Raw genomic sequence first — 69,961 nt, 5'->3', positions numbered from 1 at the left:
GAAATATGTTAGAATATATTTAGTAGTTTAGATATATATAAGAATATGTACATGTGTAGATGTACGATTGACAAAATGGTCTGACAGCATAATTTAACTTGAATTTATTTTTCATCATAGCCCAAAAGGCGTGTATCAGTGGCATAATCAACTATATGTGCAACCATTTATAGGAACATGCACATGTACATTCAGTAGTTTAGATATATAGGAACATGCACATGTGTAGACGTACGATTGACAAAATGGTCCGATAGCATAATTTAATATGAATTTATTTTCATCAGAACTCAAAAATGTATATCAGTGCCATAATCAATCTATGACACAAATTAATTTTTTAGTTCATTTTTTCGAGATATTGCTTTGTGGAGAAGCTTAAAGTTGATCTTATTCATCCCAAGGGTCGTTGGCAACATATTGAGTACCGTAGTGTCAGTTTACTTTAGGAGAAATGGGAAAAGTGCCTCCATAAAACAGTAACGATAGCAGCTAAGGACAGTAAAAAAGTTAGAACTCTAGACTCTATGCAGCTCCCAGCCGCTGGTGGTGGCCACGCGTGGCCTCCACAGCAAAATCAAAATATCAGGTAAAGACAATAAAAGAAATTTGGAGCTGTCCAGCTGCTCGAAGCCTGATGGGGCAGCCAACATCTATAGAATAGAAGTAGATGATAATGATGACATAAGTGAAGCTGGATCAAATATAGATCTTGCAAATGACAACTTGTGTGCTATTGTTTAGGTATAAAGTGTGGATTATCTTAGTGCTAAAAAGCATATAGGTTCTTATATATCAATTTTAATGGCTCAGGATAAACCTAAGTAAACTCTCACTAAAATACAACTCTTTGGAAAAAGAAGTGCAAGAAAAAATGCAATAGAAGGTAAAATGTTAAAAAAGAACTGCAGTCGGCTTGTCAAAAGATACAATGTCTGCTCATTTAATATGCTATTCCAGAATCCAGATTGAATGTTTGTTTGTTTATTAATGAAATCACATGTATTCTTGCATAGCAAAGAATTAGAAAATTTTACACAAATGAACTAATACAGCAGAAGGCACTCACAGTTCTTGATCCAGAAGTCCACCCCCTCTTGGCCTCATCCTCCCCGTTTCTACTGGCAACATGGCTAGTTTTTGCCTCGTTGTGCATCCTCTATCATACCACCTCTCGAAGAGATCCAGCTACCTAGTTACCCGTCTGAACAAAAAAAGTAGCGCGAACAAATGAGAAGGGAAGGCGAGGAGATGGTGTGGCGGTCTTTCTCGACAGCATAGAATCGTTTGAGGGTAGGGAGAAAGGTAGGGCAGATCTCCTGGTCGCCGCCCGAGCCACCACTGCGGCGACGATTGGGGGTGGGGGTGGGGGAGGGGGATGGAGCTCCTAGCGGCGGACAACGCACGTCGTTTAAGAGAAGGGAGGGAGGGAGGATGGACCTCCAGGCGGCCGCCCGAGCCGGCACCTCGACAGCAGTTTGGGGATGGAGCGCCTAGCGGCGGATTGAACCTGCAGCACAGCGTCGTTTGAAGGGGGAGGGGGATGACGCTCGTGGTGGCGTGTGACTCGATAGAAGGAGCATAGGATAGGGTCTGCAAGTCGCTGTAGCGCCTCACCATGTGACGCACATGAACTGGAAGCAACCTCCATGGAGACGTCGCTGCGACGCGCGTCAGAGGCCACTCTCGGTGTGGACGTCCTAGCGCATACCTCGACCAAGTAGCTGCTAGCGCTGGTGTTGGGCTTGCGTAATGGCGAGGCACCCTCGAGCTCAGTGCTCTCATGCTCTGTTGGGCCTTCATCGTTTCGAGACCCTTCTGGAAGGGTCGAGTGGCGTTTGGTCAACATCAGAGGTCGTTTCGTGGACTATAATTGGTAGCCATTGATATAGGATCATACGGCTGAGAAATATGATGTTGACGTGGATAGGCTAGGAAGACTCGTTTTGCTGTGCTTTCATATATAGGAAATTGGTAGCCATTGATATAGGATCATACGGCTGACAAATATGATGTTGACGTGGATAGGCTTGGAGGACTCGTTTTGCACCAGCTTTCATATATAGGAAATGACAGGTCAAAGTATACGATGGAATTAACGGTGTTTCTCAACTTAAACTCTAAAGGTATAACAAAAAAATCAAGCAAAAAAAAGATATATCTTAAGTAATGGCTGTATTTTTTTTCAAGAGATGTAACGCTATATTATGAAAACCAAGTAGCAGCAGCAAACTGCCATAGAAAGGCCTTGGACCTCTCACTAGATGCTCATACAGTCATACTTTTAAGGTGCTTGTCCATCAGTGTTTTTGAATGATCTTCCATGCAGATATTCTTTGCCTGCTGATTCTGAGCCTTTATTATCTGCACTGATCTTCCCCTGATTTCACCAGTTTTACAATCATGTCTCATTCTCATGATGTGCATATGCAGTGAAAAACTTCAACCCAAGAATGGCGATGTCTTGGACAAGAGGGTTAAAGCATGGTGTTGTTCCGAGGCATGCCGCTCAATTGGTAGAGAGCAGAAGCCTTGCAATTGCAAGCAAGGCGAAGAAGGGTGGAAAGGCTGATGCTGGCAAAACTCCTGCTCTCAGCCAAGAGCTCAAGAGTACAACAGTGTTCGGGGCAAACATCTTCAAGGAGGGTTCTGATCCGAAAATCCAACCAGACTCTGAGTATCCTGACTGGCTGTGGCACTTGCTCGACAAGCGTCCTGTACTAAGTGAGCTGCGGAGGAAAGATCCCAAGACACTCTCTTATGAAGACCTGAAGCGTTTTGTCAAGTTGGACAACCGATCCAGGATCAAGATAAGGAATGACCTCAATGCTAAGAACTGACCTGGAGTCTTGGACGAAACAGGACCTGCTCTACTGTTCTTTTTATTATTAATATAATACTAGACGACATGAATAATTTTTCTGGAGTTTTTGGCAAAACATAGCGACTTGGGATGTTAAAATGTTAAGATGTGCTTGGTTTGTTACTCTTTTAGGCAGCTTACGACACTGGCATGCTTTTTGTTCTTCCATCTTGGGAAAGATGCAGCTTTGTGCCCAGTACTTAGCAAATTATCAAGTTCCATGGTTCTGCAGCATTATCTGACGTCCCAGCATACGATTCAGTCACGGTTTATGTATCTTCCAGTTCATCTGAATCTTTCTGGGGTATTGTAAGTTTGGATTTTCATTGCCTGTGTTAATTGGGTTTTACTGCACGATCAACTCTCTCATTCTTCATGACCTGCTAGATTCAATACGTGTGTGTGGATGTTCTGCATGATGCCTATATCTGTTGTTCCAGTTTTTTTTTTTAAAAAAAAGATACGAGTCTAAATCACGTTCATTTCATTTGTGCGTGTGTTCTATTTTTTCTGTTTTAAACAAATACTGAAATACCTCACTCAACAAAACAGTTTTAATAGTTCGAGACCAAAGTCCAAACTATTTTCATTGCTCAAGTTATGAGGGAAAATCGAACGAGGAAATTATCTAGCTCCTGTCTCCAATACTGATGAATCATCAAATCCTACATTACTGATGAATCACCAAAACATGCATTACTAATGAACCATAAAAAAAAATTTCTAGTTCTTATCAGAAGGCCTGACCGATTATGCGTAACGGTTCCATTTCTGTATTCTGGAGAGCACATCGGCATCAACTGTAGTGCTACAGTGCTACTCAAGGAAGAGTATCTGAATTTCATATCGGCATCAACTGTATTTTGTCCTCCTGTCATCTTCGGAGGACATTATCGGCATCAGCAGTATCTGAATTTCGTATCGAATATCCTGTACTAACATGTCCATTAGCTGTCCCAGGGATCTCCACTATACCAGTTTCCAATTTCCCGTACGCCCGGTATACCGGTTTCCAATTTCCCGTACGGCTCGTTTGGATCATTGGATTTAAATTTCATTCTAATAATAATAATTTAAGCATATATCAATTAAACTAATTCGATTTTATGTAAAATATATTTGTATACTATTATTAGTAAGATATTGAAGATATTTATGTTTTACATTTTCACTATAAAATAGTGAGACGAAGAGTGTCATGTAAGTTACAGAGTAGAAATAAATTCTACTAATGCATAAAATTATTTCTCATCATCTATATCATTAATTTGAGATAGTCTTATATATATTTGTATAATATTATTAGCAAGATATCGAAGATATTTATGTCTTATATTTTTACTATAAAATAGTGAGACGAAAAGTGTCATGTAAGTTACAGAGTAGAAATAAATTCTACTAATGCATAAAATCATTTTTCATCATCTATCTCATTAATTTGAGGTAGTCTTATATCTGAACTTTGGAAAGTAGTGGAATGTCAAATTCTAAACTAAATAAGTTATTTTATTAAATGAATTTCAAATCCTGTAAAATGAAGGGATCCAAACACTCTGATACAGAAATTGAGCGATTTTGTCAAACGCCGCCAAGCATGTTTGGTTGCAAAATGTTGGTGTGATTAAATTACTTTCAATTCAAAATTGAATAGAAAGATATTTAATCCCCTCAATCTCCTATCGCATAGAACCCCATAGAACCGAACAAGACCTTCAAAGATTTAGCCAACCTGCACTTCTCATCAGCTCAATAAGATGCAGATTTGCCAAATTGTTCGTCGAAAGAACAAAAAATCGTATCCAAATGCCATCAGGGAACAGGGATGCAAAACGTTCGTTTCATGATTCAGTCTTTTTACCAATTAGCTTTCACGATGCAAACAATTTTATTCAAACCGCAAAGCTGCCTGTAAATACACAAAGCAGTGGAACTGGCGTAGCTAGTGGTCAATAGTCCATCTACTGAGAGAATCGGTGACCCCCTTCTGTATCCTCAAGACTAGAAAGTACAGCAAACAGTCTCACGATACTTCTCTGGTACTGGGAATGATAATCTAGACAGAACATATATGGTTCAGAAAGACATAGCAAGTAGGCCACCATGCGCAGATTCACAGCAATAGCTCTAGACCGTAAAACTGCTTCATCCGCTGACAGAAAGAGACCTCTCTCTCCGTGATGATTTGCGATATCCATCCTCATAAGGGCTCCCACTTCTTGATCTGCTGTCCACAGGTGAGCCGGAGTAGGACCTCTCTCTAAGTCTGTGTCTTGGATTCTGAGGTGGAGACCTACCAATGCAACAGATTTAACAGCATCATTGAGAAATGGGCGCTCGCTACGTAGACAAAACTGCAAAGATCAAGATGCAAGCACAAGCATACCTCGAGTAGCTTTGGCTGCGTGAAGGAGAGCGGCCCCTATAATAACGAGGCGACCTAGAGCGAGAATACCTCCTGTCATCATAAGAATGACCCCTGCAATATACAGCCAAAAAAAAAAGAATGAATAGAGAAGTCAGCGTGCACAAGGAAGTCGCACTGGGAGGAGCCAACAAACCTGACTCTGTCCCTAGCTCTCATCTCTTGAGGCTTCTTTCTGTTCTCTTCTGCAAAAACAACTGTTATTTGCCTACCAAGAACTACCTGCCCATCCATATAGTACTTCGCATCAGCAGCATCAGCAGGATCATAATACTGGACAAACCCAAACCCTCGGGGATCCCTGTAGTGCATAGAAGAAAAATCTTTATGACTTCATGAAGATATGTATTCATCTTCCGAAGATAAAAAAGTTACTCCCTGCGTTTTTTTTTATTTGTCGCGTTTTAGTTCTAAAATGAACTAGCGGACAAAAAATATTCGAGAACGGAGGTAGTATGTTCTAAGAAAGATGGTACAAGTATTTCACAGCACACAAATATCAAACTGATAAAATTATGGATATGGATCTCCACATGGCTGCTGGCAGAGAAGAAGACAAGAATAAGTTACACAGGTGCCACTAGTTTAATTTGCTGCTGACCTTGCACTCATGAGAGTTTAAATTCAGACTTGAAACTCTTCATGATGTGAGTATCTCTTAAACTTGTAACTCTATTTCTTCCCATCTCTTGAACAGTACTGAGTACTCTTTTAAGTTGCAGATCACTTAATTGAATTTCTCTATTTCTTCCTTCTCTTCAACAATAATCTTTTAGGCTTGTGTTGCGTCTTCAAAAAATTATTTCATGTTACTTCAAGAGGTGGGGCAAGAGTAATAATCTATGAATCATGTTCTATGTCAATACCATTTAGGGTCGCAACAGTTTGCAATGCCAGTCTAGCTAGGTGTCTTACCCAGTGTAATAATCTCTTGGAAGATATATATCTTTAACTCGACCAAACTGTCCAAATGGGCGACGGAGGTCTTCTGGCCTGCATTCACAGAACGTGTGCTAGATGTGAGAAAAACAGGGTGAATAACTGAATAAGGAAATCTCAGTGGCGACTGGCGACACCACATTATGATGGCTTGAGCAGGTGCATGAGAACCATAACAAGAAATAAGGGGTATGAAAGGCACAAAGAGATTAAATAGATAGAAACCATTGAGATTTCAGGTAATGTACATTCTTTTTCATGGATGGATCTAAAGCGAACTCCGACTTGGCTACTGGCAAGACAGTATATGTATATGCATGGACCATGCAGTGGGAAACTGGACATACCAATCCAACAGATATATGTCTTCGAACCTAGTACCACTATAGGTCCCATTCAGCGAAGAGCCTAAAACTGCATTAATTTCATTTGATAGAAACAACTTCGGTGTTACATAATTTATCCTAGTATCAACAAACTAAGGTTATTGATTTCCTTTTGTAATCGGATGTTTGGCATGCTTATAATAAATAAATAAATATAAATGACAGGCACACAGATTTGCCCTCCAATTAGGTCCTGAAGATGCATGACACTGAATTGAGTTTAAGTGATAACAAATTACTTTGTCATGCAGCACTACTCGAGTGTTTGACAAATCTTTACCTGCAGTCCCGACGGAGATTCCTGACCAGAAGACTGGTTGGGAGATCCCTACCACGACCACCATAATGATCATGAGGACTTGGACTGCGCGCCCTTCTCCTGTAGCCCCTTGGTGGTGAAGGACTGTAACTGTAGCCCCTTCTCATATTGATCTAGGATTAACTAATAATATAAGCAGAGACATTATAGTTAAATATAAACATCAGTAACTCCCTGCTGAAACAGTAGATGCACAAAGAGAACATCTGAACCTGAAAAGGACATTACAAAAGACAAGGGGCAGTCTACACATACGGTTACCAGCCTTTAAGAAAGACACAACTTGTGAACTTCCAACATCTCATCATTCCCCCTCCCTAAAAGCTACCCTTTGGGACTTCACATCGAATCCATAGATTCCTAGATACAGTTAGCAGTGAAATAAGAAACGGAAGGGTTCACTGCCTATTCTCAACCAATCGAACGCAGAATCACATACAATTAATCGCGAAATAATGGGCGCATCACAACAGACTACCGCGACGAAGCCAAATCGTAACAGTAACACAATTAAGGGCACGCATATTCAGAGTAATCTGTGGGAGAAAAAAAAACTAGCGAAATTCACAGAACAGAACCAATCACGATACGATGCCCAACACGATCCACCAGTTCAAAGCTAATCCGCCTCCATCGAAAACTACAAAAATAATCTGCGAGAAAGGATCACTTACAGGCGCGCTCACCTCGAGAGAGGCCAGATCAGTGGGAGGCTGGAGGTGGAGGCGTGGAGGAGTGTAGTGCCGCTCCAATTTGTTCAATCGAGCCTAGAACCTTCGGGAGGCCACGCGAGAAGAGGCGCCGGCGCTTTATCACGCGGACGGGACGACGGAGACCGTTGGATCGGGACACGCATCGGAAGGGGTTAGATGCGTCGGATGCTGGCGGCCTGGCGCTGGGCCGTGAGGGTCGTTAAGATCTTGATCTGGGCCGCGCCAGGGAAAAAACGCAGTGAAATGTTTCTTCCCAGAACCAGGGCGCGCAGTTCGCCGCGCGAGATGGGGCGGGTGCGGGTGGAGGATGCTACAATTTATTACTATATTAACCGCGGGAGCAAGGAAGCGCAGTTAGCCTGTCCACGTCAACGTTTTTTCTCTCGTCCATACGTCTGGGAATCAACGGATCTAAAACGACTTGCCTTCCAGCAAAGCAATACGCGCGAACGTTCCAGAGTCCAGAGTCTAGACCAGACCACAGCCACCGAAATAGAGAGAGAGAGGAAAGAAAGACAGTCTTGTCTCCGTGAGCCACCGCCGGACCGCACACGCCCGAGATTGGAGAGGAGTTCCGAAGGTGAGTTTTGGTTTTTCATTTTTATTTTTAAAAGGTCCGTATGTTTAGCTATGTAAGAAATTCTGATTTTTTGCTCAATCGATCTCTACATTAACGTGTATTCTATCGTACCAAATGTCCTCGGTGTAAATGAATTATATAATATATTAACCGCGGGAGCAAGGGAGCGCAGTTAGCCTGTCCACGTCAACGTTTTTTCTCTCGTCCATACGTCTGGGAATCAACGGATCTAAAACGACTTGCCTTCCAGCGAAGCAATACGCGCGAACGTTTCAGAGTCTAGACCAGACCACAGCCACCGAAATGGAGAGAGAGAGGAAAGAAAGACAGTCTTGTCTCCGTGAGCCGCCGCCGGACCGCACACGCCCGAGATTGGAGAGGAGTTCCGAAGGTGAGTTTTGGTTTTTCATTTTTATTTTTAAAAGGTCTGCATGTTTAGCTATGTAAGAAATTCTGATTTTTGCTCAATCGATCTCTACATTAACGTGTATTCTGTCGTACCAAATGTCCTCGGTGTAAATGAATTATATAATATATTAACCGCGGGAGCAAGGGAGCGCAGTTAGCCTGTCCACGTCAACGTTTTCTCTCTCGTCCATACGTCTGGGAATCAACGGATCTAAAACGACTTGTCTTCCAGCGAAGCAATACGCGCGAACGTTCCACAGTCCAGAGTCTAGACCAGACCACAGCCACCGAAATGGAGAGAGAGAGGAAAGAAAGACAGTCTTGTCTCCGTGAGCCACCGTCGGACCGCACACGCCCGAGATTGGAGAGGAGTTCCGAAGGTGAGTTTTGGTTTTTCATTTTTATTTTTAAAAGGTCTGCATGTTTAGCTATGTAAGAAATTCTGATTTTTTGCTCAATCGATCTCTACATTAACGTGTATTCTGTCGTACCAAATGTCCTCGGTGTAAATGAATTATATAATATATTAACCGCGGGAGCAAGGGAGCGCAGTTAGCCTGTCCACGTCAACGTTTTTTCTCTCGTCCATACGTCTGGGAATCAACGGATCTAAAACGACTTGCCTTCCAGCGAAGCAATACGCGCGAACGTTCCACAGTCCAGAGTCTAGACCAGACCACAGCCACCGAAATGGATAGAGAGAGAGGAAAGAAAGACAGTCTTGTCTACGTGAGCCACCGCCGGACCGCACATGCCCGAGATTGGAGAGGAGTTCCGAAGGTGAGTTTTGGTTTTTCATTCTTATTTTTAAAAGGTCTGCATGTTTAGCTATGTAAGAAATTCTGATTTTTTGCTCAATCGATCTCTACATTAACGTGTATTCTGTCGTACCAAATGTCCTCGGTGTAAATGAATTATATAATAAGTATGGTAAGTATTAAACAACTTTATTTTTTAGACCTTTTTCTATATATATATAAAATATCAACTACTATTTATATATTATAATAAAGCGCGCCCGAGGGCGCGCGTCAAGCTACTAGTTAGACAATTGCGACGCTCAGTTTAGTATTTGAATCTTTGAAAATGGCCATTCTGATTCCTAAGATTTATTTTTAGGTTTAGTTTTTATCTTAAGTTATTAAAATGGTCGTTTTGATCAGCACATCCCCTTTGGACTTAATTTCATTCTGAATGATCAATGCCATTTTGATCCTCAAATTTTGTTTTCTTTGCTCAAGTACATTCATTAACTATTAGGGCATGTACAGTGGTGTTTAATGTGGAGGCTCTTAAGGTGTTTAAGGGGGTTATTTATAAAAAAATCTTAGAGCCGTCTCTCCGCGAAGAGACGCCTCTGGCTCGTAAACCAAGTAGCAACAGACGCCTCACTTCCCACTGTACGAATTTGTCGTCTGTTCTATCGATCTGATGCTATACAAATACATTTAATTCTGTATTTATTAATAGACTACGTTTGTAGACACTCCATTGTACAATACAGTCTCTTAGTTGTCTCATGTGCTTAGAGAACCGTTTTGGTGTCTCTCCACTGTACATGCCCTTAAAGTGGATGTTTTAGTTCTCGAAGTTCTCTTTTGGCTCAACTTTATCTCAGGTGGAAAGGCATACTGTTAGTCTGTTATGCTAGGTAGGGACGAAAATTGACGAAAACAGTTGGAAAAAACTCTCTCCTATTTTTGTTACCATTATTTTTATCGAAAACGGGAGCATGAACGATATAGTCAGAAACTGGAACAATTGAGGAATACACGGTTACACGAAAACGAATTAAAACAAACAAATATCCAACGAAAACGAACGGTAACCGAAAACTTTGGCTAGAATATGCTATATCGTACCATCACTCAACAAATTAAAATATTAGAAGTTTAGGACACCGTAAATCACAACTTCACAAGTTTAAAAGTCGACACAAGTACATATTTTTAAAGATCAACATCTTGCGCCAAGATAGTACTTTTTTCTGTCAACATTCATCAATAATTAACCCCAAACTTGCGGATACACAAGAAGAGAAAGATAGAGTACATTGTATATGTGTACGTAACAATCTAACATGGTAACATCAGAGATTATGGAAGTGTTGACGCTTTTCCGGAGCGCCAAATACTCAGGAAGAACCGGCGGCGGTGTTCTCTGGTCAGGCGCGGACGGTCCGCGGCACAGGGCCAGACGGTCCGCGACCTGGCGTGAGGCGGCGGTGCTCTCTGGTCAAGCGCGGACGGTCCGCGGCGCAGGGCCGGACGGTCCGCGACCTGGTGTAGGAGCTCGGGTTCCCTGCCTGACGGTCGGACGGTCCGCGCCCTAGGGCCGGACGGTCCGCGCGTGCGCAGGGGCGGCGGAAGATCGCCGGCGGCGCCTGGATCTCGCTCCCGGGAGGGACCCCGTCGGGGAGGAGAGATCCTAGGAGTTGTCTAGCCTTGGGCCGACCGACCTAGACTCCTCTAGTCGACGTAGAGTCGAGGAGAGGCGGAGAATTTGGGGATCGAGAAGCTAAACCTAAACTAGACTAGAACTACTCTTAGGATAAAATGCGAAATATAAGTTGTATTGATTCGATTGATAATTCCAAATCGGCCGTAGACCTCTCTATTTATAGAGGAGGGGGGCTGGACCCTTTACACAACTGATTCCGAGCTAATTCCACGAATATAGCTAACAACCGTAGCACAAAACTCGGAACCCTAATCTGTTCTGCGCACGTACGGACCGTTCGGCCCACAGGCGCGGACTGTCCGGACCGCGGACCGTCCGGCCTCAGGGCCGGACCGTCCGCCAGCTCTTTTTTGGTTCAAACATATGCCCCCTGCCTTTTGGTGGAGCTGGGCGAACCAAAAGCAACTAACTCGATGTGATCACATCGGTTCTCTTAGGCATCTTGCCACATACTAGGATGGTACTGTTTGAGGAAATGCTCATTCAAAGCCTTTGGTAAATCCTTGCCTTGTAATGTTTGTAGCAAATAAGCGTTTCCAGACATTACCTATTTTACTTTATAAGGACCCTCCCAGCTTGGCGACCATTTCCTAAACTTCTGGTCTTTATTCCTTAGAGGCAAGATGGTCTTCCACACCAGATCCCCTACTTGAAATGACTTTGCTTTGACCTTCTTATTGTAGGCCCTGGCTACCATAATCTTGTCCTTTTCTATTGCTCCCAAAGCTATCACCCTCTTGTCGGTCACCTCATCAATATTATCCATCATTGAATTATAATAATCAGTGATAGTTAGATCATTTTGTCTGGCGAACCTGACAGCATTCAAACTTATTTCCACAGGCAATACTGCTTCCTGCCCATAGACAAGCTCAAAAGGAGATACTTTAGTAGCACTATGTTTAGATATTCTATGAGCCCATAAAGCTTCGGACAAAATCTTATGCTAATGTTTAGGATTATCAGATATTTTCTTTTTTATCAAATTAATCAATGTCCTATTGCTAGACTCGGCCTGACCATTGGCCTGAGCATAATATGGAGATGAATTAAGCAGCTTAATTCTGTATAATTCAGCAAATTCACATACCTCCTTTGACATAAAAGAAGTACCTTGATCTGTAGTTAAGGTCTGGGGAATACCGAATCTATGAATGATATGCTCAGTTATAAACTCAATTACCTCCTTGTGTGTCATGTTCTTTAGAGCAACGGCTTCAGTCCATTTGGTGAAGTAGTCAGTGGCAACTAACACAAACCGATGCCCCTTTGATGATGAAGGATGAATTTCTCCAATAAAGTCTAATCCCCATCCTCTGAACGGTCAAGGCTTGATAATAGGATGTAATTCGGCTGCAGGGACCAACTGTAGGTCGCCGAATTTTTGACACACTTGGCAACCCTTGTAGTACTTGAAACAATCAGCTATCATACTAGGCCAATAAAAACCAGACCTTCGCAACAACCACTTCATCTTTGGAGCTGATTGATGAGTACCACAAATTCCCTCATGTACTTCGGCCATGGCTAATATAGCATCATCTGGGCCCAAGCACTTAAGCAGGATGTCATTGACTGTTCGGCGGTAAAGTTCATCACTCATCAAAATATACTTGAAAGTTGTTCGCTGAATGTTCTTATCTGTCCTGATATTGGGATTTCGAAAATAATTAAGTATAGGTGTCCTCCAATCACTTGCATTGGCTTCATTGTCAGCCGAATTGATGAAAAGAACATTTCTGGTAACCCCAGACGGTCCGGCGTCATCACGCGGACAGTCCGCGACCTGGGAATTTGGCTTTGCACTAGTTATCAGATTTTCAGTTTTGTGAAACTTCCCTCTCTTTATCTGATAACCTGATGCATCTTGTGCCAAATCATTAGCTCTATGATTCTCAACTCTAGAGATATGTTGAATACTGAATTCGTCAAATGAATGGATTATGCTCCAACATTTCTCAAGGTAACTATTTAGAGTACCATCAAAACATTGATATTCTTCTAACACTTGTTGGACAACTAGCTGAGAATCACCAAATACCTTCACATGTTTTACTCCCATACCATTTAAGAGTTCTAAGTCGAATAGGAGGGCCTCATATTCAGCTTGATTATTAGTGCAATAAGTTTTCAATCGGCTAGAGAAGTCAAAGGAGACATTACTTGGTGAAACAAGTACAATGCCAATTCCTTGCCCTTCATTGCAAACCGATCCATCAAAATATAAAGTCCAAGGAGTAATAGTGAGGTATGACATGTCTAGCTCATAAATATCATTAACCCGATGTTCTACAATGAAATCCGCTACGACTTGGCCTTTCATAGATTTCAGTGGTTCATAGGCCAAGTCATATTCTATTAGTGCATAAGCCCACTTACCAATTCTACCACTCATAATTGGGTTATGCAACATGTATTTGATCACATCGGCTTGACCAGAAACAGTGCAATGACTAGACAGTAAATAACATCTACATTTGGTGCAGGCATAAAACAAGCATAAGCATAACTTTTCAATAAAAGTGTACCTTGTTTCAGCATCCACCAACCTTCGGCTTAGATATGTCACCACATGCTCCTTCCCCTCAGTTTCTTGTGTCAGAACAGCCCCAATGACCTTATCCTCAGCTGCAATGTATAATCGAAATGGCACTCCTGCTCGTGGTGCTTTTAATACGGGAGCCGAAGATAAGTATTTTTTGATGAGATCAAATGCTTCTTGCTGTTCTGCCCCCAAGCGAATTCGGCATCATTCTTAAGCCGAAGAATAGGGGTAAACGCATCAATCTTCCTGGCTAGGTTAGAAATAAACCTTCGTAAATAATTCACCTTGCCGAGGAACCTCTGTACCTCGACCTTACAGGTCGGAGGCCCCACATTCCGAATAGACTTGATTCGGTCAGGGTCTATCTCTATACCATGTTCATGTATGACAAATCCTAAAAACTTACCAGCCGACACTCCAAAAGCACATTTACGTGGGTTCATTTTCAAACCATACTGACGCATTTTATCAAAGGCTTTGCGCAAATCAGCTATATGAGAACTAAACTCAGCCGATTTGACTACAATATCATCAATGTAAACTTCCACAGTGTTTCCTAACAATTCATGGAAGATCAAATTCATAGCCCTCTGATAAGTGGCACCAGCAATTTTCAGACCAAATGTCATGACAACCCACTGAAATAAACCAATGAAGTCTGGACATATAAATGCCGTTTTAGACGCATCTTCTTCGGCCATGAAAATCTGATTATATCCGGCATTACCATCAAGGAAGCTAATAATTCTATTTCCTGATGCATTATTGATTAATGTGTCGGCTATGGGCATGGGGTATTCGTCTTTAGGAGTTGCTCTATTTAAATTGCGAAAATCAATGCATACTCTAAGTTTACCTGACTCCTTCTTCTCCACCGGCACAATATTGGAGACCCACTCTGCGTATCTGCAAGGTGTGATAAAATCAGCTTCTAGTAGCCGGTGGATTTCGTCCTTGATGCGTGGGAGAAGATCTGGACGAAATGTTCTAGCTCTTTGCTTGAAAGGTCTGAAACCAGACTTGATAGGCAGCCGATGCTCTACGATCTCTCGGCTTAATCCAGGCATCTCAGTGTAATTCCAAGCAAAGCAATCTGAATATTCCTTCAATAGACCGATCATCTCATCTCTAGGATCGGTCTCCAGGGTCTTGTTTACAAAAGTCGGCCTTGGAGTTTTACCATCTCCTATGTCAATCTCCTCCAAAGGATCGGCCGATGTAAATCCCTGTCCTAGTTTATCAAGATCTCTGAATTCCTCTATCATGTTCCCCACAGAGGAATTAGAAGGTCTTTGTGTGACGGCGGACTTTCCGGTCTCGGGGACCGGATTATCCGTAATATTGTCCTTTTGCTGTGATACATGTTCGATCTTAAAGTCCGAACCCTTTTGTGAAAGACCAGACCATCCGGCCTTGGAAGCCGAACTGTCCGTGATCAGAGACTCATGAACTTTGTGTGTATTCATCATTTAAACTTTATTTAGGATTTAGCCGATTCTCCATCGGCTCTAGCATTACAGGAATGAAACCTTTCTTATCTATACTTATGAATTGATAATCAGAAAAATCTACTCCTGTGAGACATGTAGCAGTCTCATAAGTCCAGAGTACAGGGGCATCGGCCACAGCGATGCAGGCTGATACATCAGCATGTACTTGTTCTATGTCATCGCCTACCCATTGTATTAGAATTTGATGTAATGTAGAAGGTATACATTGATTGGCGTGAATCCAATCTCTGCCTAGGATTAAACTGTAATTTCCTTCTACATCAGCGACAAAGAATGCAGCAGCAAGGGTCTTAGTCCCGATGGTTAATTCAACGGACGTGACTCCCCTGGCTTTGATCGAACTATCAGTTCCAACACCGCTGAGGGTCATGTTGGTCTTGACAAGTTCGTCATCTTGTTTACCTAATTTTATGTACAATGAATAAGGCATTAGATTTACAGCCGCCCCTCCATCTACCAACATCTTAGCAATCGGTATCCCATCAATGTGGCCGCGCACGAAGAGCGGCTTTAAATGATTTACCGATTCTTTTGGTTTAGTAAAGGCGGCTTCTTTAGGACCAAAATCAAACTGGGCAACAACAGGTTCATCGTCGCCGATAATAGTACAATTGGCGGAAAATGTAATAATATTTACATCCATACCTGGGCGTTCTGGAGAAGCCTCGTAGTCGACCAGGTCTTCTCCCAGCAAGTCGTCCTCTTCCATTGATGTTGTCGTGTCGTTGGAGGCCTCCTGGTGAACGGCGGACGGTCCGCGCCTGGTGCAGGTTGTCCAGAGGCTTCCTGGTGAACGACGGACGGTCCGTGCGCGGGGGCCGGACGGTCCGCGCCTGGTGCAGGTTGACTTTCTATTTCTGTGGCCGTTTGTTTTTTCTCAACGGCCTTCGATCTCCATTTCTTTTGCGATGGCGGGTATAGTGGATGTGTGTCATTAAATATCTTTTCCGCCTCCTTCTCCTGGCTCTCCTTTGCTCTTAGGCGCTGTAATTTTCTCTTTTGGGATCGTGTCAATCCCGCTGGGCACCATCGAGGCATGGAGTATTTTGGATCGGCTGTTTTGATGGTAGCCGTATCCTTTTCGGTTGTGTTGGCCGATTCGCCAAAAATCATCGGCCCTTTATTGTCTCCCCGTATGACAACATCTGTGGTGCCTATTTTGATGATGTCCTTTTTCGTTGTTCTTTGAGTTGCTACAGGCATATGCCCCCTGCCGAATTGGTCGGCCTAGGAGGCCGAGTAGTCCGGCAATCTTGTTGGGCCTGTGCCTGGTGACCGGATTCAGCAGCGCTCAATCGGTCTTGCACTGGCGGCGCCAACCTATCAAAAACGGATGTTTGGGGTGCCCCCCCAGGCGGGGTACTGTGGCATTCCAAATGGATATGGTGGCATGCCCCACATTTGATTTGGGACATATGGTGGAGGTAAGTATGTGTATGGATATGTCATAGATGGATAAGGAGGTGGAGGGGTCCATGTCGGTATGTTAGGTCTCAATTGTACAATAGGACCTTTCATTTCTTCCGATTGGTGAGGTGGTCCAATCGGCCTGACCTGACGTTGACCATGAATGGGTGAGCGGGGTCGCTTTGGTGGCCGGTCACTGGGGCCGGCCTTCTTTTTCACATATTTAGACAACAATTGATCGAAAGTCAGGCCAGGCTTGATCAGCCGACCAGCTGCTTTAAATGTATTTGTTTTCCACGTACCTATCTCTGGTCGTCGTGGTTTGAAGGTACGTGGTCGCTGCGAGTCCTGAGCATGGCCGGACCGTCCGCCAGAGTCCTCCGGACCGTCCTAAGAAGTGTCGGACCGTCCGCGTCGGGACGACGGACTGTCCGTGATGCGCAGCACGGGTTCCCGCAACTGTCTCCCTGTCTGCGCTTGCCCCCCAGTGCTAGAGGCTGTGATGGTCACCTTCAGGGTCTCCCCTCCATCGGGAGTCTTCTCGGCCACCACTTTCCTGCAAGAAACTTTACAATCCCCATCGGCCTTTTTAGCATTGCCGATGATTGTTTCCTTGCCTTTGCCTTTATTGGCTGTATTTAGCCGAACCAGGACTTTCTTGCCCTCGAAGTCAATCATGTTCATCGGAAAGGGCTCTGTATCCACCTGCATTTCCTGAAATTTCAATCGTCCTTCGTTAATGGCCGATTGAATCTGTCGCCGAAATACATTACAATCATTAGTGGCATGAGAAAATGAGTTATGCCACTTGCAGTACGCACGACGTTTTAGCTCGTCGGCGGATGGAACAATGTGATTTATTTTAATATTGCCATTTTTAAGTAACTCGTCAAATATTTTATCACATTTACCAACATTAAATGTAAACTTTACCTCCTCTTGCCGTTTCTTTTGAACCGGCTGTAAGGAAGCACAAGCCGAAGATTTGGCCTGCTTTGGCCAAACCATTTCAGCAGCGTACACTTCTGCTGATTCGTCATCTGAGCTACTTTGGTCGCATTCTACTATGTGTACGTTGTGACGCATTGTTTTAGCAGTTTCTTTGCTCCGGCTTTCGCAAGCCAAAGCTCTCTGGTGTAACTGTGCTAGTGTAAAAAATTGGATGCCTTCTAATCTTTCTTTTAAATAATATCGCAGACCATTAAAGGCTAATCCTACTAGCTGTTTCTCTGCTAAATGAATTTGAAAGCATCAGTTTCTTGTATCTCGGAATCTCCGGATGTAATCATTAACCGATTCATCTTTTGTCTGTCGCAACGACACTAAATCTACCAAATCCAACTCATAGTCACCGGAGAAAAAATGATCATGAAATTTTTGTTCTAGATCCCCCCATGATGAAATGGAATTAGGAGGTAAAGTGGCATACCATGCAAACGCGGTTCCTGTTAGCGATAATGAAAATAAACGTACGCGAAATGCCTCTGTGTCGGCCAATTCTCCCAATTGTGCTAAGAACTGGCCTATATGTTCGCGTGTGTTTTTCCCTTGATCACCCGAAAATTTTGCGAATTCGGGTATCCTGGTTCCCTGTGGGTATGGGTGGTGATCAAATCGGCTGTCATAAGGTTTCCAATATGATTGCCCCCCAGGGACCATGCTTACTTCGAGCTTATCTCGGAACGCCCCGGCTATTTCTTCCCTTACTATATCAATGGCAGCCGGTGCGAGACCACCGGCTCTCTGGTCAAACATAGGTGGGGTTGGCTGGATATTAGCATGTTGTCTTTCCCCCCATTGGTTTGAGTTACGTGGTGCATTTTCATTTGCCCTATATGGGTCATAGGTTTGATCGTTTCTTTTCGGCCTCCTAGGTGGGGCCGGAAAGCTTTCCTGGGCTCTGGATCTTGAATTAATGGGTTGATGCATTGTATAGTGCGATGGGAAGTGCTGCTGGGACGGGTGAGGATTCCGGTAACAATCCTCCTCAAAAAGGTCATGTGCGGACTGTCCGGACATTGGCCCGGACCGTCCGTGATTATGTGCGGACCGTCCGTTGTTGTACGCGGACGGTCCGACTGGGTAGTTTAGATTCTGTGTCGTGTGTGGTGGTTCGGGCGCATATCTAGGTAACTCATTAAAAATCGGCCCGACTGTTGTTGGTCCGGACGGTCCGCGCTCACGTGCGGACGGTCCGGGCATGTGCAGATCGGCTGTTTTGCTGCCGATTTGTGGTTGCTCAGGGTATGTGTCCATCGGCATCCCATAAAGGGGTTGTGACTGGTCGTGACAACATGTAGCCGATGTGTTACGCGTGTTACCTCCTAACTCAACCTCGTGCGAAGGACAATTTGTGATACTAGATTTATCAAATGCACGTACTAGTCTCTTAAGATCGCTTTGCATACCCCCTATGATGTTCTGCATCTATTCACGCTGATCTTCTACATAATTTCTAAGAGATTGCAGATCGTTGGTATTACTTACATTGGGGATATCTGGCGTGGGTTGGAGCGAAGCCGGATCCGTCGCCCGATGTCGGACGACCTTGTTGTTCCTGTCCACTTTAAAGTTGGCCAAGAACTTTGCTTTCGCCTCCTGGATCATCCGCTCCTTGTGCTCCTCGAATTGGAGCTGCTCGTCAGCTGACAAGGTTTCCCAAGTCGGTTCTATGATGTTGCTTGGAGAAATATCAGAGCTATCCCTTGAACCGGCCATTGAGGGCCGATTTGATGAGCTTAGATATGTATCCTCCCCAGCGGAGTCGCCAAAAAGTATGTTGACGCTTTTTCGGAGCGCCAAATACTCAGGAAGAACCGGTGGCGGTGTTCTCTGGTCAGGCGCGGACGGTCCGCGGCACAGGGCCAGACAGTCTGCGACCTGGCGTGAGGCGGCGGTGCTCTCTGGTCAAGCGCGGACGGTCCGCAACCTGGTGCAGGAGCTCGGGTTCCCTGCCTGACGGTCGGACGGTCCGCGCCCTAGGGCCGGACGGTCCGCGCGTGCGCAGGGGCGGCGGAAGATCGCCGGCGGCGCCTGGATCTCGCTCCCGGGAGGGACCCCGTCGGGGAGGAGAGATCCTAGGAGTTGTCTAGGCTCGTCCGGCCGACCTAGACTCCTCTAATCGACGTAGAGTCGAGGAGAGGGGGAGAATTTGGGGATCGAGAAGCTAAACCTAAACTAGACTAGAACTACTCTTAGGATAAAATGCGAAATATAAGTTGTATTGATTCGATTGATAATTCCAAATCGGCCGTAGACCTCTCTATTTATAGAGGAGGGGGGCTGGACCCTTTACACAACTGATTCCGAGCTAATTCCGCGAATATAGCTAACAACCGTAGCACAAAACTCGGAACCCTAATCTGTTCTGCGCACGCGCGGACCGTCCGGCCCACAGGCGCGGACTGTCCGGACCGCGGACCGTCCGGCCTCAGGGCCGGACCGTCCGCCAGCTCTTTTTTGGTTCAAACAGGAAGCAAATCCTAATCCACCAGGTCATCACAAGCATCATAATTCACAAGCAAAAAACAATAGAATTATCCACCACAAATTGCACAAGATGGTCCAATAATTAGTTCAGACCACAACAAAATTATCCACCAAAGCTAGTTCATACCATTATAGTTCCTAATAAATAAGAATTTAGAATCACATATTAAGCACACAAGCCATAGAGGGTAGAGCTAAAGTTGTGCATTTTGTTTTCTATGTTGCATATCCCGTTTTGCCAACTAAAACAGGATTCTGAAAATACGAATAGAAAAACGCTAAATTGTTTTCATTTCCGTTCCCGCAATATACTATCATGTTTTCGTCCCTGGTCTTGTTTTTCCTGTAAATAAGAAATGATCCAGTTAAAAACATAATGTAGTACCAGGCAAAATAGGATTTTTGAAAGTACCTTTTGGTGGTACTAAGGACCTGGATGCCACCTAGAGGGGGTGACTATGTGAAATTAAAACTTAAACTTTATTTAACTTTCTTACTCTACTTGAAGGGTCGTATGCAGCGAAATCGAGTCAAGTAGAGTAGATCGCAACGGAATAGAATCCTTGTCTCGAAGAGAACATGCACTTCATAGAAAACATATACCAAAGATAGGAATAGAGGTGCAAACAGAAAATAGAACAAGAGACACACCGATTTTTCCCATGGTTCGGCCAAACCTGAAATGCTTGCCTACATCCACATTGGAGTTAACCAACCTGACTCGGAGTCTATTTTCAACTCCTTCCTCTGGTTGCTTACGTTTATCACCAAGGTGATAAACCTAGTCTTCCACTATATCGAGACAGGCTCACAATAGAACTGGGGTTGTACACAACTCTTGACAGCTATCCAGCAGAGTAACGACACCAACACATGCTTAAGATCTCGCTTACTAGCTCTTCCTCATAGCAACATTATGCCTATCTCTTGTGGCTAAAACACATGCCAGATACTTGATCTATAAGAGAAACATACTAGAGAGGGATAGAGATAAGTATGCACTTGTTCTCCACTTTCTTGCTACGTGGTTATTCTTCTTGGGGTTTAGGAGGGCCCTATCTATAGCCCCAAGCCTCACATAGCCATTGCAAAACATACTAGGTAGGTGCTTTGTCCGTTGGTGCACCGGACCAGTCCACCAACTGTAGTGTCGTCTCCGGGATCCTGACTAGAGGCTTCCTTTCGAGGTGACATCGAACTAGTCCGGTCAGCCACCGGACCGCCACATGTCACCTATCCGTTGGAGCTAAGGTCTATTGCACCACCAAACCGAGATTGTAGGATGTCTAATAAATTTAGCCAAAATTCTCGAGGCTGTGAAGTTCCATGTAAACAGACTATCGCGTCAGGCCATCGAACCAAGTCTGTTGACTTCTATGCGCTCACGGTCCGATGCACCACTCGACCGTCCGGTGCGCTAGAGACAACATCAACATTGTCCATTTTCTTCGCTTCTTCTTCCATTTGACCTTCTTGAACATCTTCCTATGGCTTACAAAAACATGATTAAGGTATAATCCAATGGACTATGTCATAGAAACTCACCTCCATCCTATGGCATTGTTGTTTCACCTCAAACAATGACCAAAATGACACTTTCACTAGAAACCAAGTTAGAGTGCAAACTAAAGTGCCAATAACATTGTAAAAGTTGTACACAACATATTCAAATGCTCAAAAATTTCATACTTAACCTTTTTCATCATGTTGCTCTTTTTGGCCTTGCTTGAGTTCATTATTGGACTCAAAAGCTCCAGGTCACATAACTTGATCACTCTAGTTATACCTTGAGTTCCAACGCCTTCCAATGGTCACTAAGAACCTATCCAAACATAGGACTACAAGAGTGACCTAAACTCTGAATGAAAGTACATTTCGCTCTTTGGTCCCTTCCATGTTCTGGCTTTGATACACTTGACTTCTCCTTGTGACCATGTGTCCCCTCGAGCTAGGATCTTGAGCCTTATGACTTGAACCATAAACCCATGGGAATTACCTCATTGGATTAAAGTCACGTCCTTATGTCGTGATCCTCAATGCACCATAACCTTTCTCAACTTTATTAATCTTGACTTCTTGCAAGAACATCTTCACTCCAGCTTTAGGTACCTTAGTCACCTTGACCATCTCCCTTGCTCTAGCCTCTTGAAGTACTTGCATTTATCCTCGACTCGATTAGTTATCTCCAAGTCTTGTACATTGATTCTCACTTAGCAATGTCCATCCTTCAACTTTCTTCACTCGTGATATCTGAAAGGGAAATAGGGTAAACCTTTTCCTAAATGATTTTGGTGGTTGAAATGCCCAACACAAATAATTGGACTAACTAGTTTGATCTAGATTATATGTTCTACAGGTACTAAAGGTTCAACACAAACCAATAAAAAGATCTAAGTTAGGGTTCAAAAGAAAGGAGCAAAAGAAACCGAAGTGAACCCTGGTCTGGCGCACCGGACTGTCCGGTGTGCCACCGGACAGTGTCTGATGCACCAGGGTGGATCGACTTCAAACTCTTCACCTTCGGGTTTCTGAGGCCGCGCTCCGCTATAATTCACCGGACTGTCCGGTGGGCCAGCGGAGCAACGATCACCAGCGCAACTGTCGACTCCAACGATCGACTAACAACTGAACAGTGCGCGGACAGTTCGCGCAGAGTCGGAGCAGGCGCTAGAAGGTGCACCGGTCAGTGGCCCAAGCTATCAGAGCTCCAACAGTCGAAACCGTAAGAACCCTAACAGTTGGGTGATGTGGCTGGCGCACCGGACAGTGTTCGGTGGTGCACTGGACTGTCCGGTGCGCCCATCGACAGCAGCCCTCCCCAACTGTTGTTTTGGTGGTTGGGGCTATAAATACCCCCCAACCACCACCATTCAAGGCATCCAAGTTTCCAACATATTGTATTCGATACAAGAGCTCTAGACTTCACTCCAAGACACATACAAGAGATCAAATCCTCTCCAAAGTCCAAAACCACTCCAAACACTTAGTGACTTGTGAGAGAGATATTTTCGTGTTCATTTGAGTTCTTGTCGCTTGGATCGCTTTTCTTCTTCCCCATTATTGTTCTCAATGCATTTGTAATCAAAGCAAGTGACACCAATTGTGTGGTGGTCCTTGTGGGGTCTAAGTGACCTATTTGATTGAGGAGAAAGCTCACTCGGTCTAGGTGACCGTTTGAGAGAGGGAAAGGGTTGAAAGAGACCCGGTCTTTGTGACCACCTCAACGGGGAGTAGGTTTGCAAGAACCGAACCTCGGTAAAACAAATCACCGTGTCATCCGCTCTATTTCTTTGGTTAATTTGTTTTCGCCATCTCTTTCGGACTCGGCTTTATTTCTAACGCTAACCCCGACTTGTAGTTGTGCTTAAAGTTTGTAAATTTCAGTTTCTGCCTATTCACCCCCCTCTAGGCGACTTTCATTATCCACAATCCATATTCATTTTAGCTTATATGAATTATCACACTTGACTCCATGTGTTGAACATTGTAAGCTTTACACTAAGTACACGCTCAACACTTAACACCCTAGTCAGTCCTTTAATTGTGTTGTCATCCAAACACCAAAACCCACAATGGACCTTTCAATTTTCCCCGTACATTTTCATGCCTAGTGCTAGGTAAGCCGTGGACAACCATCATTAGGTATCAAGGTGCATTGTTCATGGCCTTCGAATTGCATAACACACTTTCAGGTTTATTTCCACATTTTAAAACAAATACAAGTATAGATTTAAGTATCTCAAATATGAATATAAAGTGAATTGGATCATTCAAATCTAAAATCAAACTAAAAAATGTTGATACCCTAAGTCCAAATATAGATTAAATTTCCAAACTAAATTACTATTTAATCCTTTTCTCTACTAGTTGTTTAAGTTACAAAAATGTTGTTAGATTTTGGGATATCATATAGTCCAACTATAGATTAATTTTTCAAAGTAAAATATTGTTTAATCTTTATTCTCAATTAGATGCTTCAATGATATAGTATATCACCACTTAGAATGAAACCATGAAATTCTATAGGTTTCACACCATAATTGATAAACCTTCTCGCACATGTTGTATCCTTTCATGTCTTCCTTTTGTACGATGGTTATGATTCTAATATATATATTAGATGGGAAATTCAGATGGATGGTTTTTTATGAAACATTGTATGTGTGAAAAGAAGAAGAAAAATAAAAATATCGTTAGTTGTTTTATTTATTTTTCTTTAAACTAGAGGAACGAGTTATATGATTACAATGAAGGTCCACTTACCTAGGAAAATATGAAATGTTGTATGCGAAATGAATTTGTTTCTTATTCCTATTCTATGAAGTACATTTATGACTTACATCATCTAAAACAATATGACACTACAATTTAGGGGTATTTTGATGCACAAAATACTTTATTGTTCCATTGCAGTTTCGATGAATCTGAAAAAAGAAAGAAGAAATAATTTTAAATGGTATTAAATGATGAAATTTGGGATATTGTTGTTGATATAAAATATAACTCCCTTAATGATTTTATTTAGTCTTCCTTGTGACGTTGAGATTAAAACTAAATACGAGATACAATGACTTGCTATGTCTTGCTAAAATTGACATATTGGCACACATATTATGGACAAGGATATATAAAAAACAGCAATATGCTAGAAGAGAATGAACATAAGTTAGCTTCTTCCTCATACGTGACACCATGCAATGAAAAGGTAAATAAAGGCAATGACATGTGTTCTATTATATCCCAAGGTGAGAAAAAAAATTTGATGCACCAAATATGTCAACAGTTCATGCTATTGTAGAGCAATTTATAGTGAATTATATTTCCAATTTACCTTAGTCACGTGATGATTGTCTTATTGTTCCTTACGATAAAGAAAAGTTAGATGATAATAGTACTATTATTTTTATGCCACAACTTGAGAACAAATTTGATATAGTTGCTTTTGATCCTTGTTCATTGGTGAGATTGTGTATGACATGGACGATGTTTTTGTTTTTTCTTTTCAACTTTCGACCTGTATTGAAGCATTTTTGTTTGGATTAGTTCGTTTCCGTCACTGTGCACATCCCGTGTCTGATCCCATTTATGATAATTCTGGTCCCAAATCCGTTTTCAAATTAAAATATAAAAATAAAAACGAGAAACAGTTTATCCATATCAATTCCGTTCGTTTGCATCCCTAGATACAAGGTTAGAGTCCCTACGTTATCTATTCCATCTTATTTAAATTATAAGTTATTTTAATTTTATGACTAAATTTATATAATAAAATAATAGTATTTACGACATTGAGTAACAATCATCGGCTTTTTATTAGTTATATTTTTATTTATTTATTGTATATCTATTTGACATTATAAATTCATGTAATTCTTTCTAAATTTTCAGTTAAAAAAGTTAGAATCACTAATACTTTTAGAACTTCTAATTTAGAACATAAGCAATACTTCTTACCCCCTGTCCTAAATTAATTTCGTCTTAGGTAATTAATAAATTCATACAATAGTTGGTGTATGTATTTTATATATACGTCTAAATTCAACATCATCATCTATTTGAATATAGGAAAAACCAAGAGCTAAAACGAGGGTGAGTATTAAAAAATGCAGATATAGAAGATGTGGCACATTGTAAATACTGATGGTGACATAACCCCACTACAATGGCCGGTGTGTCCATTGTGTTTTTCCACGGTTGACCACATGCAGACGCACTCCTGATGGTGATGACTCCAATTTCTCATTGTGCCTGATGTGGTAGTACCAACCACCTATGCCATTATCTGCCTTCCCTCCACATGGATACCCTACAAGCGTGTACAACAAAAGATAAGGTACAAGAAGCTTGGCGAATATTTGGAAACAAAAAAAAACCTAACCTTTTGTTGGTTGCTTTTTGTGAAACTGGAAGCGAATGTCCATGACAAAAATGAATGGATAGATAGAAAGGTGTCTGAGCTCGATCATTACCCAAGCGTGTGCGTGGTTAGCTTTGGAGTGGGCAGAACAGTTGCAAAAACTGTAGAACATCTGCAGTGCTAATCTTTCTTTGTGGATTGATGTTTATGGTTGTCTACCAAATTATAGTCTTAAATCTCGTGTCTTCTTCTTTCAGAGCAAAGACTAGCGATTCCTCGTCGCGTGTAAAAAGTAACAAGAATTAGTGGGAAAAGCGCAAGTGAAAACAAAAGCCATGTTGATTGACAATCAGTATATCATGAAAATGTTTAAGCATGGATTTATCCATTCTCTATGCTCGTCGATCATGTAAACAGTTTCAGAATCCGTCTCGTGTCCCCAGCCTCCCCCCTCCATTCGTGCAATGCCATATCTACTCTAGCGCTATATGTGCCTCGCCATCTCTGTAAAAGCACGCTATAAATACGATCATTTGAACTAGTTACAACTTAACATATTTTTACTATATACTTATGTAGACTATATTTAGATATATAGTAAAATAATATACATAGAAAAGCTAAGATGTCTTATAATCTAGAACGAATGGAGAAATTTTTATCATATATTTAGTATTTTATATAAATTTGGTCAATTTGAAATTTTAAAGTGATAGTTAGATATATTTTATATAAATAAAGTATATTGTTATTTTAATAAAATCCAGAACGATACAAACGAATAGACCGCGACCGGTGCCGAGATGTTTTGTTAAAAAATAAATGAAAATGAATTCATGTATTTAAAAGAAGGACCCCTACGGGTCATAGACATTCATGCCCACAAATTCCTTCCAAACAGAAACAGCACCAGACTCCTTTCCTTTTCCTCTCGCTCCCTCGCTCTTTCTCCCGCAACTCGGCGTCGGCGACCGCTGCCGCTGCCCTACTACGCCAGGTGCACTGCTGCTGGTCTAGTAGCCTCGTCGGTCCCTTCGACAGGTTTTCTTCGGGTCTTCGCCGGCGACGAGCACCCGCCAGGTATGCGACCTTATCTTCCCTTCCTGCTGTGCGAAACCGAGCATCAGAACTCTATGGAGTAATAAGCTGGGGCCGCCGCCGCCGCCGGCCGCCGCCGCTATCAGGTTGCAGAATCACTCGTCAGAATCCGCTGGGTTGTCAGAATTTGATCAACATACTGCTCTTTCCAATACTATTTTCGCTCCACATATGACGGAGTAGTTCAGGATCCGCCGAGAATTTCCCTCGAATATAACAGGATGTGCACCTGTACAACGAAGAATTCACCTGCTAATCTACTATGTAGGTCGAAAAGGGGGGAAAAGGTAAGCGGTGTTTAACGTTCATGCCGACGCAATAGCTTTACTTGATTGCGAGGCAAGAGTAGGGTTAGAAGTTTGGAGTATGACTGTGACGCACGCGTTTCACTGTCTTCGATTTCCAAGAGACGTCTCTGGTTCCGCATCTGTCACGTCATGCCATTATGTTGCGAATAGTATTTCGATCCAGAAAGGATGTACTGTACGTAGGTTTAGGGGAACAAAAAGAGAAGATTAGTCATCGTGAAGTTAGAGTTTTGAGTGCTGCTATACGTAGTAGAACTTTATTTGTACAGCCATGTGAGATTGAATTGAAGATCAAATGTTGATCCTCTTTTTAGTTAGAGGATACGGATGCTCCTCTATACTGTCACATTGTCTACCGTTCAAAATTGTTAGGCATTCCAAATCCGAAAATACAAAACCACAATATCTGGGATCTTTTCGTTCACATGATTCGGTAATCGACACGTGTCTCTCTCACGTACGCATCCTCTGATGAAAAAGTACAATATTGTGCGCGAACAGCTCCTACTTGATTATGCTCGAAACCTAATATTTTAATTCCTTGAACAACTTGTTTGCTGAATTGCTTTCCCTAGTTTTCACTCGATGGCTGGCTCTCACCGACGTGTTGTGTTTGTTCGTTTTTCCTTTGCTCTCGGTTACTGTTTAATTTCTGCACATCGTTACGGTAGCAGGTGGCCAATGATAATGTTGGCGGTCAGAGGGCTGAACAGTAAAATGCTGGAGAAAAGACTGCACGGATGCCTGCTCCTGCTCGTCTTCCTTCTGGCAGACGTATCAGGTACGTGTAACGTAGCTTCCGCTGCAGTAGTCGCATCCGTTTCTTTCTCGCCTTCCTTTTCTCATTATTGAGATTCCCAGAGCCCCTGAAGATGCACCACAAAAGGCGGTGCTGCTTTTTGTGGCTGTGGGTGGGTTTACGCTGCAACTATGTGAAGCTCGGAGAATATCACTTTCATGTATACATCAGTGAAAATGCTCTTTGTTTGTGCGGATCCAGTAGTACTTTGTTTTGCCTTTTTGCTTGAGCAAGTGTAGTTCACCGCCACTTATTTGCCAGTAAAGATGTACGTGGAGCCTGCATGAGGGTGGGTGGTGTTGTAGACGAGAACGCTCTTGGCTCTTCATCCGTTGCAGCTTCACACCGTGCTCGGTTCCTACAACGTGCAGGCAGCCGTGCTGAAACTGCCGTCGATCTGGGTCCAGACTCGGAGGACGGCAGCAAGAGGAGGTCGCTGGCCACCACCATGTTCTGTGTGGCGAAACAGGGCGCGGACGCGACGGCGCTGCAGGCAGGGCTCAACTGGGCGTGCGGGCAGGGCCGAGCGAACTGTGCGCCCATCCAGCCCGGCGGGCCGTGCTACAAGCAGAACGACCTGGAGGCGCTAGCGTCCTACGCCTACAACGACTACTACCAGAAGAACTTTGCTACCGGCGGCTCCTGCGGCTTCAACGGCACAGCTACGACCACCACCAGTGATCCCAGTAAGTCTACTTTTTGTTGCCTTGTCAGTAAGAATGCTATTTGAAAGCGAAAGCTCGCTGCCGTCGTTGCAAATTTCAGTTTGAGCACCAGCAATTTGCCAAGAATCAGATCCAGATTCTCAATGTTTGAGATGGAGATGGGAATCACTAGACCATTTTGTTGAGCACCAGAAATGACGCGCGGATGGTCCGGCACTGAGGTCGAACGGTCCGCGCGTGCGCCGAGTCAGTTAGGGTTCCTAGTTTCTCACGGGATTTGTTATCTAAAACCACAGGATTAGCTCGGAAAACGGTTTGTACCGGATTCAGACCTCCTCCTTTATATAGATGAAGGGCTACAACCGATGAAACCCCCCAACAATCAATCAAATCAAGTCTATTTCTTGTTTTTACCTTATACATTAGGAGTAGCTCTGGTTTAGTTCTAGTTTAGTATTCCAATCCTTAAATTCTCCGCTTCTACTCGACTCTACGTCGATCAGAGGAGTCTAGGTCGGCCTGCCGAGCCTAGACAACACCTAGGATCTCTCCTCTCCGACGGGGTCCCTCCTGGGAGTGAGATCCAGGCGCCGCCGCCGACCTTCGCCGCCCCTGCGTACGCGTGGACCGTCCGGCCTGTAGGCGCGGACCGTCCGGCTCGTCAGGCAGGGAACTCGAGCCCGGCCCTCAGGTGCGGACCGTCCGGCCCTTGGCCGCGGACTGTCCGCGCCTGTGCAGAGGGCACCGCCGACGGTTCTGGTTATAGTGATTGGCGCCCGAAAAGGTGTCAACATACTTTTTGGCGACTCCGCTGGGGACAGGTGTCTAGATCTACTAAAAATCAGGCCCTCAAATGGCCGGTTCTAAAGATCACACCGATATCTCCCCGAACAATATCCTGAAGCCGGATGTTGAAAGTCTGACGACCGATGAACAACAGCAATACGAGGACTACATGCGTCAAGCGAGGGAGAAATTCTTATCACAATACACGGTGGATCGCCACCAGAAAGTTGTCAAACATGGAGAGACCGACGTCGCATCTCTTCTATCTTCGCTTCAAGTCCCCAACGTAAGTAAATCCGACGACATCCAATCTATTAAACAGTATGTAGATCAACAGCAGAATCAAATGAAACAATAGATTGGAGGGTTAGAAGAATTAATTAGAAAATTAATGCGTACGTTGGAGAAGTCTGTTGATGAAACTAGTAACAGGATATCCATGTCTAATACATCGGCAACAAATGGGGATTCACAGCCCCAGCCATTATATGGTATTGCCGATGAACTCATATCCAGGGCAAATACCACCACCGCCGTCCCTGTTTGGCAGATCGGCGCCCCTGGACATGGTCGGACCGTCCGAGCTTTTGTCCGGACAATCTGGCCCTTACGCAGATCGTCTGGCTTTCCCTGCCGGACAGTCCGGGACCGCACCAGGGCTACCGCGTGGCGCCCCAATAATAGCGAACACAACCGGCCAGCTCGGATGTACCACCGTACAGCCCGGATACGCATACGCAGAACCTACTGTCGCACACTACGCACCAAATTATTACACACCACAGCAGCAGTACGTTTCGCCCCCTACATATTTAAACCACAGCACGCCATACAATCACATGCCGATTAACATTATCGATCGGTCACGGCAAGATGGTCGGCATAACAATGCCCGACCGAATGAACCCCACAGCCTAGGGTCCGGTGGTTTGCCACCGGGCGCGATGGAGAAAATTAGGGAAGAAATGGCTGAACTATTTCGAGATAGGCTTGGAGTTAGTGTAGCTAGAGTGGGGCAATCATATCAGAAGCCATATGATCACCGGTTTGACATTGTCACATATCCACAAGGGGCAAGGATGCCGGAGTTTTCTAAATTTTCCGGTGAAAATGGGAGAAGCACACACGAATAGGCCTGGGCATTCGGTTCTTCGGTTCGGTTCGGTTCGGTTCCTCGGTTCTTTTAGAAATTCGGTTCTTCAAAAACTAGAACCGAAATAGCAAGATAAAGAAATTAGAACCGACTAGTTCGGTTCTCGGTTCTTCGGTTCGGTTCCTCGGTTCTAACCGAACTGTAACAGCCACTCTAAAATTATGAATAACGACAACTTTTGTAAGAAATTTCAGCAACATCTCCCCACAAAAAACGACAAGTGCACAATGACTATAATTTCATAGATAATACATGGATGATTAGAGGTTCAACATAAGTCGATAACACAACATCCGAAGTTACAAACACATGTAACAAATTGAATCTAATACTTTTGGGTTTTTCGGTTCTTTCGGTTCTTTGGAGTGCAGAACCGAAAATATCTCATTTATTTCGGTTCTCAAAAAACCAGAACCGAATTTCATAACGGTTCCTTCGGTTCGGTTAGTTCGGTTCCGGTTCTCGGTTATTTCGGTTCGGTTCCTCGGTTCCGGTTCTTTTTGCCCAGGCCTACACACGAACATATAGGCCAATTCCTAGCATACCTAGGCGAATTGGCCGATGAGAAAGCATTTCGTGTTCGTTTATTTTCTTTATCCCTTATTGGTACCGCTTTTGCATGGTACGCCACCCTGCCTCATAATTCCATTAATTCCTGGAATGATCTAGAGAGTAAATTTCATGAGCATTTCTTTTCCGGGGAATATGAATTAGGGCTAGCTGATTTAGCTTCAGTCCGACGGGGACGCGAAGAATCGGTTAACGATTATATCCGGAGGTTCCGGGACACTAGAAACCGATGCTTTCGGATCCATGTCACGGACAAAGAGCTAGCAAGGCTGGCTTTTAACGGGTTGCTATCCTACCTAAGAGACAAATTAGATGGGACCCAGTTCTTTTTAATAGCTCAGCTACATCAGCGGGCTTTAGCCTGTGAAAGCCGATTTAAAGAGACATCAAAATCGGTCGTCCGTACTATACATCTAGTAGAGTGTGATAATTCAGATGATGAATCCGCAGAAGTATATACGCTGAGTTTGTTTGGCCAACAAAGGTCAAATCTTCTATATGTTCTTCCTTACAGCCGGTTCAAAAGAATCAGCAAGAAGATATTAAATTTACCTTTAATGTTCCAAATGCGATAAGATATTTGACGAACTACTAAAAAATGGCAACATTAAATTAACTCATACTATTCCTCCTATGGAAGAATTGAAGAGACGTGCTTATTGTAAGTGGTATAATTCTTTTTCCCATGCCACCAATGGGTGTAATGTTTTTCGTTGACAGATACAATCGGCCATAAATGAGGGTCGATTGGCTTTTCAGGAGATGCAAGTGGACACACAGTCTTTTCCTGTCAATATCATAGAACCCACATGCAAAGAGGTCTTGGTTCGGCTCGAAGTGGCCGATAAAAGCAAAGGCAAAAACATCGTCATTAGCGATCCTCGCACGTTAGACATATCACAAGAAGAGATTGCTCGGAAGGCTCCGGGCAAGAAGACTAGCAAGTCCGGAGGCGCCGGGTGGCAGACTTAATTGAGGAGTCAAGCACGACAACCTGACCCGAGCATCACGGACGGTCCGACACCTACGTGCGGACGGTTTGGTGCTCAGACAGACGGTCCGGCTGACTCAGCCAGATAGTTCGCCCATGGTCAGAGGCGTCAGCGTCCACACAAAGAAAGAAAAGAGACGCAAGGGCAAAGCCAACATGACGCACATGGTCGGTTGGTAAAAGCCGGCCCTACATTTGATCAATTGCTAGCCAAATATGCTAGCAAGAAGTCCGTTCTATGCGATCGGCCAACAAAAAAACTCCGGTCACCCACTAAAACAAAACGACCGAGTAAAACGGCTCGAAAGACGACGCAACAAGCATCGCTTGTTCATCCTGTCATGCCAGGATGCTTCTCACCCACCTACTCATCGTCGATGTAATGTCCTGTTCAAATATGAAATGGTATGATGATGAACCCATGGTACATGCGTACTCCCTTTGTCTATTCAGGCTGGGGGCACCTCTATTCTAATCCTTTTGATCCATTGATCAAATGGTCATAGCCGAGAAAGATGCAGTCTTAAACGGTCTTTATGCATTGGGGCTCTATTGAATGATCAGCATATTGGATCGAAAAAGCCGGTGGTTTGCATCAGGCTTAGTTCATATGCTTTTGGTTCGTCAACCTCCACCAATAGGCAGGGGCATATGTTGAGCACTAGAAACGACCGCGCGGACGGACCTTCCGCGGTGGTGGTGCGGACGGTCCGCGCGTGCGCAGAGTCAGTTAGGGTTCCTAGTTTCTCGCGGGATTTGTTACCTAAAACCACGGGATTAGTTCGGGAAACAGTTTGTAGCGGATCCAGACCTCCCCCTTTATATAGATGAAGGGCTACTGCCGATGAAACCCCCCAACAATCGATCAAATCAAGTCTATTTCTTGTTTTTACCTTATGCATTAGGAGTAGCTCTAGTTTAGTATCCCAATCCTCAAATTCTCCGCTTCTCCTCGACTCTACATTGATCAGAGGAGTCTAGGTCGGCCTGTCGAGCCTAGATAACACCTAGGATCTCTCCTCCCCGACGAGGTCCCTCCCGGGAGTGGGATTCAGGCGCCGCCGGTGACCTTCGCCGTCACTGCGTACGCGTGGACCATCCGGCTCGTCAGGCAGTGAACTCGAGCCCGGCCCTAGGTCGCGGACCGTCCGGACCCTGGCCACGGACCATCCGCGTCTGTGCAGAGTGCACCGCCGCCGGTTCTCGTTATAGTGATTGGCGCCCGAAAAGGTGTCAACACATTTAGCTGCAAAATTAGAATCACTGCGAGACCACTTTTTCGCCGTTTTACATTCGTAGGTAAAAAAACTTAATCGCTTGGAACCGTTTCTACATGAAATGTTTCACTTGCTAGCTGTTTGGCAGATTCTTGGGTTGTGGGCAAGGATCTGAAACGGCCCCTCATGTTTCAGTAAACTTGATTGATGCTAGTAGATAGTGCTGAATTCGGAAATGCAGCATGTTGCCACCCCATTGCGACTACTCACACCGACAGCTGAGAGCCTGAGAATTGTCTGAAGCGAGACACTGCTTAATAGTTGCATAAGAACTGGCAGTGTTCAGAAAAAATATGTTCTCTTTCAAGACTACGAACTCCACGCTGTTCATGAAACACGACATCTGATCTTTTCATCTGAATTGTTCTCATTTCAGGCTCGGGGCAGTGCGTCTTCACAGGAAGGTGAGCGTCTTGAGGTCACAGAAGCGCACACTATACATGTCACTCAGTCACTGTCAGTCAGAATTCAGAAACGTGCAAGTTGTAGCACGTAACGTCTTCTCTTTTTGGCATGCAGCTCCATGGCAGGAGGCGGCACGCCGGCTGCGAGCGCCCCCAGCGGCCTCTCCCCGCCGTCGTCGTTCACGCCGGGCATTGGGAGCCCCTCCAACACCCTGATCCCTCTGGACGGCGCCGAGAGCCTGGTGTCCAGCGTCTGGTCGGCGATTTGCGCCCCGCTGCTGGCGTTGCCGCTCTTCTTCCTCTGACCACCAGCGGCGGCAGATGAGTGGCCGGTGCTTGCTAGTAGAGCGCTTATTATGTTTTTTTGTTCTTGTTCCTGGGTAGATCGCTCTCGTGTGGCGGTGTTGATGTACATGTCAGAGTCGTGTTGGATGCGCTGGGATGGGAGATTACATAAGATGCTACAGAGATCTATTCATACGTAGAAAGTGGACCGGACTCCACCGTGTTTCCGTGTGTTCTGGTCTCAGATCTGTTCGTGGCAGAAACCAGATGTAAATGTATCATGTTCACTACTCTCTGTGCACAGACCAAGGGAAGCTGCAGTCCACTGACCACACACACACCACGCTAGGATTCAGACTCAGAGGCTTCGTCTCTGTCCGATGCCGTCGCGCCCAGCGTCGGCGTGGCCCTGGACGCTGCTGCCTTCTCCCGGCGAAACCTCCTGAAGTCGGCGACGAGGCCGACGTCCACGTCCCGCTTCATCTTCTCCGCCAGCGTCGACAGGACCTGCACTGCGTTACTGGGCTCCAGTTTTCAAGGAACCGGACGAGGACTACGTATTTTGGATGCCTGGCGAGAGCTAGGTACCGATTCGGCGACGCCGCGCAGGACGGTCTCTGGCACGAGGCGCAGGGGCGGCGGCAGGACGCAGGTGATGGCGATCTCCAGGTGGCCCCTCATCCGGCACCCGCGGCTCCTGCTCCGGTCGGCGTACAGCGACCCGCTCACGCCGAGGTCGAAGCTGGATGGCGCGTAGCTGGCGTCCAGCCCCCTCAGCTCCCACTCCGTCTGTACAAGTACAAGTCGCATCGATCAACGCTCGTAGTTGCAGGTGCCGGTACACGATGGGAAGGAAGGGAAGACGTGGCCGGTCAAGCTATACGCACGACTCGGAGGTCGAGCCCGCCGGCGCGGTGCCGCAGCTGCATGACGACGACGGGGCGCACGGTGAGGAGGAGGAACTGCAGCGGCAGCATGTGGACCCGCCATTCCCCCTGCACAATAACCCAAAATCGATAGGTTTCGCCGGGCGAGCTGAAGAAATCGGCAGGAGCGTGCGCGTGATGAGGTGGTTAATACGTACGTCGCCGACCCGCTGGCTCCTGCTCTCGTCGGGGAACATGGCGCGGAACACGCGCGCGCGGTCCTGGATGTACTCGTCGAAGGAGACCTGCACGCGCGCGCACAGGGCCCGTCGGGGCCGGCCAGCTTCAGTTCTTGCCCCAATCCACATCTATCCATGGCCGCACTCGCAGAGAATGTCATAGGTTGGTAGGTGGCTTACCCCGGGGGGTTCGTGGAGGGGCGTGTCCGTGGAGATGCTCGCGCTGTAGGTCACGGCGTCCGGCGGCGACGACGGCCGCGCCTCGGCCGCACCGGCCTTGGCCCTCACGGTCCGCCGAGCTGCAGGTGGCGGTGGCATCCCCGTCCATGCGTTCGGCGCACCGCCAGCCCCCACTCCTGCTGCTGCGGCTGGCCGGCTAGTGCGGCGGCTCGCGCTCGCGCTCGCTCTCGCTGGGACCACCAGCTGCCACGGCCGGTGACACTGAGGTGTGTTCGCCGCGGCGGCCATGGCCGGCCGTAGGGCCCCACTGCCCCGCCCCCAACCCCAAAGCTAGCTGACAGCCTGACACGAGACGCAGTCACGCAGCAGCACAGAAAAGGCGAAGGGTAGCGACTAGCGACAAGCGGACAACGGCGCGCCGAGAAATGCTGGCCTCACATGCCTCTCATCAATCAATCAATGTGTCGGGCCGGCGAAGCAAGCGAGAGTGCGAGACCCGGAAGTGGATTGCCGGTCAGTGCTGCAGTGTCAGCCTGCCAGGCCAGCAGACGGCTCCCCTCCACCTCGTTGAGACCTTGTGTGCTGGCGCAGACGTGCATAGAGATGGCAATGGATATCCGTAACCCGAATACCCGACGGGTTTTACCCGATATGAAGGTGGGTACGGGATGATTTCTTTACCCGCGGGTATGTTAATGGGTAAAAACCTCTACCCGTTGGGTAAACAGGTACGGGTATGGGTTGGTACTACCCATACCCGTCTACCCGTGGGTAAAATATACCTGCATCAATAGCACTATAAACATCTAATAGAGTCTAACTTAGCTAGAATAAAACCCTTCTCTAGTTGTCATTTATCTAGATACCAAGTTATGTAATCATATGATTTGTTATATGTGAAATTGAAGTTTTTATATGTTTATTTAATATTTTTGAGTGATTGGTATATTGAAATTTACTTCTTTCCTAGCGGGTACGGGTTACCCGACGGATAAAAATACCTGCGCGGGTACGGGTATGGGTAAGATTTTATACCCGCGAGTATATATGGGTAACCCGACAGGTACAATTTTTTTAATAGGTACGAGTATGGAATGGTATTACCCGACGGGTATGTACCTGTTGACATCCCTAGACGTGGATGTCGCATGCAAAAGGCAAAAGGCAGGACGCGCGCATGCGGCAGTCTATACGTAGAACACACTGCACGTGTCATTTTTTAAGATCGAGCTGTCCTTTTTATTCTCCTAGTAATACGATTAAACTAATTTACAAAGCAATCCAACATATAAACAATAGATAAATCATATTTAACAAATAATAGTATATCCATGTAACAAATTAAATCTACCTTAAAGTATACAACACAAGCACAAGTAACAAACTCAACGTTGACCTCAGTAGATGTCAGAGTGTAGATAGCAAAGCGAAGTTTCGAAGACACAACTTCCAACGTTGACCTCGTCAAACTAGTGATAAAGATGGAGGAGTCTGAAGTCGCACATCACCAAAGACTCTCATATGAAATTGTAGTAAATTTGTTGTTTATACTATCTTTCGTGCACAAAACCGTCTTTGTTATATAGTGGATTAGTCTTAGGATAAGCACACATAAAAAGTAAAAAAACTGACTTAGCTATAATTTAGGTGTTGTTTGGTTCACGAAATGTAACGTAAAGGGTAATGGTAATGGTTTACACTCGATTACTGACGGTAACAAGTTTGAATAGTCCGGTATCAATTTTTAGTATGGTATCTAATTACGGTTGGACTAAAACAAACATGATTTAACGTTATCACTTACCGATTATGTTACAAATATGTGAACCAAACGGTACCTTAGTCGATTCAGTTTTGAAATTGTCACATAAGAGTTGAACGTCAAAAATGTCCTAACGAACAGTCCGGTCGTGAGGCCGAACGGTCCATGGTCCGGACTATCCGACGTAGTGGCGTGCACCGTCCGCGCGTGCGTAAAATTAGTTGGAGTTCTGTATTTCTTGCGGGGTTAACTCGAGAACCGACCTATAACAAGTCTAGACCTCCACCCTTTTATATAGATGATGGGGTACGACCGATTGAACCCCCACAATCGATCCAATCAACTCTACTTATCGTTTTTACCTTATGTATTAGGAGTAACCCTAGTTTAGCCTTTCTCCACCTCGAATCTTCACCTCTCTTTGGTTCTACATCGACTAGAGGCGTCTTAGATGGCCTGCCGACGCCAAGACACACACTAGGATCTCTCCTCCCTGACGGGGTCCCACCCGAGAGGCGAGATCTAGGTCTGCTGCGAAGAAGATGACCCTTTGCGCCATCGCGGACCGTCCAAGCCCCAGGCGTGGACCGTTCGGACGTATGCAGAGAAGGAGCCGCTCCTGCGCCTAGGTCGCGGATTGTTCGTGCCACTGCAGAGAGCACCGCCAGGCGGTTCGTTCCAGTGTTTGGCGACTCTACTGGGAAACATGTGTCTAGATCTACTAAAAATCAGGCCCTCAAATGACCAGTTATAAAGATCACACTGATATCTCCCCATACAATATCCTAGAGTCGGATGTTGAAAGTCTGACGGTTGATGAGCAACAACAATACAATGACTACATGCGTCAAGCGAAGAAAAAATTCTTGTCACAATACACGGTGGATCGCCACCAGAAGGTTGTCAAACATGGAGAAACTGACATAGCATATCTTCTATCTTTGCTTTAAATCGCCAACGTAAGTAAACCCGACGATATCTAGTCTATTAAACAATATGTAGATCAACAATAGAATCAAATGAAACAATAGATTGGAGGGTTAGAGGAATTAATTAGAAAATTAACACGTTTGTTGGAGAAATCTGTTGCTCCTAGTTTCCCATCATATGAAGCTAGTAATAGGATATCTATGTTTAATACATCAGCAATAAATGGAGATTTGCAGCTCCAGCCATTATATGGTATGCCGATGAACTTATATACAGGGAAATTACCACCACCGTCGTCCCTGCTTGGCAGATCGGCGCCATTGGACACGGTCGGACCGTTCGAGCTTTGGCCCGGTTACGTGGACCGCCCGATTTTCTCTGGCGGACAGTCCGGGGCTACACTAGGACCAACATGTGGCGCTCCAATAGAAATGAACACATCCAGACTGGCTGGACTTACCATCGGACAACCTGGCATCGCGTCGAACCGTTCGTCCACCTGGGCCGGACCGTCCGGATACGCATGCACAAAACCTACTGTTGCACACTATGCAGCAATTTATTACCCACACAGCAGCAGTACGTACGCACCCTACATATTGAAACCACATCACACCATATGACCACAGACCGATCAACATTATCGATCAATCACGGTAAGAAGGTCGGCATAACAATGCCCGACCAAATGAGCCTCATAGCCTAGAGTCCTATGGTCTGCCACCGGACGCAATAGAGAAAATTAAGGAAGAGATGGATGAATTATTTAGAGATAGCCTCAAAGTTAGTGTAGCCAGAGTAGGGCACTCATATCAAAAGTTATATGATCACTGATTTGATACTATCCTCCACCCACAAGGGGCAACGATAACGGGGTTTTCTATTTTTTTCTAGTGAAAGTGGTACAAGCACACACGAACATGTAGGCAAGTTTCGAGCACACCTAAGGCGAATTGGTCGATGGGGAAGCCTTTCGTGTTCGTTTATTTTCTTTATCCCTTACTGGTACCGCTTTTGTATGGTACGCCACCCCGCCTCCTAATTCAATTATACCCTTTAATGATTTAGATAGTAAATTTCATGAGTATTTCTTTTCTAGGGAATATGAGTTAGGGTTGGGTGATTTAGCCTCGAGCTGACAGGGACGCGAAGAATTGATTAATGATTATATCTGAATTTTCCAAAAAGAACTCCTGTTCGGAATAATCTACGTTATTCCGGATAGTCCGCGTTAGGGGCTTAGACGGTCTGTACTTGGCGATTTCAGAACTTGAGTTTCTGACTTGTCGTTGATTTTTGAACTATCTTCTCCAAGTGGCTTTGACTTGAACTTTGAGAGATCCTATTGAAAGGGAAATGTGCCCTTGGGCCATTTCTATAAATGTTTTGGTAATTAGATGCCCAACACAAATTATTTTAGTTAATATGTGCAAAAAGGTAGAGAAGCGCAAAAACAAGAATCAAGGTACATTTCTAGACTTAGTAAATTGCTTTTGGATACTAACATATCTCTCTAAGTGCTAGGAACATTGCCAAGAAACTAGAATCGGATTGGAGGAGTTTTGGCTGAGTTCAGCCAAACCAGCACCAGCTTGTGGTGCACCGGACAATGTCCGATGCCCAGGCTGGCCCGGCGACGAACTCGTCACTCTCGGGAAAAAGTGAAGGCACCGCGGCTAAAAATCACCGGGCTCTCCGGTGAGTCAACGACGCCCGCGCCAACGGTCAGCATCGCAATTAGCGACGATGTGTGGCCTTAGCCAACGGTCACTTGGTCGCACCGGACAGTGTCTGGTGCGCAAAGGGGGCCGAGGGTGCAACGGTCGGCTTCGCCAGAAAAGGAAGGAGATCGAGCACCGGATAGGAACTGTTCATGTCCGGTGGTGCACCGGACTGTCCGGTGCACCACCCGATAGAAGGCAAGAATTGCCTTCCAATTGGATCTCCAACGGCTCCTAGCTGCCTTGGGGCTATAAAAGGGACCCCTAGGCGCATGGAGCATAATATCAAGCATTCTCTGATCATTCTAAGACGCCTAGACTTCGCCGCCATGCATTCGGATCATTGTGTTAGAGATTTGAGCATCATTTGAGTTGTGAACTCCCTGCGCTGTGTTTTGTGCTCATGTTTTGGCTTGTGTGCGTGTGTTTGTGGCGAATTGAGTCTTGCGTGTGTTGCTTTCCCTCCGTTACTCTTGTGCTTCTATTGTGATCAAAGATTGTAAGGGCGAGAGTCTCCAATTTGTGGAGATTCCTCGCAAACGGGAAAAGACTGATGTAGGAAACGGGTGCCGCCTAAGAGGGGGTGAATTAGGACTTCTAAAACTTTTACTAAAACAGGCCATAAATAAAACTCTAGAGCAAAACCTATGCAAATAGTCAAACTAGAATGTGCAAGCTAGGTTTTGTCTAAGTGTTGCTATCTCTACCGCAATGGCTAAGTTTAAAGCTACACTATATAAGTATGAATACAAGATTGAAACTTAAATGCTTAATATAAATGCGGAAACTTAAAGAGCAAGGTAGAGATGCAAACTCTCATGGATTACGCCGGTATTTTTACCGAGGTATCCGGAACCATGCAAGGTCCCGACTAATCCTCGTTGGTGTCCCTACGCAAAGGGAAGCCCACGCGAGGGCCAAGCACCTCGGTCAAGGAACTCCGTAGAGAGTCGTGGGCCTTCTCCACACGCAAGTGCTCGGTCAAGGAACTCCGTAGAGAGTCGCGGGCCTTCTCCACACGCAAGTGGTGCTCCGCTTCCGGCTCCTCTCGGACGTTGTCTCCACTATCGAGCTTCCAACTGAAAACGTCGCGGGCCTCGTTCCCTCCGGTACACGGTGGCGCCCGTGACACAAACGTGGTTGTCACGGTATCACAAGACTCTCGCCCCACTCGGTACAATAATGGCTCGCGCAAGAGCCGAGGGGTTGGTGGTTTATCTAAACTCACTCAACTAGCTATGATTCACCTAGAGCAAGCGCTAAAGCGGTCTAACTAACCTAAGCACTTCGCAAAGCACCTACGCTAATCACCGAGTGATTCTATTAAGCACTTGGGTGTAAGAGCACTCGAGAATGTCTACTATATGCCTTGTTATGTCTCTTGGGCTCCCACACTTGGAATGGCCGGTTGGGGTGTATTTATAGCCCCCAACACAAATATAGTCGTTGGAGGAAAGCTGGTTTCTGTGGTGCACCGGACCGTCCGGTGCCCCTGTCCGGTGCGCCTACCCGTTAGTCTATCAGAGCAGGTGACCGTTGGCGCGCAGACCTTTTCACATCGGACAGTCCGAACTTCACACCGGACAGTCTAGTGGTCTTCCCTCCTAGTGCCACCTGGAACTAGCCGTTGGGGCTGCAGTTCCTAGTGCACCGGACAGTCCGGCGTGTGGCACCGGACAGTCCGCCTGTGGCAACACATCTTCTATCTTCTTGGACTTTTCTTTGATCTTCTTAATGTCTTCTTTTGAGGTGTTGCTTTCCTCAATTCCTTGGTCCAAGTAATTCTATCATCCTATGAATTACAAACACAAACACTAGCAAACACATTTGTTCACGGATTGTGTTAATCATCAAACACCAAAACTCATTTAGCCAAATGGCCCGGGGTCCATTTTCCTTACAATCTCCTCCTTTTTGGTGATTGATGACAACACAACCAAAGCAAGCAAATAATACAGATATTTGAATGAAAATATGCATTCTACTTCCTAGGATGCATGTTTGTCCCCAAAGTGTGATATTATGGACTTAAGCCTCTCCCTAACTCCATAATTCACTTAGTTCCTATTTTGGACCAAAAGAACCAAAACCACTTTAAAAGCCACTTGATGAAATAAAATTTTAAATTGGTGGTGTTTGATACATTTTTCATTGCTTTGGTCTCTAAACTTCTCCCCCTTTGGCATCAACCACCGAAAAGGAAGACATTAATGAAAGGGAAATGTGCCACTGGGACATTTCTATAATTGTTTTGGTGATTAGATGCCCAACACATTGTTTTGAGTTCATATGTGCTAACTAAGTGAGAAGTGCAAATCAAAGAAAAAGGTATGTCTCTAGACTTAGTCAATTGTTTTTTGTTACTAACACGTTTATCTAAGTGCTAGAGACATGACCAAGAAAATAGAAAAAAGATGGAAGAAAGAATGGCTAAGTAAGCCAAAACCAGCACCAGCCTGGCCCACCGGACTGTACGGTGCCCCAGGTTGGCTCGGCGGCGATCTGGCCGCTCTCGGGAATCGGCGGGGCGACGTGGCTAAAAATCACCGGACTGTTCGGTGGTGCACCAGACTGTCCGGTGAGTCTTCAGCGCCCGCGCCCAAGTACATCGGCGACGAACTCGTCGCTCTCGGGAAAAGGAGAAAGCGCCGCGGCTAAAAATCACCGGACTGTCCGGTGGTGCACCGGACTGTCCGGTGAGCCAAAGGCGCTCGCGGCCAACGGTCGGCTGCGCAATCAGCGGGCAACGCATGGCCCGCGCCAACGGTTGGTTGGGCACACCGGACTGTCCGGTGCACCAATCGGTCCCGAGGCCCAACGGTCGGCTACGCCCGATATGGAAGGGAATCGAGCACAGGACATGTACTGTAGCTGTCCGGTGCACCACTCGACAGAAGGCAAGAATTGCCTTCCAAGTTGATCTCCAACCGCTCCTAGCTGCCTTGGGGCTATAAAAGGGACCCCTAGGCGCATGGAGCAATACACCAAGCATTCACGAAGCATCCTAAGACTCCCAGACCCCGCCTCCACACATTTGATTCGTTGTGTTAGTGATTTGAGCTCCGTTCGAGTTGTAAACTCCCTGTGCTATGTTTCGAGCTCAAGTCTTGGCTAGTGTGCATGTGTGTGCTGTGGATTCGAGTCTTGTGTGCGTTGCATTCTGAAAGTCGCCTAGAGGGGGTGAATAAGCAAATCTAAAATTTATAAACTTTAAGCACAACTACAAGCCGGGGTTAGCGTTAGAAATAAAATCGAGTCCGAAAGAGAGGGCGAAAACAAATCACAAGCAAATGAAGCGGATGACACGATGATTTGTTTTACCGAGGTTCGGTTCTTGCAAACCTACTCCCCGTTGAGGTGGTCACAAAGACCGGGTCTCTTTCAACCCTTTCCCTCTCTCAAACGGTCACCTAGACCGAGTGAGCTTTTCTCCTCAATCAAATGGGTCACTTAGACCCCACAAGGACCACCACACAATTGGTGTCTCTTGCTTTGATTATAAGTTACTTGAGAATAAGAATGGGGAAGAAGAAAAGCGATCCAAGCGACAAGAACTCATATGAACATGAAAATCTCTCTCTCACAAGCCACTAAGTGTTTGGAGTGGTTTTGGACTTTGGAGAGGATTTGATCTCTTGTTTGTGTCTTGGAGTGAAGTCTAGAGCTCTTGTATTGAATGCACTAGCTAAAAAACTTGGATGCCTTGAATGGTGGTGGTTGGGAATATTTATAGCCCCAACCACCAAAACAGCCGTTGGGGAGGGCTGCTGTCGTGTCCGGTGCGCCAGCCATGTCACCCAACCGTGTCGGTGTTTCGAGACCGGGGGTCCCTGAGCCGACGAGTGAATGTCGCCGTGTGCCCCAGCCCAGATGGGTCGAGCGCGAGGCCGAGCGCGAAGGGGGGAGAGCGAGGCGGCCGGAGACCGGCGTGAGAGAGGTGGGAATCCCGCGGCCTTTGTGTTCGTCCCGCGCCCAGGTCGGGTGCGCTTGCAGTAGGGGGTTACAAGCGTCCACGCGGGAGAGGGAGCGAGCGGCTCCAAGCGAGCGCCTGTCTCGTCCTCGTCCCCGCGCGGCCAACCCTCTCTAAGAGGGCCCTGGTCCTTCCTTTTATAGGCGTAAGGAGAGGATCCAGATGTACAATGGGGGGTATAGCAGAGTGCTACGTGTCTAGCGGAGGAGAGCTAGCGCCCTAAGTACATGCCGTCGTGGCAGCCGGAGAGATCTTGGCACCCAGCTGGTGTGATGTCGTGGTCGTCGGAGGAGCGATGGAGCCTGGCGGAGGGACAGCTGTCGGAGCGGTTGAGTCCTTGCTGACGTCCTCTTGCTTCCGTAAGGGGGCTGAGAGCCGCCGCCGTCACAGGGTACGCGGGGCGCCATCATTGCCTATCTGTCGGAGCGAGCCAGATGGGACACCGGTCTTGTCCCCCGTGGCCCGAGTCAGCTCGGGGTAGGGTGATGATGGCGCCTCCTGTTGACGTGGCTGGTCTGCGCCCCAGGTTGGGCGATGTGGAAGCTCCTCCGAGGCCGAGGTCGAGTCTGTCTTCCATGGTCGAGGTCGAGTCTGAGCCCCTGGTTCAGGCGAGGCGGAGACCGTCGGCTGAGGCCAGGGCGGAGTCCGAGCCCTGGGGTCGGGCGGAGCGGAGTTCGTCGTCTTCTGGGGCTGAGCCCAAGTCCGAGCCCTGGGTCGGGCGGAGCGGAGTTCACCGTCTTCCGGGACTTAGCCCGAGTCCGAGCCCTGGGTCGGGCGGAGCGGAGTTCGTCGTCTTCCGGGACTTAGCCCGAGTCCGAGCCCTGGGTCGGGCGGAGCGGAGTTTGTCGTCTTCCGGGACTTAGCCCGAGTCCGAGCCCTGGGTCGGGCGGAGCGGAGTTCGCCGTCTTCCGGGGCTTAGCCCGAGTCCGAGCCCTGGGTCGGGCGGAGCTTCCTATGATGCCTTCGGCCGGGCCTGACTGCCTGTCAGTCTCACTCTGTCAGGTGGCACCGCAGTCGGAGTGGCGCAGGCGGCGCTGTCCTTCTGTCAGGCCGGTCAGTGGAGCGGCGAAGTGACGGCGGTCACTTCGGCTCTGCCGGCTGGGGGGCGCGCGTAAGGATAAAGGTGTCAGGCCACCTTTGCATTAAATGCTCCTGCGATTTGGTCGGTCGGTGCGGCGATTTGGTCAGGGTTGCTTCTTGGCGAAGACGGGGCCTCGGGCGAGCCGGAAATATATTCGCCGCTGGAGGGGGGCCTCGGGCGAGACAGAAATCCTCCGGGGTCGGCTGCCCTTGTCCGAGGCTAGGCTCGGGCGAGGCGTGATCGAGTCCCTCGAGTGGACTGATCCCTGACTTAATTGCACCCATCAGGCCTTTGCAGCTTTACGATGATGGGGGTTACCAGCTGAGAATTAGGAGCCTTGAGGGTACCCCTAATTATGGTCCTCGACAAACCGTTAGGGTTCTGACGGTTTCGACCGCTAGAGCTCTGATAGCCTAGGCCACCGGATGGTCCGGTGCCGCACCGGACAATCACTGTTCACTGTCCGGTGCGCCTTCTGGTGCTGCTCTGACTCTGCGTGAACTGTCTGTGCACTGTTCACTTGTCAGTCGACCGTTGCGCTGGTGAGTCGTTGCTCCGCTGGCACACCGGATAGTCCAGTGACCCACCGGACAATCCGGTGAATTATAGCGGAGCGCGGCCTCAGGAACCCGAAGGTGAAGAGTTTGAAGTCGATCCACCCTGGTGCGCCTAAGAGCACCTAGAGGGGGGTGAATAGGTGATCCTATAAAATTAAACACTAAATTGTCACAAAACTTAGTTATAGAAGTGTTAGTGCGACCAAGTAGTTTTGAGGTGAGTTCTTATGGATAAAACAATCACGAGAGACACACGATTTTTATCTCGTGGTTCGGCCAAGTAATACTTGCCTACTTCCATGTTGTGGCGTCCCAATGGACGAGGGTTGCACTCAACCCCTTTCAAGTGATCCAAAGATCAACTTGAATACCACGACTTTCTTCCTTATAGTCTTTCTCCCGTTTGCGAGGAATCTCCACAAGATGGAGCCTCTCACCCTTACAATAAAGATCACAAAGAAGGCATAAGAGTAAGGCTAGGAGAGCAACACACACAACACATAAATCCGCAGCACACACACGCACACAAGCTAAGACTTGAGCTCGAAATGTAGCACAAAGAGTTCACAACTCGAACGGATCTCAAATCACTAACACAATCGATCAAGTACGCTGAGACAGAGTGTGGGAGTCTTAGAATGCTTGGTGAATGCTTGGGTGACTCCTCCATGCGTCTAGGGGTCCCTTTTATAGCCCCAAGGCAGCTAGGAGCCGTTGGAGGCCAACTTGGAAGGCCAAACTTGCCTTCTGTCGGGTGGTGCACCGGACAGTCCGGTGCACCACCGGACAGTCACTGTAGCTGTCTGGTGCGCGATCGCCTTCCAAATCAGGCGCATCCGACCATTGGTCCTCGGGGTCGATTGGCGCACTAGACACTGTCTGATGCACACCGGACAGTCCAGTGTGCCCAACCGACCGTTGCTGCGGGCCACGCGTTGCCCACGGATTGCGCGGCCGACCGTTGCGCTGGCGAACGTTGGCTCACCAGACAGTCTGGTGATTTTTAGCCATACGACGCCGCCGCCGTCGAATCCCGAGAGCGGCGAGTTCACGCGGACCAGCTTGGCGCACCGGACACTGTCCGGTGCACCACCGAACAGTCCGGTGTGCCTGGTCAGTGTTGGTGTTGGCTAAACCTTTGCCAACCTTTTTGTCTTTTCTTCTCTTCTTTTGTTGGCTCTGTTTCTAGCACTTAGATGACCATTTTAGTACATAAAACAATATACCAAGTCTAGAAACATACCTTTGTCTCTGATTTGCACTTTTCACATATTTTGCTCATAAGAACTTTATTTAATGTGTTTGGCATCTAATCACCAAAATACTTATAGAAATTGCCCAAGGGCACATTTCCCTTTCAATCTCCCCTTTTTTGGTGATTTATGCCAACACATTTAAAAGCAACCAAAAGAAGTGCAACATTAATGCAATTGAAAACCAAATTGTTTTTGCTAATGATTTGGCATATTTGGATCACTCTTTGTCACCACTTGGTTTGTTTTTGTAAATCAAATCATTTTTCCTATCTCTAAGAGACACACACTTGTTTGGACAAATCAAGAGATGTTCCAAGAGAAAAATTGATCAAGTACCAAAAACTCCCCCTTTTTCCCATAATCAAAAATTCTCCCCCATAAGAGACCAAATTTTGCAATTAGAGTATTTTGACAAAATCAAATTCTAACTCTACAATTCTCAAAATTCTCAAGTGGTTGGCTGATCCATTTGCTTTGGCCTTAATTTTCCCCCTTTGGCATTAAGCACCAAAACAGGATCATTTTTGGCCCTTTAACCCCATTGCCTCACCAAAAATGTCAATTAGGAGCAAAAAGACAATGAGAGCATAAGTATGAACTTGGAAGTGAGTACACTAATACCGGAGTGCAGTGGAAGTCTTTGCATCGTCCAAGTTCACCTTTCCCTTTCAATGCACTTTTGATACTACATCAAGTATACTCAAACACAAAGGTTAGTCTCAAAGGGTCAAGTTGTAGCATATCTCCCCCTAAATATGTGCACCATTTGCATATGGACTTGTGTGGTCCGGGGAGGTCTTGTACAACTTGAGCACCACAAATATATAACAAGTAATGTAAATGCTTCAAAGTAACATGATCAAAGGCATAGAGCACATGTATGCTATAGATCAATCCAAGTTACGCGAATCTAAGACATTTAGCTCACTACGCAACCTGCAAAAAGTTTTCTCATCCAACGACTTGGTAAAGATATCGGCTAGCCGGTACACCTCGATATCTCCCTTTTGCTAGTGGTCTCTCAGGAAGTGATGCCGGATGTCTATGTGCTTAGTGCGGCTTTGTTCAACAGGAATATCCGTCATGCGGATAGCACTCTCATTGTCACATAGGAGTGGGACTTTGCTCAGATTGTAGCCAAAGTCCTATAGGGTTTGCCTCATCCAAAGTAGTTGCGCGCAACACTGGCCTGCGGCAACATACTCGGCCTCAGTGGTGGATAGGGCAACAGATGTTTATTTCTTAGAACTCCAGGACACCAGGGACCTCCTAGAAATTGGCACGTCCCTGATGTGCTTCCTATCAACCTTACACCCGGCATAATCGGAGTCTGAGTATCCAATCAAGTCAAAGGCAGACCCCTTTGGATATCAGATCCCAAAGCAAGGCGTAGAAACTAAATATCTAAGAATTCGCTTAATAGACACAAGGTGACATTCCTTGGGGTCGGATTGATATCTAGCACACATGCATACACTTACATAATGTTCGGTCTACTAGCACATAAATAAAGCAATGAACCTATCATGGATCGGTATGCCTTTTGATCAACGGACGTACCTCCTTTGTTGAGGTCAACATGCCCGTCGGTTCCCATCGGTGTCTTCGCGGGTTTGGCGTCCTTCATCCCAAACCGCTTGAGAAGATCTTGTGTGTACTTCATTTGGGAGATGAAGGTGCCGTCCTTGAGTTTCTTCACTTGGAATCCAAGGAAGTAGGTCAACTCGCCCATCATCGACATTTCAAATTTCTGTATCATCACCCTGCTAAACTCCTCACAAGACTTTTGGTTAGTAGAACCAAATATTATGTCATCGACATAAATTTGGCACACAAAAAGATCACCATCACAAGTATTTGTAAAAAGAGTGGGATCGGCTTTCCCAACCTTGAAGGCATTAGCAATTAAGAAATCTCTAAGGCATTCATACCATGCTCTTGGGGCTTGCTTAAGTCCATAGAGCGCCTTAGAGAGCTTGAACACATGGTCGGGGTACCTGTCATCCTCAAAGCCAGGGGGTTGTTCCACGTATACCTCCTCCTTGATCGGCCCGTTGAGGAAAGCGCTCTTCACGTCCATTTGAAACAGCCTAAAAGAATGGTGAGCAACATAGTCTAATAATATTCGAATTGACTCTAGCCTACCACAGGAGCAAAAGTCTCCCTGAAATCCAAACCTGCGACTTGGGCATAACCTTTTGCCACAAGTCGAGCCTTGTTTCTTGTCACCACTCTGTGCTCGTCTTGCTTGTTGTGGAACACCAACTTGGTTTCCACAACGTTTTGCTTTGGACGTGGCACCAGGCTCCAAACTTCGTTTCTCTTGAAGTTGTTGAGCTCTTCCTGCATGGCCAACACCCAGTACGGATCCTGCAAGGCCTCTTCTACCCTGAACGACTCAATAGAAGATACAAACAAGTAATGCTCACAAAAATTAGCTAAACGTGAGCGAGTCGTTACTCCCTTGCTGATATCACCCAGAATCTGATCGATGGGGTGATTTCTTTGGATCGTCGCTCGGACTTGAGTTGGAGGCACCCGTGGTGCTTCTTCCTCCATCACTTGTTCTTCCTGTGCTCCCCCTTGATCCGGTCCCTCTTCTTGAGGTACATGTTCATCGTCTTGAGTTGGAGGATGCACCATTGTTGAGCAAGATGGCTGATCTTGCTCCTGTTGTTCCTGTGGTCGCACATAACCAACCGCCATCGTGCGCATTGCGACCGTTGGAACATCATCTTCATCTATGTCATCAAGATCAACTTGCTCTCTTGGAGAGCCATTAGTCCCATCAAATACAACGTCGCTAGAGACTTCAATCAAACCCGATGATTTGTTGAAGACTCTAAACACCTTTGTATTTTAGTCATACCCTAGTAAAAACCCTTCTACTGCCTTGGGAGCAAATCTAGAATGTCTACCTTTCTTCACCAGAATGTAACATTTGCTCCCAAATACACGAAAGTAGGAGACATTGGGTTTGTTACCGGTAAGGAGTTCGTAGGAGGTCTTTTTGAGAAGGCGATGCAGATAGAGCTGGTTTATGGCGTGGCAAGCTGTGTTCACAGCTTCTGACCAAAACCGCTCGGGCGTCTTGAACTCTCCAAGCATCGTTCTCGCCATGTCGATAAGTGTCCTGTTCTTCCTCTCTACCACACCGTTTTGCTGTGGTGTGTAGGGAGCGGAGAACTCGTGCTTGACGCCTTCCTCCTCAAGATACTCCTCAACTTGCAGATTCTTGAACTCGGACCCGATGTCGCTCCTTATCTTTTTCACCTTTAGCTCAAATTCATTTTGAGCCCTCCTTAGGAAGCGCTTTAGGGTCCCTTGGGTTTATGATTTATCCTGCAAAAAGAACACCCAAGTGAAGCGGGAAAATCATCAATAATTACAAGACCATACTTACTTCCCCCGATGCTAAGGTAGGCAACGGGTCCGAAGAGGTCCATGTGAAGAAGCTCCAGTGGTCTTGATGTTGTCATCACATTCTTGCTATGATGAGTGCTTCCCACTTGTTTCCCTGCCTGACATGCTGCACAAGGCCTATCTTTCTCGAAACTTACATTGGTTAGTCCTAACACATGTTCTCTGTTTAAAAGTTTATGAAGGTTCTTCATCCCAACATGTGCTAGACGGCGATGCCACAACCAGCCCATACTAGTCTTAGATATTAAGCATGCATCTAGATCGGCCTACTCTTTCGAAAAATCAACTAAGTAGAGTTTGTCATCTAATACACCCTTAAAAGCTAATGAACCATCACTCCTTCTAAAGACAGATACATCAACGTTTGTAAAAAGACAATTGTAACCCATGTGACACAATTGACTTACAGACAGAAGGTTGTAACCAAGCGACTCTACTAGAAATACATTCGATATGGAGTGCTCGTTGGTGATGGCTATCTTGCCCAAGCCTTTGACCTTGCCTTGGTTCCCATCTCCAAAGATGATCATATCCTGGGAATCCTTGTTCTTGACATAGGAGGTGAACATCTTCTTCTCCCCCGTCATGTGGTTTGTGCATCCGCTGTCGATAATCCAGCTTGAGCCCCCGGATGCATAAACCTGCAAGGAATTTAAGCTTGGGTTTTAGGTACCCAACTCTTGTTGGGTCCTGCAAGGTTAGTCACAATAGTTTTTGGAACCCATATGCAAGTTTTGTCTCCCTTGCATTTGGATCCCAACTTCCTAGCCACTACTTTTGCATTCTTACATGAAAGAATAAAAGAAGTGTTGCAAGTATGAAAAACAGTAGTGGGTTCATTGCACATTTTCCTAGGCACATGAGACACAACATTATTTCTTCTAGGTGCATGAGACACAACATGATTGCGCCTAGGCCTATTTCTACTACAATCATAAGTAGAACTGGAAGCAATCATAGCATGATCATAGTCTCTATACACATTCCTAGAAAATTTTCTATCATAAATGTAGGCATGACACTTTTGAGAACTACTAGCCATAGGGGCCTTCCCTTTCTCCTTGTTGAGAACTGTCGGGGACCATAATTAGGGGTACCCTCAAGACTCCTAATTCTCAGCTGGTAACCCCCATCAGCATAAAGCTGCTAAGGCCTGATGGGTGCGATTAAGTCAGGGATCAGTCCATTCGAGCGACTCGATCACGCCTCGCCCGAGCCTAGCCTCGGACAAGGGCAGCCGACCCCGGAGGATTTCCGTCTCGCCCGAGGCCCCCCTCCAACGGCGAACATATTTCCGGCTCGCCCGAGGCCCTGCCTTCGCTAAGAAGCAACCCTGACTAAATCGCCGCACCGACCGACCAAATCGCAGGAGCATTTAATGCAAAGGTGGCCTGACACCTTTATCCTGACGCGCGCGCCCCGGCAGAGCCGAAGTGACCGCTGTCACTTCGCCGCTCCACTGACCGGCCTGACAGAAGGACAGCGCCGCCTGCGCCACTCCGACCGTGGTGCCACTTGACAGAGTGAGGCTGACAGGCAGTCAGGCCCTGCCAAAGGCACCATAGGAAGCTCCGCTTCGCCCGACCCAGGGCTCAGACTCGGGCTAAGTCCCGGAAGACGGCGAACTCCGCTCCGCCCGACCCAGGGCTCGGACTCGGGCTAAGTCCCGGAAGACGGCGAACTCCGCTCCGCCCGACCCAGGGCTCGGACTCGGGCTAAGCCCCGGAAGATGGCGAACTCCGCTCCGCCCGACCTAGGGCTCGGACTCGGGCTAAGTCCCGGAAGACGGCGAACTTCGCTCCGCCCGACCCAGGGCTCGGACTCGGGCTAAGTCCCGGAAGACGGCGAACTCCGCTCCGCCCGACCCAGGGCTCGGACTCGGGCTAAGTCCCGGAAGACGGCGAACTCCGCTCCGCCCGACCTAGGGCTCGGACTCGCGCTAAGTCCCGGAAGACGACGAACTCTGCTTCGCCCGACCCCAGGGCTCGGACTCCGCCCTGGCCTCAGCCGATGACCTCCGCCTCGCCCGACCCAGGGGCTAGGACTCGGCCTCGGCCACGGAAGACAGACTCGACCTCGGCTTCAGAGGAGCCTCCACATCGCCCAACCTAGGGCGCAGGCCAGCCACGTCAACAGGAGGCGCCATCATCACCCTACCCCGAGCTGACTCGGGCCGCAGGAAACAAGACCGGCGTCCCATCTGGCTAGCTCCGCCAGATAGGCAATGATGTCGCCCCGCGTACTCTGTGACGACGGCGGCTCTCAGCCCCCTTACGGAAGCAAGAAGACGTCAGCAAGGACCCAACCGCTCCGACAGCTGTCCCTTCGCCAGGCTCCATCGCTCCTCCGACGGCCACGACATCACACCAGCTGGGTGCCAAAATCTCTCCGGCTGCCACAACGACATGTACTTAGGGCGCTAGCTCTCCTCCGCTAGACACGTAGCACTCTGCTGCACCCCCCATTGTACACCTGGATCGTCTCCTTACGCCTATAAAAGGAAGGACCAGGGCCCTCTTAGAGAGGGTTGGCCGCGCGGGGACGAGGACGAGACAGGCGCTCGCTTGGAGCCGCTCGCTCCCTCTCCCGCGTGGACGCTTGTAACCCCCTACTGCAAGCGCACCCGACCTGGGCGCGGGACGAACACGAAGGCCACGGGATTCCCACCTCTCTCACGCCGGTCTCCGACCGCCTCTCTCTCCCCCCTTCGCGCTCGCCCTCGCGCTCGACCCATCTAGGCTGGGGCACGCGGCGACATTCACTCGTCGGCCCAGGGACCTCCCGGTCTCGAAACGTCGACAGTTGGCGCGCCAGGTAGGGGCCTGCTGCGTGTTGACGAACAGCTTCCCGTCAATCTCCAGATGGGCAGTCTCCAGCAACCTCTCCAACCCGGGACGACGCTCCGTTTCGGGAGTCTTGAGTTCATGTCCTTCGACGGCAGCTACGACATGATACTCCTTCCACCGCCGCGCGACAACGACAATGGCGGCCGACAGCCTGCCCGCCGGCGGCGGAATCGACGACGTCTTCCCCGCGTGGTGGAAGAACAACCTTCGAGCTCATCCCGCCCTCTTCCCCGCCGACGGAGGGGAAGGCAGGGCAGCCAAGGCCAAGCAGGAGGCAGCGCCTCGTCGGCTGTCGAGCAAGTCGACGGCGCCGGCACCCCAACGGGGGGCGCACCGGGTATCGACTTCGCGCTTGAGACGAAGACGAGCGCCGTCTCCCCGCGACACGCCAATCCCGAGCAAGCGGACGACGCCAGCGCGCTTGCGAAAAGCTTCCTGGACGTCGCCCTCGTACCTGAGACGACGGTGCAGCCAGTCCCCGACGTGACTCAACCCGCGTTATTTGGATTCAGCCCACGTTATTTGGATTCAGCCTCAACCCGCCTAGCGACCTCGCTTTGGCGGGCGCTCTCGTAGAGGCGAGACCAAACCCTCTGGGGTTTCGCATGCGGTCGCCTTGGGACCGGCTGACGGGCGTCTCGACCTACGGGCCTTCTAGGTCCGAGGAGGACGACGACCCCAGCATCTGTTCGGATTTCTCTAGACTTGGCAACCCCAGTGCCATGCGGGACTTCATGACCGCATGTGACTACTGCCTCTCCGACTGTTCCGACGGTAGCCGCAGCCTCGACGACGAGGACTGCGGCCCAAGCCGCGAATGTTTCCACGTCGATCTAGGGGGTCCCTCCGAAGGCAATCATCTCGACATGCCGGAGGACGGTGATCTCCCTAGGCCGGTGCCCCACGTTGACATCCCACGGGAGCTAGCTGTGGTCCCCGTTCAGGCGGGGGGCCATGACCCACAGCTCGAGCAAATCCGCGGGGTGCAGGCCAGGCTCGATGAGGGAACAGGAGCGCTTGAGCCGATCCGCCGGGACGTCGGGCAGGCATGGGCGGGCCAACCCCCGGCCGGAGAAATACGTCATCTGCCCTAGGGTTTCCAGCACCGCGTCGCCGACGACGTCAGGGTCAGGCCGCCACCCGCATCTAGTGGGGTCGGCCAGAACCTGGCTGCAGCAGCGATGCTTCTCCGCTCGATGCCGGAGCCATCAACCACCGAGGGCTGGCGAATCCAGGGGGAGCTCAAGGATCTCCTGGAAGGCGCTGCGGTCCGACGGGCCGAGAGCTCTGCCTCCCGAAGGCAGGGATACCCCTCAGAACCTCATGCCGCGACTTCCCGATTTATGCGGGAAGCCTCGGTCTACACCGGGCGCACGTGCAACACCGCGCCTGCGGCCCCGGGTCGCCTCGGCAACGAGCACCATCACCGCGACCGTCGGGCCCACCTCGACGAGAGGGTGCGCTGAGGCTACCACCCCAGGCGTGGGGGCGCTACGACAGCGGGGAGGATCGGAGTCCCTCGCCCGAGCCACCCGGTCCGCAGGCCTTCAGCTGGGCCATCTGACGGGCACCGTTCCCGACCCGGTTCCGACCCCCGACTACTATCACAGAGTACTCGGGGGAGACGAGACCGGAACTGTGGCTCGCGGACTACCGTCTGGCCTGCCAACTGGGTGGAACGGACGATGACAACCTCATCATCCGCAACCTCCCCCTGTTCCTCTCCGACACCGCTCGTGCCTGGTTGGAGCACCTGCCTCCGGGGCAGATCTCCAACTGGGACGACCTAGTCCAAGCTTTCGCTGGTAATTTCCAGGGCACGTACGTGCGCCCGGGAATTCCTGGGACCTCCGAAGCTGCCGGCAGCAGCCAGGAGAGTCTCTCCGGGACTATATCCGGCGATTCTCGAAGCAGCGCACCGAGCTGCCCAACATCACCGACTTGGATGTCATCGGCGCGTTCCTCGCCGGCACCACCTGCCGCGACCTGGTGAGCAAGTTGGGCCGCAAGACCCCCACCAGGGCGAGCGAGCTGATGGACATCGCCACCAAGTTCGCCTCCGGCCAGGAGGCGGTCGAGGCTATCTTCCGAAAGGACAAGCAGCCCCAGGGCCGCCCATCGAAAGATGCTCCCGAGGCGTCTACTCAGCGATGCGCCAAGAAGAAAGGCAAGAAGAAGTCGCAAGCGAAACGCGACGCCGCCGACGCGGACCTTGTCGCCGCCGCCGAGTACAAGAACCCTCGGAAACCCCCCGGAGGTGCCAACCTCTTCGACAAGATGCTCAAGGAGTCGTGCCCCTATCATCAGGGGCCTGTCAAGCACACCCTTGAGGAGTGCGTCATGCTTCGGCGCCACTTCCACAGGGCCGGGCCACCCGCGGAGGGTGGCAGGGCCCGCGACGATGACAAGAAGGAAGATCACCAAGCAGGAGAGTTCCCCGAGGTCCGCGACTGCTTCATGATCTACGGTGGGCAAGCGGCGAATGCCTCAGCTCGGCACCGCAAGCAAGAGCGCCGGGAGGTCTGCTCGGTGGAGGTGGCGGCGCCAGTCTACCTAAACTGGTCCGACAAGCCCATCACCTTCGACCAAGCCGACCACCCCGACCACGTGTCGAGCCCGGGGAAATACCCGCTCGTCGTCGACCCCGTCATCGGCGACGTCAGGCTCACCAAGGTCCTTATGGACGGAGGCAGCAACCTCAACATCATCTACGTCGAGACCCTCAGGCTCCTGCGTGTTGATCTGTCCTCCGTCCGAGCAGGCGCTGCGCCCTTCCTTGGGATCATTCCCGGAAAGCGCGTCCAACCCCTCGGACGACTCGACCTTCCCGTCTGCTTCGGAACACCCTCCAACTTCCGAAGGGAGACCCTGACGTTCGAGGTGGTCGGGTTCCGAGGAACCTACCACGCGGTACTGGGAAGGCCATGCTACGCGAAGTTCATGGCCGTCCCCAACTACGCCTACCTGAAGCTCAAGATGTCGGGCCCCAACGGGGTCATCATCGTCGGCCCCACGTACAAACACGCGTTCGAATGCGACGTGGAGTGCGTGGAGTACGCCGAGGCCCTCGCCGAGTCCGAGGCCCTCATCGTCGACCTGGAAAGCCTCTCTAAGGAGGTGCCAGACATGAAACGTCATGCCGGCAACTTCGAGCCAGTGGAGACGGTTAAGGCCGTCCCCCTCGACCCCAGCGGCGACGCCTCCAAGCAGATCCGGATCGGCTCCGGGCTCGATCCCAAATAGGAAGCAGTGCTCGTCGACTTTCTCCGCGCAAACGCCGACGTCTTCGCGTGGAGTCCCTCGGACATGCTCGGCATACCGAGGGATGTCACCGAGCACTCGCTAGACATTCGAGCCGGAGCCCGACTCGTCAAGCAGCCTCTGCGCCGATTCGACGAAGAGAAGCGCAGAGCCATAGGCGAGGAGATCCAAAAGATAATGGCGGCAGGGTTCATCAAAGAGGTATTCCATCCCGAATGGTTTGCCAACCCTGTGCTTGTGAGAAAGAAAGGGGGGAAATGGCGGATGTGTGTAGACTACACTGGTCTCAACAAAGCATGTCCGAAGGTTCCCTACCCTCTGCCTCGCATCGATCAAATCGTGGATTCCACTGCTGGGTGCGAAACCCTGTCTTTCCTCGATGCCTACTCAGGGTATCATCAAATCAGGATGAAAGAGTCCGACCAGCTCGCGACTTCTTTCATCACGCCCTTCGGCATGTACTGCTATGTCACCATGCCGTTCGGTTTGAGGAATGCGGGCGCGACGTACCAGCGGTGCATGAACCATGTGTTCGGCGAACACATTGGCCGCACGGTCGAGGCCTACATCGATGACATCGTAGTCAAGACGAGGAAAGCTTCCGACCTCCTTTCCGACCTTGAAGTGACATTCCGATGTCTCAAGGTTAAAGGCGTCAAGCTCAATCCCGAGAAGTGTGTCTTCGGGGTGCCCCGAGGCATGCTCTTGGGATTCATCGTCTCCGAGCGGGGCATCGAAGCCAACCCGGAGAAGATCGCAGCCATCACCAGCATGGGGCCCATCAAGGACTTGAAAGGCGTACAGAGGGTCATGGGATGTCTCGCGGCTCTGAGCCGCTTCATCTCACGCCTCGGCGAAAGAGGTCTGCCTCTGTACCGCCTCTTAAGGAAGGCTGAGTGCTTCACTTGGACCCCTGAGGCCGAGGAAGCTCTTGGGAACCTGAAGGCGCTCCTCACAAAGGCGCCTATCTTGGTGCCTCCAGCTGCCGGAGAAGCCCTCTTGGTCTACGTCGCCGCGACCACTCAGGTGGTTAGCGCCGCGATTGTGGTCGAGAGGCAAGAAGAGGGGCATGCATTGCCCGTTCAGAGGCCAGTTTACTTCGTCAGCGAGGTACTGTCCGAAACCAAGGTCCGTTACCCACAAGTTCAGAAGCTGCTGTATGCAGTGATCCTGACACGGCGGAAGTTGCGACATTACTTCGAGTATCATCCGGTAATTGTGGTGTCATCCTTCCCCGTGGGGGAGATCATCCAGTGCCGAGAGGCCTCGGGTAGGATTGCAAAGTGGGCGGTGGAAATCATGGGCGAGACAATCTCGTTCGCCCCTCGGAAGGCCATCAAGTCCCAGGTCTTGGCGGACTTCGTGGCCGAATGGGTCGACACCCAGCTACCGACGGCTCCGATCCAACCGGAGCTCTGGACCATGTTTTTCGACGGGTCGTTGATGAAGACGGGAGCCGGCGCAGGCCTACTCTTCATCTCGCCCCTCGGGAAACACCTACGCTATGTGCTACGCCTCCATTTCCCGGCGTCCAACAATGTGGCTGAGTATGAGGCTCTGGTCAACGGGTTGCGGATCGCCATCGAGCTAGGGGTCCGGCGCCTCGACGCCCGCGGTGACTCGCAGCTCGTCATCGACCAAGTCATGAAGAACTCTCACTGCCGCGACCCGAAGATGGAGGCCTACTGCGATGAGGTTCGACGCCTGGAAGACAAGTTCTACGGGCTCGAGCTTAACCACATCGCTCGGCGCTACAACGAGACTGCGGACGAGCTGGCTAAAATAGCCTCGGGGCGAACAAGGGTTCCCCCGGACGTCTTCTCCCGGGATCTGCATCAACCCTCCGTCAAGATCGACGACACGCCCGAGCCTGAGGCGCCCTCGGCCCAGTCCGAGGTACCCTCGGTCCAGCCCGAGGTACCCTCGGCACAGCCCGAGGCACCCTCAGCTCGGCCCGAGGCGCCCTCGGTTCAGCCCGAGGTACCCTCGGCCCCCGAGGGTGAGGCACTACGCGTCGAGGAGGAGCGAAGCGGGGCCACGCCTGATCGAGACTGGCAGACCCCGTACCTGCGATATCTCTACCAAGGAGAGCTACCCCTCGACCGAGCCGAGGCTCGGCGGGTGGCGCGGCGTGCCAAGTCGTCTGTCTTTCTGGGCGAAGAGAAGGAGCTCTACCACCGCAGCCCCTCAGGCATCCTCCAGCGATGCATCTCCGTCGCCGAAGGTCAGGAACTCCTGCGGGAGATACACTCGGGGGCTTGCGGCCATCACGCAGCGCCTCGAGCCCTTGTCGGGAATGCCTTCCGATAGGGCTTCTACTGGCCGACGGCGGTGGCCGACGCCACTAGAATTGTCCGCACCTGCGAAGGGTGTCAATTCTATGCGAAGCAGACCCACCTGCCCGCTCAGGCTCTGCAGACGATACCCATCACCTGGCCCTTTGCTATGTGGGGTCTGGACCTCGTCGGCCCCTTGCAGAAGGCACCCGGGGGCTACACGCACCTGCTGGTCGCCATCGACAAATTCTCCAAGTGGATCGAGGTCCGACCTCTGAACAACATCAGGTCCGAGCAGGCGGTGGCGTTCTTCACCAACATCATCCATCGCTTCGGGGTCCCAAACTCCATCATCACCGACAACAGCACCCAGTTCACCGGAAGAAAGTTCTTGGACTTCTGCGAGGATCACCACATCCGGGTGGACTGGGCCGCCAGGGCTCATCCCATGTCAAATGGGCAAGTAGAGCGTGCCAACGGCATGATTCTACAAGGGCTCAAGCCTCGGATCTACAATGACCTCAACAAGTTCGGCAAGCGATGGATGAAGGAACTCCCCTCGGTGGTCTGGAGCCTGAGGACAACGCCAAGCCGAGCCACGGGTTTCACGCCGTTCTTCCTAGTCTACGGGGCCGAGTCCGTCTTGCCCACAGACCTGGAATACGGCTCCCCGAGGACGAGGGCCTACAACGATCAAAGCAACCAAGCTAGCCGAGAAGACTCGCTGGACCAGCTGGAAGAGGCTCGGGACAAGGCCTTACTACACTCGGCACGGTACCAACAGTCCCTGCGACGCTACCACGCCCGAGGGGTCCGGTCCCGAGACCTCCAGGCGGGCGACCTGGTGCTTCAGCTGCGACAAGACACCCGAGGGAGGCACAAGCTCACGCCCCCCTGGGAGGGACCGTTCGTCATTGCCAAGGTTCTGAAGCCCGGAACGTACAAGCTGGCCAACAGTCAAGGCGAGATCTACGACAACGCTTGGAACATCCAACAGCTACGTCGCTTCTACCCTTAAGATGTTTTCAAGTTGTTCATATACCTTGCACCCACGCAAAGTTTAGTCATCAAGGAAGGGTCAGCCTCGCCTCGGCAAAGCCCGACCCTCCCTCGGGGGCTAAAAGGGGGGGAACCCCCTCTGCGTTGAAATTTTCCTCAAAAAAAGATCTCTTCTGCCAGAATGTCTTTCGTGCTTTTTGGCTACTTCGAAAAGTGGATCCTGAAAACGACGAAGTACACGTAAGCAGCCAAGGTTGACCGAGCCGAGGGACTCCTACGCCTCCGGGATACGGATACCTCACTCATCACCTTCTGCGATAAGTAACTCACGTTCGGATAAGTGATTCCGCGGACCGAACAAGTCTTCACGTTCGGAAGTTCTTCTGCCGAAGCGATCCTTCGAGCCTTCTCGACTGAGTCGGTGACAGAGCCTCATGGACGGGTAAAAGTGCGCGTAAGCGGCAAGGCCGACCGAGCCGAGGGACTCCTACGCCTCCGGGATACGGATACCTCACTCATCACCTTCCTTGAAGCCGAACGATGGCTGGAAGGTACCAACTCCCACGGAGTTGCGTTCCTCCGACGATGAGGCGGAAAGACGGCGGGTATCCCCCATCCGGGGGCTTGGAAGGTGGAAAGACACGATGCATAAGGGAGAGCGAAGACATGGTCACCTTCCAAAGGGGGTCACCCTCCTTTTAAAGGCGACTCTCCCTACTTGTGCCCCCGACCGTCGCGGGCTGAGTCTTCTCCAACACACTCCAAGGTCCTCCCCTGCGGCGCGGGGGCTGGGTCCCACACGTCATGCAAACCGGCTCAGAGCAGAAGAAGCCAAACCGCCACGCGCGGTGCGCACGACCGCCCAGCGGTTACAAGTGACCCTCCACTTTTGCCCAGACCAGCGGGCGAAAGGGGCGGGCAGCCATGCAGGCGGCATGCAACCGCGCCAAGTGGACGCCCTTCTCCGACTCCTAACACGCCCAGCCTGGAGGCCCAGGCCCACGCGTCATGCAACCGGCGCGCCGAATGCTTCGTGCATGCAACTGCACCGCCACCACCGCGCCTCCTCGATTGCGGAACCAATACCGCGACTCGAGGTGACCCGACGCACGACCCAGTAGCGCCAGCCTGGCGCGGCGGTCAGTGCGGCCAAAAATGGGCCAGCAGTAATGACGGTGGCAGGCGGGCGGGAGCAGCGGTCACGCCGTCAGCCAAGCTCACGTCCCATCCGGGGGCAGCGAGAGAACCCTCTCTCACGGCGTGAAGACAACGCGCCTATGATCCGTTCCTCGAACGGCTCGCGCACGCGCAACGGCCGCCCCGCCAACCACTCGCCTCGTCGCATTAACTCCGCGGCGGGACAGGCGGCGCCTCTGGCAGAAGAAGCGGGCGACGCTTCGCCTTCGCCATAATGACCGCGTCAGTAATGGTACGCTGCGTCGTTCGATTTCGTATCCTTTTCCTTTTTTCCTCTTTCTCTCTCTTGCAACAGGGACCGGGAAAGGGGGATACCCCGAAAAGGATCCTTCCCGTGAAGGAATCAGGCTCCGAGCCTCCCTACTGATCAGAGGTTCGAAGGCTGGCCCCCCGGAAGGGTTCGACAGCCGCCTCAGATCGCGTGGGCCCTACACCCACTACTGGTCAGAGGTTCAAAGGCCGGCCCCTCGGAAGGGTTCCACGGCCGCCTCAGGCTACTCGGGCTCCGCGCCCATTACTGATCAGGGGTTCGAAGGCTGGCCCCCGAAGGGTTCACAGCCGCCTCAGACGCCGAGCGAGGGATGACCATGGGTACGTTCGATACATAACCAAGGCTCGGGCTGCGCTCCCGAGGTACCCTAGGACATTTCCGAGACCAGCGGGAACGATCTTGTAACGGAATCCCATCAAAGGGAGGCATCGAGCCCTCGGACCCCGTCGCCAGGGGACCGGGTCCGGCAGATCACCCGCAGGTACTTTTGGGCGTGCCTCTGGGCCCCTAGCCGACCCCTAACGAACGGGGCACGGACGTCCACTCGAATTACCCACTTGCAGCTCACCGGAGACACCATGTTCGGCGCCCATCGAGGGCAACATGGCGCTTCCCCCCCTCCTCCTTGCGGAAAGGCGACGCAAGGGCGTATGTAAAAAAGCCGAGTCTGTCCCTGATCGCCCTCTCGCCCCGTGCAGAGGCTCGGGGGCTGCTCTCGCAAACCCGGCTCCGACCGAACCGTTGACAGCGTCAACATACCAGCCCGAGAACTTGGGACCCGACCGTACACCCGGGCTACGGCCAGTTCGCATGAGGGAACAACCAGACCAGCCGAAGCATTACGCGAGGCATTAAGACCTCGAAGGAGTGAAACCACTCCTCCGAGGCCTCGGGGGCTACACCCGGCGGGTGCGCTCGCTCGCACCCACCGGAACAAAATGCAACCGAGAAAGGTTGGTCCCCTTGCAAAAAAGTGCGACGAAAGCCTCCAAGCGAGTGCTAACACTCCCTTCGAGGCTCGGGGGCTACTGTCGAGGACCATAATTAGGGGTACCCTCAAGACTCCTAATTCTCAGCTGGTAACCCCCATCAGCATAAAGCTGCTAAGGCCTGATGGGTGCGATTAAGTCAGGGATCAGTCCATTCGAGCGACTCGATCACGCCTCGCCCGAGCCTAGCCTCGGACAAGGGCAGCCGACCCCGGAGGATTTTTGTCTCGCCCGAGGCCCCCCTCTAATGGCGAACATATTTCCGGCTCGCCCGAGGCCCTGCCTTCGCTAAGAAGCAACCCTGACTAAATCGCCGCACCGACCGACCAAATCGCAGGAGCATTTAATGCAAAGGTGGCCTGACACCTTTATCCTGACCCCCCCGGTAGAGCCGAAGTGACCGTCGTCACTTCGCCGCTCCACTGACCGGCCTGACAGAAGGACAGCGCCGCCTGCGCCACTCCGACTGCGGTGCCACTTGACAGAGTAAGGCTGACAGGCAGTCAGGCCCTGCCGAAGGCACCATAGGAAGCTCCGCTTCGCCCGACCCAGGGCTCGGACTCGGGCTAAGTCCCGGAAGACGGCGAACTCCGCTCCGCCCGACCCAGGGCTCGGACTCGGGCTAAGTCCCGGAAGACGACGAACTCCGCTCCGCCCGACCCAGGGCTCGGACTCGGGCTAAGCCCCGGAAGACGGCGAACTCCGCTCCGCCCGACCCAGGGCTCGGACTCGGGCTAAGTCCCGGAAGACGGCGAACTCCGCTCCGCCCGACCCAGGGCTCGGACTCGGGCTAAGGCCCGGAAGACGGCGAACTCCGCTCCGCCCGACCCAGGGCTCGGACTCGGGCTAAGCCCCGGAAGACGGCGAACTCCGCTCCGCCCGACCCAGGGCTCGAACTCGGGCTAAGTCCCGGAAGACGGCGAACTCCGCTCCGCCCGACCCAGGGCTCGGACTCGGGCTAAGTCCCGGAAGACGGCGAACTCCGCTCCGCCCGACCTAGGGCTCGGACTCGGGCTAAGTCCCGGAAGACGACGAACTCCGCTTCGCCCGACCCCAGGGCTCGGACTCCGCCCTGGCCTCAGCCGACGACCTCCGCCTCGCCCGACCCAGGGGCTCGGACTCGGCCTCGGCCACGGAAGACAGACTCGACCTCGGCTTCGGAGGGGCCTCCACATCGCCCAACCTAGGGCGCAGGCCAGCCACGTCAACAGGAGGCGCCATCATCACCCTACCCCGAGCTGACTCGGGCCGCAGGAAACAAGACCGGCGTCCCATCTGGCTAGCTCCGCCAGATAGGCAATGATGTCGCCCCGCGTACTCTGTGACGACGGCGGCTCTCAGCCCCCTTACGGAAGCAAGAGGACGTCAGCAAGGACCCAACCGCTCCGACAGCTGTCCCTCCGCCAGGCTCCATCGCTCCTCCGACGGCCACGACATCACACCAGCTGGGTGCCAAAATCTCTCCGGCTGCCACAACGGCATGTACTTAGGGCGCTAGCTCTCCTCCGCTAGACACGTAGCACTCTGCTGCACCCCCATTGTACACCTGGATACTCTCCTTACGCCTATAAAAGGAAGGACCAGGGCCCTCTTAGAGAGGGTTGGCCGCGCGGGGACGAGGACGAGACAGGCGCTCGCTTGGAGCCGCTCGCTCCCTCTCCCGCGTGGACGCTTGTAACCCCCTACTGCAAGCGCACCCGACCTGGGCGCGGGACGAACATGAAGGCCGCGGGATTCCCACCTCTCTCACGCTGGTCTCCGGCCGCCTCGCTCTCCCCCCTTCGCGCTCGCCCTCGCGCTCGACCCATCTGGGCTGGGGCACGCGGCGACATTCACTTGTCGGCCCAGGGACCCCCCGGTCTCGAAACGCCGACAAGAACGGGAGCCTTTTGGCTTGTTAAGTTCTTGGTTTCCTTTCGAAAACCAAGTCCATCCTTAATTGAAGGGTGTCTACCAATAGTGTAGGCATCCCTAGCAAATTTCAATTTATTAAAATCATCCTTGCAAGTCTTAAGTTGAGCATTAAGACTTGCCACCTCATTACTTAATTTTGTAATAGAAACAATATGTTCATTACAGGCATCAACATCAAAATCCTTACATCTATTACAAATAACAACATGCTCTACACATGAACTAGATTTATTAACTTCCTCTAGCTTAGCATTTAAATCATCATTTAAACTCCTTAGAATAGAAACAGATTCATGGCAAGCAGACAACTCAGAGGATAACATTTCGTTTCTCTTAATTTCTAGAGCAAGAGATTTTTGGATACTAATAAATTTGTCATGCTCTTCATACAAAATATCTTATTGCTTCTCTAGCAATCTATCTTTTTCATTTAGAGCATCAATTAATTCATTAATTTTCTCTACTTTGGCTCTATCTAAACCTTTAAATAAGCTAGAGTAATCTACTTCATCATCGGAGGATTCTTCTTCACTAGATAAAGTGTACTTGGGTGTGTCCCGAACACGTACCTTTTTTCTCCTTGGCCATAAGACATGTATGGCGTTCGTTGGGGAAGAGTGAGGATTTGTTGAAGGCTGAAGCAGCAAGTCCTTCGTCGCCAGAGTCGGAAGAGGAGCAGTCTGAGTCCCATTCCTTTCCAAGGTGTGCCTCGCCCTTTGCCTTCCTGTAGTTCTTCTTTTTCTCCTTCCCGCTCTTTTCTTGTCCCTGGTCACTATCATTATCGGGACAATTTGCAATAAAGTGACCAGTCTTACCGCATTTAAAGCAGGAGCGCTTTCCCCTTGTTTTGTTCTTGTTGGGGGTACTCCTTTCGTCCTTTAAGCACGGTCTTGAAGCGCTTGATGATAAGCGTCATCTCATCTTCATTGAGTCCGACAGCCTCCACTTGAGCTACCCTGCTTGGTAGCGCCTCCTTGCTACTTGTTGCTTTGAGAGCAACGAGCTGCAGCTTGTAGATGGGTAGTGGACCGTTCAAAGCGTCATCCACGTATCGTGCCTTCTTCACCATCATGCGCCCGCTCACAAATTTTCCAAGGATCTCCTCGGGCGTCATCTTGGTGTACCTAGGGTTTTCATGGATAAGATTGACAAGATTGGGGTCAATTACAGTAAATGACCTTAGCATGAGTCGGACGACGTCATGATCCGTCCATCTTGTGCTTCCATAGCTTCGGATCTTGTTGATGAGGGTCTTGAGCCTGTTGTAGGTCTGAGTTGGCTCTTCTCCCCTGATCATGGCGAATCTCCCCAGCTCGCCTTCCACCAGCTCCATTTTGGTAATCATAGTGGCGTCGTTTCCCTCATGAGATATTTTGAGGGTGTCCCAGATTTGCTTGGCGTTGTCCAAGCCACTTACTTTGTTGTACTCATCCCTGCAAAGTGAAGCTAGCAAGACAGCAGTAGCTTGTGCATTTTTATGAATTTGTTCATTTATCATTACAGGGTTATCCGTACTATCGAAATGCATTCCATTTTCCACAATTTCCCAAATGCTAGGATGGAGCGAAAATAGATGACTACACATTTTATGACTCCAAAATGAGCAATCCTCTCCATCAAAGTGTGGGGGTTTTCCAAGGGGAATTGAAAGTAGATGCACATTTGAATTGTATGACATGCGGGAATAATCAAAAGAATAGTTTTGATTAATCGCCTTTTTCTTTGACGAGGAATCGTCATCGTCATCGTCTCTTGGTGAAGAAGAAGATGCATCGCTATCGTAGTAGATGATCTTCTTGATGCACCTCTTCTTCTTCCCGTCCTTCTTCTTGTGACTCGAGCCTGAGTCTGTGGGCTTGTCATCTCTTGGCTCGTTGAAGATGGACTCCTTCTCCTTGTCGTTGACCACCATCCCCTTTCTCTTAGGATCCATATCTTCGGGCGATTAGTCCCTTACATGAAGAGTACGACTCCGATACCAATTGAGAGCACCTAGAGGGGGGTGAATAGGTGATCCTGTAAAATTAAACACTAAATTGCCACAAAACTTAGTTATAGAAGTGTTAGTGTGACTAAGTAGTTTTGAGGCGAGTTCTTGTGGATAAAACAATCACAGAGAAAACAATCACAAGAGACACGCGATTTTTATCCTGTGGTTCGGCCAAGTAATACTTGCCTACTTCCACGTTGTGGCGTCCCAATGGACGAGGGTTGCACTCAACCCCTTTCAAGTGATCCAAAGATCAACTTGAATACCACGACTTTCTTCCTTATAGTCTTTCTCCCGTTTGCGAGGAATCTCCACAAGATGGAGCCTCTCGCCTTTACAATAAAGTTCACAAGAGTAAGGCTAGGAGAGCAACACACACAACACACAAATCCGCAGCACACACATGCACACAAGCCAAGACTTGAGCTCGAAACATAGCACAGAGAGTTCACAACTCGAACGGAGCTCAAATCACTAACACAATCGATCAAGTGCGTGGATATGGAGTGTGGGAGTCTTAGAATGCTTGGTGAATGCTTGGGTGACTCCTCCATGCGCCGAGGGGTCCCTTTTATAGCCCCAAGGTAGCTAGGAGCCGTTGGAGGCCAACTTGGAAGGCCAAACTTGCCTTCTGTCTGGTGATGCACCGGACAGTCCGGTGCACCACCGGACAGTCACTGTAGCTGTCTGATGCGCGATCGCCTTCCAAATCAGGCGCATCCGACCGTTGGTCCTCGGGGTCGATTGGTGCATCGGACAGTCCGGTGTGCCCAACCGACCGTTGCTGCGGGCCACGCGTCGCCCGCGGATTGCGCGGCCGACCGTTGTGCTGGCGACCGTTGGCTCACCAGACAGTCTGGTGCACCACCGGACAGCCCGATGATTTTTAGCCGTACGCCATCATCGAATCCCGAGAGCGGCGAGTTCACGCGGACCAGCTTGGCGCACCGGACACTGTCTGGTGTGCCTGGTCAGTGTTGGTGTTGGCTGAACCTTTGCCAACCTTTTTGTCTTTTCTTCTCTTCTTTTGTTGGCTCTGTTTCTAGCACTTAGATGACCGTGTTAGTACATAAATGAAAGGGAAATGTGCCCTTGGGCCATTTCTAGTATTTTGGTGATTGAGTGCCAATGCCAGTGCTTTTGTGTTAAACTATGAAAAGGGGTGGACAAAGTGCAAATCATGTCAAAAGGTATGTTTCTAGACTTAGTACATTATTTTATGGACTAATGTATTGTGTCTAAGTGCTGGAAATAGGAAAAATCGAATTGGAAATGAGATGGCTTTGTTCAGCCAAAGTCTGCTCAGTCTGGGAGCACCGGACAGTGTCCGGTGCGCCAGGCTGGCTCGAGCGAACTGGCCGCTCTCGGGAATTCACCGGCGACGTACGGCTATAATTCACCGGACTGTTCGGTGTGCACCGGACCGTCCGGTGAGCCAACGGTCGGCCGCGCGATCTGCGCGGGACACGTGGCCGAGCCAATGGCTAGAAGGGGGCACCAGACTGTCCGGTGTGCACCGGACATGTCCGGTGCGCCAACGGCTCTCTGGCTGCCAACGGTCGGCTTCGCCATAAAAGGAAAGAAATCGAGCACCGGACAGTGTCCGGTGTGCACCGGACTGTCCGGTGCGCCACGCGACAGAAGGCAAGAATTGCCTTCCCTGATTGCTCTCAACGGCTCCTAGCTGCCTTGGGGCTATAAAAGGGACCCCTAGGCGCATGGAGGATTACACCAAGCATTCCTTGAGCACTCTTGATCACTCACACTCCATTCCTGCGCACTTGTTCGACATTCTAGTGATTTGAGCTCCGTTCTAGTGTGCCAGTCTCTTGAGCTCAAGTCTGGGTCTTGTGCGTGCGTATTTGCTGTGATCTTTGTGTCTTGTGTGAGTTGCTAATCCCTCCCTTGCTCCGTGCTTCTTTGTGGACTTCAAGTGTAAGGGCAAGAGGCTCCAAGTTGTGGAGATTCCTCGCAAATGGGATTAAGAAAAGCAAAGCAAAACACCGTGGTATTCAAGTGGGTCTTTGGACCACTTGAGAGGGGTTGATTGCAACCCTCGTTCGTTGGGATGCCACAACGTGGAGTAGGCAAGCGTTGGTCTTGGCCGAACCACGGGATAACCACCGTGCCATCTCTGTGATTGATATCTTTGTGGTTACTGTGTTTTGTTGAGACTCCTCTCTAGCCACTTGGCAATTATTGTGCTAACACTTAATCAAGTTTTGTGAGTTAAATTTCAAGTTTTACAGGATCACCTATTCACCCCCCCTCTAGGTGCTCTCAATTGGTACCGGAGCCGTTCTCTTCAAGAAGGGACTAATCGCCCGAAGAGATGGATCCTAAGGGAAAGGGGATGGTGGTCGACAACAACGAGAAGGAGTCTATCTTCAACGAGCCGAAGGATGACAAGCCTACCGACTCGGGCTCGGGCCACAAGCGCAAAGACGGGAAGAAGAAGAAAACAAGGCGCATCAAGGAGATCGTCTACTACGACAGCGACGAATCTTCCTCTTCCCAAAAGGACGACGACGACTACGAGAAAAAGAAAACGGTCAATTCAATCTTTTCTTTTGATTACTCTCGTATTCCTCAAAGTACAAATGCTCATTTATTATCTATTCCACTTGGCAAACCTCCTCATTTTGATGGAGAGGACTACAGATTTTGGAGTCACAAAATGCGTAGTCACTTGTTCTCTCTCCATCCTAGTATATGGGAGATTGTAGAGAGTGGAATGCACTTTGATAGTATGGATAGTCCCATGTTCATTAATGAGCAAATTCATAAAAATGCACAAGCTACTACTGTTCTTCTAGCTTCTTTGTGTAGGGATGAATACCACAAAGTGAGCGGCTTGGATAACGCCAAGCAAATTTGGGATACCCTCAAGATCTCTCATGAGGGGAATGACGTCACAATGCTCACCAAGATGGAGTTGGTGGAGGGCGAACTCGGGAGATTCACTATGATAAGGGGAGAAGAGCCAACCCAAACGTACAACCGGCTCAAGACCCTTGTCAACAAGATAAGAAGCTATGGAAGCACGCGATGGACGGACCATGACGTCGTCCGCCTAATGCTAAGGTCTTTTACTGTCCTTGATCCTCATCTTATAAACAATATTCGTGAGAATCCTAGGTACACCAAGATGACGCCCGAGGAGATACTTGGAAAGTTCGTGAGCGGGCGAATGATGATCAAGGAAGCAAGATACGTGGGTGACGCATTGAATGGTCCAATCAATGAGCCTCAACCTCTTGCTCTCAAGGCAACAATAAGCAAGGAGACGCTACCTAACAAGGTGGCACAAATCAAGGCTGCCGGACTTAATGATAAAGAGATGGATCTCATCATCAAGAGATTCAAGACGGCGCTAAAAGGTCGCAAGGGGCAGCCAAGCAAGACCAAGACAAAGGGGAAGCGCTCATGCTTCAAATGTGGTAAGCTTGGTCATTTTATTGCTAACTGTCCCTACAATGATAGTGATCAGGATCAAGGGAACAAGAGGGAGGAGAAGAAGAACTATAAGAAGGCAAATGGCGAGGCGCATCTAGGCAAGGAGTGGGATTCGGATTGCTCCTCTTCCGACTCCGACAATGAAGGACTCGCCGCCACCACCTTCAACAAGTCATCCCTCTTCCCCAACGAGCGTCACACATGCCTTATGGCAAGGGAGAAGAAGGTATGTACTCGAAACTCTACTTATGCTTCTTCAAGTGAGGATGAATCTAGCGACGAGGATGAAATAGATTATTCATGTTTATTTAAAGGCCTAGATAGAACCAAGGTAGATAAAATTAATGAATTGATTGATGCCTTGAATGATAAGAATAGGCTTTTAGAAAAGCAAGAGGATTTATTGTATGAAGAACATGACAAATTTGTAGAAGCACAAAAATCTCATGCTCTAGAAGTTAAAAGAAATGAAATGCTTTCTTGTGAATTATCTTCTTGCCATGAGACAATTTCTAACTTAAGGAGCATTAATGATGATTTGA

At 49.0% G+C, this 69,961-nt stretch overlaps 4 protein-coding genes across 21 annotated transcripts in view; 2 read left to right on the top strand and 2 right to left on the bottom strand.

Annotated features, from left to right (window-relative positions):
• The window catches only part of LOC100274625 (Mitochondrial ribosomal protein L37), a 4,590-nt gene extending 1,373 nt beyond the window's left edge, over positions 1-3,217 (top strand). For 2 of the 3 annotated variants that reach the window (XM_008652933.4, XM_008652930.4), the window contains one exon: positions 2,434-3,217. In XM_008652933.4, coding sequence (XP_008651155.1) covers positions 2,454-2,840 — 387 coding nt within the window. In that variant the 5' untranslated portion in view covers positions 2,434-2,453 and the 3' untranslated portion in view covers positions 2,841-3,217. The remainder of the gene's footprint in view (positions 1-2,433) is intronic. The other variant, NM_001148966.1, reaches the window with a different exon arrangement.
• A 1,473-nt stretch (positions 3,218-4,690) lies between these two features.
• LOC100285628 (uncharacterized) lies at positions 4,691-7,924 on the bottom strand. 13 transcript variants are annotated; one of them, NR_182206.1, is made up of 7 exons: positions 7,604-7,924; positions 6,891-7,052; positions 6,201-6,278; positions 5,887-6,074; positions 5,422-5,586; positions 5,247-5,339; positions 4,691-5,153 (listed from the first exon to the last, which is right to left on the bottom strand). NR_182206.1 is itself a non-coding variant. In NM_001413720.1 (7 exons), exons 3-7 carry the CDS (start codon positions 7,034-7,036, stop codon positions 5,006-5,008), a joined length of 630 nt encoding a protein of 209 aa, NP_001400649.1. In that variant the 5' UTR covers positions 7,037-7,052; positions 7,185-7,289; positions 7,604-7,924; the 3' UTR covers positions 4,691-5,005. The 13 variants fall into 13 exon arrangements, 12 of the variants coding, with proteins under 12 accessions (NP_001400649.1, XP_008651569.1, XP_035816526.1 ...); NM_001413720.1 differs by lacking the exon at positions 5,887-6,074 and adding an exon at positions 7,185-7,289; XM_008653347.4 differs by lacking the exon at positions 5,887-6,074 and adding an exon at positions 7,142-7,289 and having other exon boundaries at positions 7,604-7,919.
• Positions 7,925-26,770: 18,846 nt separating this feature from the next.
• LOC100283720 (uncharacterized) lies at positions 26,771-34,537 on the top strand. Of its 2 annotated transcripts, none has more exons than XM_008653267.4 (5): positions 26,771-26,979; positions 27,977-28,086; positions 28,476-28,790; positions 33,923-33,950; positions 34,066-34,525. In XM_008653267.4, the coding sequence occupies exons 2-5, from the start codon at positions 27,987-27,989 to the stop codon at positions 34,253-34,255; spliced, it is 633 nt and encodes a 210-aa protein (XP_008651489.1). In that variant the 5' UTR covers positions 26,771-26,979; positions 27,977-27,986; the 3' UTR covers positions 34,256-34,525. The 2 variants fall into 2 exon arrangements, with proteins under 2 accessions (XP_008651489.1, NP_001150091.2); NM_001156619.2 differs by having other exon boundaries at positions 26,772-26,979; positions 27,980-28,086; positions 34,066-34,537.
• On the bottom strand, positions 34,347-36,168 carry LOC100274328 (uncharacterized). Of its 3 annotated transcripts, none has more exons than XM_008652909.3 (5): positions 35,521-36,150; positions 35,320-35,406; positions 35,123-35,230; positions 34,824-35,024; positions 34,347-34,742 (listed from the first exon to the last, which is right to left on the bottom strand). In XM_008652909.3, the coding sequence occupies exons 1-5, from the start codon at positions 35,806-35,808 to the stop codon at positions 34,581-34,583; spliced, it is 846 nt and encodes a 281-aa protein (XP_008651131.1). In that variant the 5' UTR covers positions 35,809-36,150; the 3' UTR covers positions 34,347-34,580. The 3 variants fall into 3 exon arrangements, with proteins under 3 accessions (XP_008651131.1, XP_023156237.1, NP_001347497.1); XM_023300469.2 differs by having other exon boundaries at positions 34,429-34,747; positions 35,521-36,168; NM_001360568.1 differs by having other exon boundaries at positions 34,502-34,755; positions 35,521-35,925.
• Between the last annotated feature and the right edge of the window lie 33,793 nt (positions 36,169-69,961).

The sequence above is a fragment of the Zea mays genome, chromosome 7, assembly GCF_902167145.1.
Source record: "Zea mays cultivar B73 chromosome 7, Zm-B73-REFERENCE-NAM-5.0, whole genome shotgun sequence".
NCBI lineage: Eukaryota > Viridiplantae > Streptophyta > Magnoliopsida > Poales > Poaceae > Zea > Zea mays.
Note: the sequence above shows the minus strand (reverse complement) of the source record. Positions and strands in the feature narration are given on the sequence as shown.

What these genes read in the sequence shown, in the direction of transcription:
- LOC100285628 (NM_001158519.2), bottom strand. Translation starts at nt 7,036, where the DNA reads ATGAGAAGGGGCTACAGTTACAGTCCTTCACCACCAAGGGGCTACAGG. An exon ending in AATCTCCGTCGGGACTGCAG is followed by an intron (nt 6,279 to 6,890) that starts GTAAAGATTTGT and finishes CTGTGAATGCAG; the next exon opens with GCCAGAAGACCTCCGTCGCC. An exon ending in CCAAGAGATTATTACACTGG is followed by an intron (nt 5,587 to 6,200) that starts GTAAGACACCTA and finishes TATGCACTACAG; the next exon opens with GGATCCCCGAGGGTTTGGGT.
- LOC100283720 (NM_001156619.2), top strand. Translation starts at nt 27,987, where the DNA reads ATGATAATGTTGGCGGTCAGAGGGCTGAACAGTAAAATGCTGGAGAAA. An exon ending in CCTTCTGGCAGACGTATCAG is followed by an intron (nt 28,087 to 28,475) that starts GTACGTGTAACG and finishes TACAACGTGCAG; the next exon opens with GCAGCCGTGCTGAAACTGCC. An exon ending in GACCACCACCAGTGATCCCA is followed by an intron (nt 28,791 to 33,922) that starts GTAAGTCTACTT and finishes TTCTCATTTCAG; the next exon opens with GCTCGGGGCAGTGCGTCTTC.
- LOC100274328 (XM_008652909.3), bottom strand. Translation starts at nt 35,808, where the DNA reads ATGGCCGCCGCGGCGAACACACCTCAGTGTCACCGGCCGTGGCAGCTG. An exon ending in GGAGCCAGCGGGTCGGCGAC is followed by an intron (nt 35,231 to 35,319) that starts GTACGTATTAAC and finishes GTTATTGTGCAG; the next exon opens with GGGGAATGGCGGGTCCACAT. An exon ending in GCGGGCTCGACCTCCGAGTC is followed by an intron (nt 35,025 to 35,122) that starts GTGCGTATAGCT and finishes GTACTTGTACAG; the next exon opens with ACGGAGTGGGAGCTGAGGGG.